The sequence below is a fragment of the Strongylocentrotus purpuratus genome, unplaced genomic scaffold (assembly GCF_000002235.5).
Source record: "Strongylocentrotus purpuratus isolate Spur 01 unplaced genomic scaffold, Spur_5.0 spur5_scaffold_5, whole genome shotgun sequence".
NCBI lineage: Eukaryota > Metazoa > Echinodermata > Echinoidea > Camarodonta > Strongylocentrotidae > Strongylocentrotus > Strongylocentrotus purpuratus.
Genome location: NW_022145611.1, coordinates 31,376,287 through 31,435,616, shown reverse-complemented (window position 1 = coordinate 31,435,616; position 59,330 = coordinate 31,376,287). Strand labels below are relative to the sequence as shown.

General features: G+C 35.0%; 1 long non-coding RNA gene across 1 annotated transcript; it reads left to right on the top strand.

Moving 5' to 3' along the window:
- Window positions 1–11,705: 11,705 nt before the first annotated feature.
- Window positions 11,706–56,583, top strand: LOC115929576. The gene is made up of 3 exons (XR_004066562.1): window positions 11,706–12,824; window positions 23,436–31,821; window positions 55,784–56,583. It is a non-coding gene; the product is annotated as an uncharacterized LOC115929576 (long non-coding RNA).
- The last annotated feature ends 2,747 nt before the right edge of the window (window positions 56,584–59,330 follow it).

Genomic DNA, 59,330 nt, shown 5'->3' with positions numbered 1-59,330 from the left:
ATATATGCGCATTGTCTAGTTATATTTAGATTTCAATGGCGATATGCATATCATATCACGCTGGATTAGACATTTTCTTCACTATTGCTCACATGAAACTATCCTTAAATTCCAATACTACAGAAAAATGCGCAATCATTTGCTGTTGAAAAACCAGCTAACAATGACGGCTCAAGGTCAGCGATTATTATAATCCTCACTTTAAATTTTGAGATGCTTGGTTGGTTGTTTGTGACGTCTGCTGCAGTGATCTTGTTTTGTCCAATTTGCTGAGTGTGAAGGAAAAAGGCTTTTGAAAGAGGTGGTGTGTGTGTGTGTGTGTGTGTGTGTGTGCCTGGTTATGATTTTGGATTGTCCAACGTATGTTTACGCATAATGTTTGGACGATAATTCCAACGTACTCTTTCAGAGTCAGCTGCGCACATCTCGTTTGCCAGTTTACACTGCATTTTGCAATAAATGTCTAAAATGTTTTGTTAAAATGCAGAAAATTGAAAAACTGCTAATTTGCAGAACATTCTCGATCCCAATGAAAATATGCTGGCAGTGAGGTAAACAGGTAAAACTAGCAAATTTAATCTGATTTATTCAAATAATTCAGAGTTAGCATTGTTCCAAGATAACTTTTTTATTTAAAAAAAAAAACGTCACTTAAGTTTGAGATGTGAAAAATTATCATCTTCATGACTTAATTGCATGGCCTTTAAAAAAAAAATTAACAAGAAGAGCGTCCCTTAAAAGTTAAATCTAATTCAATCCTGCATTATTTTGTTAGTGATTTTAATTAGTACAAAATAGTGTAAAATAATGAATTTAATTAATGATAGTTATTTAAAAAATAGTGTCTCTTGTGATATAGTTGTCACTTTACTTTTAATCCAAGATGGATTTGCTCAAACATTTGGCAAAGGTGGTTGGCCCGGTGGGTTAAAACATGTACTAAGTAAACTGTGAGAAAAATTTCTCACTTTTAACTTTTATGGGACTTTATCCCTTCCCCAACAATTTAACCCCTCCTTTATTCTTTCTCAACCTTTATGTTACATTACAATAGAAATAAGGGACCGCTAATTGGTGTAGAATAGAACCACCACGAGATTGTTTTCTTCAGAAGGGTACCGCCAAAAGTGATTGTCTGCTTACATTCAGGGGCGGACTAAAGAACCGTTTAACGGCGGTAAAACAGTTTCTGGATTATAAAGGGAGGTATAAAGGAGCGGATCTTTTAATCCATCATAATCTCTGTTAATCCCCCCAAATAGAAGCGCAATCAAAGCAAGTGAAGAATTCGTGAGTAGCAGAAATGTTTAAAGGTGTTTGGAGGACTTAATCTTGGTATGGGAACAGATCGTCTACGCCTTATAAAGCATGTTTGTTATTTTGCCTAAAAAACTAAGAATCATAGATTATACATATACATTTTTATTACCGATAAAAGTTAACACAATTTAAAAAGAATTAAAGTTTTTGAAGTTGGCCCTCTGTCTTTAACTATCTGTTCTTAAGAGCATCATGAATATGAATAACGTTATGATTAATTAATATTAACACAATCTGGATACGGAGTTGAAACTGTGTCTGCTCATATGAAGCTTTTTACATGAAATGATCTCAATTATACTTACAATAATATAGTATCATATCGTTAAAACTTAAACATTTCATTGATTAATGAAAATGATTAAAATGTATAGGCCTACATTAAATATTTTAGAAAAAGAAGAATACAAAAACTATACAGTGTATCTAAACATCAAATAAGAATTAGTTAGGACTTTAATGGCATTCTTCAAATTATGAATTCGTTTGATCCATGATACATGGGAATGGGGAATAATAAATCTAACAGTTTTGAAGGCTTTCGGTATTATAGAAACAAAGTTTAAAAATTCTATTAATTTTTGTCTCTTTATATCTCTACTACCCTCCCCTATTATTTCCTCCCTCTTTCGTCACCTCCCTTTTACATTGTACCTCTCTATCTTACCCTATTTCTCATCTCTCCCCTGTCTCCCCCTCTCTCTCTCTTTCTCTCATTCCCTTTTTATTCTATGTTTGATTCTTATTATTGTATTTCCTTATTTTACTTCACAATCATGGTGACCTGGTTAAATTCACTGGTTTACTCATTTCTTTTTCGTTAACCCCTTTACATTCAAGTATAATTTTATTACAATAAAGACCAATGGTCATGAAACCTATATTTTGTACACATTTTTTATTACAAATCTGTAAAAGAACGATATATTGCAATATCTTTTAGACAGTTGCAGAAAAAAGGGGAAACGGACGTTCAAGTTTTTGATATGCTGATTGCAAATGCGATTGAAGGAATGAAATTTCGTCACGATTATGTAGATGTATTGAAAACGATCAGCAACAGTTTTCAGTAGAGCACGCGTGGAAAATGAGATTGTTGTGCCACATCGGGTGCTTGGACTGTCATCAAGCCGCTACTTCCCCGTGTGATCGCCGTCGCATGCCCCGCGGAGATGCTCGGCTTATGTGTCTCATCTACGGCTCTCCCACCACTCCAACTCACCCAGGAAATGGGCTCGGATGCGAGCTCTCCACTCCACAACTCTATCACTCCTTTCTCCTCCCTCTCTTGCCCCGGGAAAACATCCTTAAGTCTCTGGCTAAATTGCCATAAATATCCATTTTAAATTTGGTGGCGCGTATTTTGCCCTGAGCGGGCTATTATCATGAGATAGGGGTGGCTGAAATACGAGGCTGGCTACGCCATTCTCGACAGTGGGAAAGCGTAGTACCTATCAGAAGCCAATTTCCAGTTAGTAACAGCTCTATCATGTATGCACTCGAACCACCTCAACATGCCTATAGATCACATGCAGAGGATGTGCTAATAATAATACTTCTCCTGGATTGGTAATGCGAAACCAGAGCTTGTATTTTGGATAATTTACACCAGAATAGTCATGACTGTCATTCATGTAGCTAGCTATCAGAATAATGGAAATTAGGTAGCATAGTAATTCATGTCTACAAAACTGAGAAGCCATGAAAGCTTGCTCAAAACTTCTTTGATTTTTTTATTTCTTTCTTCAATTTGTCATTGAAACATGATTCACATACAAAATGTTATGCATAAAAAATGGAAACGAAACTTATGAAAGTGAACCGATTATATATAACGATGTCCTAAAGTTATGCCATTATGCATCTTGTTCATCGTGAGTGCCTCAAACAAAACGTGTGGGGTTTGAATTTGTAAATAATGAGGTCTGAGTAGTTAACCGATAAAAAAATGGAAACATTCTTTGAATATTCGTCAATCTATTTATTGTGTGACGGCTTTAAGTCGGATACACATATCATTTTATATTTTCAATAACATTCTTATCAAACATGTAACTCAGACAATTTCATCATTTAATAATTTTATCAAAAACCCGAATGTAATAAATCCGTAAAAAACGTACAATCCCCAAAATTGAATAGGCCTATGCGTTCTAAACATAGATAATCAAATTTCACCACTGGTGCGAGTGTCCCCAATACATATATTTGAATATATTTATCTTTAAAATAGACAAACACGCGGGGGAAAACAAGTACGAGAACAAATCAAACCACAGGCATAAATTTGCATCATAAGCCGCTTTAGGAGAAAGAGGAAAGTAAAAAACAACTTTACAGAAACATAATTATCAAAAGGTCAGCAAAATCCGACGAAATGTAAATGTGGGAGTGTGGGGTACGTATATCACACTTAACAAAAACTTGAAATGGAATAAAGACTTTGCGAATTTAGGATATCTTGCTTTGTCTTAAATAAAACGACATACAACCAATCAATCAATTTAGTGCTTCATAGCTCAATAGCTCATTAAACTTTGTATAGGAATGTTAAAAACAGGATCCATGGTTTTTCAAAACACCCATCTTTATGTCATTTGATGTAACCATGGAAAGGTGCAAACTAAAAACTGCTTCATTATCATTTAAATGCTTGTACCTTTGTTCTATTAGTAAATATAACGTTGTACAATAGAAAAGCATGAATATGTTCGGCACTAACACGTTTAATGACGTGTTTTTTTCTATTCCAAAGAAAAAAATTACAAACAAGAACGCATTCCTTTCTGTACAATATATAATTAAATTCTGTAAAGTGATTGCAGATTGCTTTATCCAAGCGTATATTGGTATTTCAAGTTTTAAAATTATATAGTTTATCCGTTTTGGATTATCTGAATTTGTATTATTGAAATATACTTGTGTATACAAAATATATAATATATGTAGGTTGGCCTGAATAGCTTTACATAAATCAGTTTAGAGAGGGCGTCACCCTCAAATCCTTTCAAAATATCTGCACGTTAGGTGTTTTTGTGGTTTATGTTGGGGTTGTATATCTGGTTAGAGTGTGGATTGTGAACAGCCATGTTTTAGGAATCGGAATTATGAATCAATTGCAATCGATATATTATAGGAGGGATTTTAAACAGAAAATATAGAAAAACATAAAATAAAATAGAGAATACAGAACAGAACAACGAGAAAACGAAATGATGGATATGAATGGGAAAACATTCATGTGAGCAGAACCTACCCCTCGCCCGACCTTCCCCCAATTAAAAGGAAAGAGTCAACAAAAGAGTCAAAATCACGAGAAGATAATCGTTGTAGAATATAGATATGACGAAGAGAGTTTGTATACAATTCAGAATTAATCATTTTGATGCTACAAGGAATAGATACCCTATAAGAATCACGAGTTTTTAATTTTGCCGCTTTCTGGTTCATCATTATTAATATTGTTATCTGTTCGGAGGCATATAAAGTGCTTACGTTTATTTGCTTCAAAATGAGCAATAATAACTTATGTTATGTACTTTCTTTAGTCAGTCATGTCTATCTCACAAATCTAAAACCATTTAGATTCTATGATACCCCAATATATTTAACACTAGTCATAATCCAATATAGTTACACACAGTTTTATATTACCTCATCAATAACATCACCATTATACTCCTGCCAATGTGCTGAATTTTGTCCATTTCTCCCATTTTTCGCGTGAGCCTCTAATCCCGGTTAATTTGGGTTAATATCTCTTGATTGAGGGTGTAATGGACGGTTATGAAATCTGACTAGCTTTCTAATTCATTTACAATTAATGCTTTCAGTCCTTCCCGGCCCATCTCGCCTATTGAAGGGTATTAGTGGTATATAGGTTGTGGCGCGTTCTAGGTAACTAATGATTGTAATTGCGGTGGGATGTTGGGAGAATCGGTGCGTTTTATTGCATTTTTCTCTTAACTAATCTATTTTGCTTCTCATCAGAGCTCACATCACCTTTAATCGTATTCGTGCGATAAACACGAGCTGGTTCCATAAAAGCAGGCCGTTAAAAAGAATAAGATAGGAAACTAGACGAGTCACAATGGGGCAATAATCAACCATGAGGTCGAGATAAGGAATCGAAGTTTTAAAGCAGTGATAAGACAGTAGTTAAGATCTACCTCCAAAATATGAACTTTATCCGTTGAGACGGGGCTAATCACTTGCAATAAGTTACCTATTAATGGGACTAAGACATAACTAGCCTTGTGAAATGGGCACAATTCCAGAGATAAGACGCACGAGCATTAGCCTAAATCTTGTCGGAATACCGCCAAGGTGGTTCCATTTTTTGTTTTGGCAATTCCCCATCAGAGAAAGATAATGCTATTCCATTAACAGATTGATTCAAAGGTAGATAAGAAACTTTTTAAGAAAACGTGATTAACCAAAGTGACTCGAGTGGTTAAAAATACAAAAATAATTGAAGATCAGTTTATCAAACCTAAAGTTTAACATATTTTGGACGCGCAGACAAGGTTTCGAGTTTTGTACACGAAAAAAAAGGAATAAAACAGAAGAAAAAGAAACAAAATAGAGGAAATGAACTCAAAGCTAACAAATATGTAGATTAACGAAATCATATTTTCGTCTTTGTTATGTAGGCCTAGAGGTGTATCGTAAAATACAATTTTAATTATTTCTTTTTAAATTTCATTAGATATCAAAGGGTACCAGACAAGTGCAGAAATCCAAATATGTGCATATCAATAGAATCAATTGTCAAATGCGACGTCGCATGCAAACTAGGCATTTTTTTCTCATAACAACACTACATCGAGTAACCTTTGACCCCAAACCCCCGCAAACATAGCACCAACCGTCAAGAAATATGTATTTATTTTGCCGTAAAACAAACCATGCGTTTGCCCGAATGCTATAGCCCGGGGAAAGCCATTGCAAATAAAGGTTGTCACGAGGTCCAATAGCCGCATTCACACTCAAATGCCCTCTGAACTAATATTGTCTCCTCTTCGTCTCCGTGTTTGGTAAATATATTCAGTGAGGACAGGCCAATTTGTTTTGGCCATACAGAAAGAAGGCAAAGATCTCATGCTTTGTGACGTGCAAATTTGACCCACCATTATAAATCACTCTAGCATTTTCCCCCTTCTGTGCATCTTCTCTTTTTATCGAAATGCTTGCGAAGAGATGCTATACGCCCATCTTGCAATGCACGTTGACTTGAAATATTATCCAATAAAGGTATAATCACAGCTTCACGTCATGTAAATCATTATTTATTAAATCTTAATTCTAGACAAATTAAAAACTATTTAAAAACTTTAATTGAAATTAGTTTATCCTTGAGAAGTATTTTACAACATAATATATAGATATATGCTGTGAAATGAGAACTCTAAAAAACACTTGCTACACTTAATACTAGAGGAAGACAAATATTTTTAAGCATTATTTTATTGCGTGATCTTTTTAATGAAAACCACCATTACGACGCATTTTTTCAATGGTTCTTTTAATAACCTAAAGCCACATCAGTCAAAACCTATACTGATTTTATATGGTAATCTTGATTTACAGAGAGAAAGAGAGAGAGAGAGAGAGAGAGAGAGAGAGGGGGAATAGGGGGGGGGGCTGGGGATATTCATCACGTATTCAATGTGCTGATAAATCTGATCGTCGACCTGACATAATTATTTTTTAATAATAATAATAATCTTTTAGTCCACTCCAAATTTTATTAAACCGAAACATTACAGTACGACGAAAGAATGTGACCCTTGAAAGAGTCTAAGAAATAAATAGAGAATAGGACAGAATAATAATATAGCTTAGAGAGAGAGAGAGAGAGAGAGAAAGAAAGAAGGAAAGAGAGAGAGAGAACATTTTTAAAATCAGTTTCATATTATTTATTTTGTTATTTATATTTTGCATAAACTAGATACAACACTTTAATGATTCTTCATGAATACAAATCTCAGGGCGGAGAGATTTACCAGTTGAAACGCTCAATTCTCAGGTTAAGGACCACAACATTGAGGATTTCAGAACAGGCTTATACAAAATACGGGTTGAAATGCTGGCAACGTTTTATATTCATTACGATATATTGTATAGAAAAGTGTTATGAAAGCAATTAATTAGGGTTAAAGGGTTTTAAACGCATTTAAGTTTTATTCCATGTTCGCTATCTTCAAAGTAATGAAGCCCATGATTCACAGGCTGAAGTATAAACACTTATAAGATATGAGTAATAAGTTGATAAACATACTCAGGATAATGATTATCATGATCTTATTAAAATGATCACGTATATCGTCTACAAACAAATGTGTCTTCAATAAAGTTTTTCAAAGATAATGGATATTGCATGGATAAGAGCCAAGCTAAGGTTAGATCTGAAGTAGGACATACTATTCTTTTAAAATATTACGGCCTCGTCTTATAAAGAGTTGCGATTGATTCGAATTAATAGCAACTTGAAATGAAGTGCAACTCCTATCTCATAACTCATAAGTGCACAGTGATTGACTTGAATCAATCGCAACTATTTATCATACAGTGGGAGGGAGGGGGGCACGACCAGAATGTATGCACTGTTGAAAATACCAAGTAAACGACCAAATTGTGAAAATAATCACAGGATGTCGCCTTGTTGTAGATTTTCCATGGTTGCCTTCATGCATGGTAGATTGGCTGTGTTATGTTCATAATGACTTCAATGTATTCAAGGAGTCTAACAGCAGCGAGTGTTTAGGTCAGGTTGCGCCGCCCTTCCTCATCAGGGCAATCCCTCGCCCCGTACGGCGCACGGTGTACGCGCGCGGGGATGGCAATTTTGGATGGCGCTTTGGGCCGCGTTTCCACGTCTCGCGGGACTAGGGGCCCGCCGCCCCTGTTAGCATAAATATTTCATTGCCCCGTAAGACAAGCCTAGCTTGTCGTCGTCGCTCGCTCACTCCCTCCCGACCAACTCCCTTCTCCCCTTTTCTCAACTTCAACTTCTAAGTACGACTCTAAAAACGCAAGCTTTTTCTCCGACCCAAACGATTGTAAGCGAGGCAGTAGTAACATACGTGATGCATATCCCACGCCTCCTGCTCATGCATTTATGAACAAGGGCGCACAAAAATGAAGACAGAATTCAAGATTTCTTTGTCATGGAGGTCTACCCAAAGAGAATGAAACACGAAAGACGTTAAGATAGAAAGCTGAAGATGGAGGTATATAGGTGGAGTGCGAAATGGTGAGGGTAATGGTAGGGTGGATCACTAGGGAGGGGGAGAAAACTGTGAATATTCATATTGGAAAATTATTTATACCTTGAATTCAAACCCAAGATAAATATATGTAATGCAGCCATGGCCGAATTGCCAAGTATGTCATTTCAATTTATGCTACATCCTATCCTACCCGCCTTTTCTTAGTCTGCTAGCCAATCAAAGCCGTACTGATTTTGTTTATTGCTTACATTAATTGGAACATTTATTACTTTGAATGTTTCAATTAATAATTTCCTATTTTGAAACGTGGTCCTAAAATGCAACTTAGAAACGAATGCCCAATTGCCCATAAGTCGAACAATCATCCCTCGGTTTTAATATCAGCCAGGCGTATGAATATCTTCATGTTCATCAACCAATAGAGGGCTTTTCAATATCGTATTAGAGGAAAGTACATTTTTCATAACCATGATTCTTAGTCACTTATCTACTTTTACTGTTCAAATCATGACTTCATAATTCATATAAAGATATCATGATGATCAATCTGCATGATGCAGTTACGTGATTTGTTGCACCTCTCATTCTCTCTCTCTCTCTCTCTCTCTCTCTCTCTCTCTCTCTCTCTCACACACACACACACACACATACAAACACTCCCGATCTCATTCTTTCTCTCTCTTTTTTCTCTCTCTCTCTATCTCACCCCCTCTCATTCTAAGTTCTCCCTCCTTTCTTTCTCTTTCACTCCTTTGCACACCCAGAATAAAAAGTAGGTTATATTGTGAGTAAACTTTAAAACACGATAGAATCCTAAAAGAAATTAAAGAATTTCTTTTTCATCAAATGAGTTTTCCATTACTACATTTACATAAAGTTGGGATAACCTATGTAACATCATTGTGTGGACTTACATTTAAAGGCTGTTTGAGTTAATGATAACATTTTAAGAAAAGTTGCTGAATCGTAACGATACGGAATCATTCGTATCATATCGTATTATAACCAACTATCTGATATTAACATTTTGTATTCAACAATGATCCATCAAGTCAGTATTGGTTTATAATAATCTACAATAAAAGTCAAGACTGTGATTTATCCAGAGCTGAGATTCTTGATCTTGATGGAGTGTCTATTAAAGAAGAAAGTGAAGGAGTAGTGGTGCACAGATAGGTCCTAGTAGGAGTGGAGACATACAAACCCTACCCCGCCAATATAAGATTTAATCATTTTCGTGCCTCCATAACTATTTGGTTTCTTAGCTACGCGTGCCTGCTTGAACATAATAATGACTGCAGAGTGTTCTGACTCTACCGGGCTCAAATTTGACCCCGGGATTCCTCGACTTGAAATCAAATCTTGGTCTGACCCAAAGACGAAGGAGAAAGAACAAGTGGTGGTTAAGGGTCGATGATGCTATCCATTAGATGGGGACTGGAAGAAGATGGATGTTTAGGTGTAAACGTGAATGAATCCCTGATGAGAGAAGATGTACTAGGGAAGAAAAACTTCCTCCCCGATGCCAGAAAAGTTGTTTCCATACCGCAGGGAAGATTCTTGTCTCTTTTGAATGCGAGGTGTAAAGTGGAAACTCTTAAGATGCTGATGACGTGCCGATATTAAGAGCACGAGGTGCGAGAAGGGGGTAGCTTTTGTTCCCCTCTTTCTGTTATGGTAATATGCATGGAGGGCCTAAAGCGGGGTGAGGTGGGGTAAGGAGGCAAGCAAGGGGAAAGCCTGGTGGACAAGAGTCCAAGATAAGCGAGAAGCTCTCGATGAAAACAAAAAATAAGAACACACACGGTGCATAAAGACTCAAAAGGACGTATAACAATAGAACACCAGCTAAACGATGGTGTGACTGAGAGGGGACGAATGAAAGGGGTACAGGGATGAGGGCTGAAAACAATGGGAGGAGAGAAAAGCCTAGACGAAAATATGAACAATAACATTCCATTAGTCATTCAGAAAGCTGAGAAGGGGCAGGCTTTGAGGTAAAATGAATTTTGAAAATGGATTCTCGACCTTCATGGGTGATCCTTACTCTCAAAATAATATGTGTTTACGATGGGTGTGCCATGGCAACGTTGCATCCTTCTCTCCTTATTTTCTTCCTGCATCAGATTAGGTTCATGGTTTCACTTCCCTAGCTATAGTGAGGAACATATTTTATAACATAATTTTGTTTAAATTAATTATACCTTGTCAACAACGCTCAACAACGAAACATTAATTTCTGAAAAATAGACGAAACTTTTGAGAACCTACATAAGTCGCAAACGTATGTTTGAATATTTAAGCATTAAAGTTCAAGTGAGTCAGTTTAGTCACTATAATTATTGTATGGCTAAACAAATATCATTTGCACATGGTCATTTTCCTCATGTAGAAGGGATAGTTATTCTTTATTTAGGGGCACTTGGGGAAAGGTTACAGGCTGTTTAAATCTTACGAGATAATGACACAATGTGTATCTCCATTTATTTAAAATAAACGTGTTTCAGTATTGTTTAAGAATTATGCTTGGAAGGAAAATGATATAACCTTAATATGGATAAATCATTAGACCGTGGTTATGCTTTTTATATTCAGAATTATAGATACACACAATACATGTATCCTATTTCTTAACAGATTTTACACTTTCAGTACGATTCTAGTACCGGTATGCTCTTTGTAGAATGAACTAGTATCTAAACCAGGTTAGAAATGACTGTCCCAGACACAAGCACAATATTTACTTTTTGAACTGCTCTAACTGTTTATCTCTTACAATCCCAATCGCAGGTCTTCTAGTATTTGACAAATAAAAACAATTATTCGTTTGACTCTTGTAAATAATAGGAAAATAATCTGACTGTATTTAATGAACCAACTTCGCTAACTGTTCGGCAAATAGAACAAAACATATTAGCTTTGTTCGAACTTCGGTCTGTTTTTTTTTCTTCTTCTCCCCATTTGCATTCTCTGTAAACCCAAACATTTAGATGTTTTGCAAATAGGTTCGGGCTGGAAGAAAATCATTTTGTGTACCATAGACCGTGGGTAATACCTTCGACCGTGTTTACAAACAGGCTTCGTGTATTAACGTAGCATTCCATGGGAGGGAGGGCGGAGTAAAGGGTATGATGATGATGGAGGGGGGAAAGATTTGAGCTGGAATATTTTGGACGTCGAGGAATTCGTGAATTCTGAGCTGAAATCGGATTTGTTGAAGGGGCTAATCGAGGTTGGTGATGTGATGTGAGCAGACCATCCCCTTACTTGAGGCCTGGTCACGATCGAATCAAACTCATACAGACTGTCTGGCGATGGGACATTAGACTGGGATGGATGGATGAGGGGAAGGAGTAAAACAAGACTGAAATCCTGTTTAAACTAGAGGATGATTTCATAGCAACCCCGTCGGTTGGCCGTCTATCTGCTCTTCATCCTTTCTTCTCCCGTCTCTCTGCCATTCTCTCAGTCACTCTCTTTCCTCCTCCCTCGCAATGATGATGTAGGCAAGCTGAAGACGATATGTCAATACACTTAACCCACCAAAGCTGTATTCTGACCGATGTTAATATGAACTACACTCTCACGCTGCAATATAAATCAGTTGTAGATGATGTGCCCTAAAACTTAGGGCTTCTTTTATTTTCAAATGATCAATAAACAGATCTCAAACATAAATTTACTTAATTGCTTGCAGACACAACACTTCTTCGGGCAGGCAATTGCTTAGTAAAGTCAATATGGGAACCCTGAACTTCAAATAAAAATGTAATATATAACAGAGTGTGTCATTTATTCTGCCGGTGACTATGTTAAATATCAGAGCGGCTCAATGTTTGTAAACCCTTGGCCAGCCAGTCTCAAAGTACATCCCCCATCTCAGGATGATATAGTTTACGCGTTGAACGCCGAATAGAGCGGACTCATTCCCTCCAAACTTTACCATTTTCTATCCGCCATGACTGAAAATATTTCAGAAACCATGGGAATGAGATTATAACGATTCAACGAACATTGCGAGAAGTTTGAGATGAGATACCAGTGAGTAGGGTAGCACTGGCGCACTCAGGGCGTGGCTGGATTGGCGCCACCCTGAGGTGCGATGTGGGTGCAGCTCTGTGTTTTGGAGGGTTAATAATGCGTGGTGGTGATGGCAGCATGGTGTTTATGATGGATCACCGTATGGGGGAGACAGACGACCAAAGGTTATCGCGATACCACGAAAAAAGCGCGCCAAGAATGAAAGAATTGGAAGACACAATGGGGTCAAAGGTAAGATAATTGATTCGTCACACCGACAAGTCATGAAGATAAATTTCATTGTTTGCATGAATTTGCAAAGTTATGTTGTTGGGTGTTCTTTTTAACTTCATCAAATGACAAGGGTTTAATACGCTTTAGATTTTGGTATAGCCATTTGTTAAAAATGAAAAACTGTAGATGATTGTTGACAATAAAAATCATATTTACTAGTAAATGCATATATCTGTATATCATATTGTGAAATAAATTTATGGATTGTCTTTGAACCATCTTTAACATACTTGGAATCATGCATTGGTAAGGAGAAAAACTTTAATTCAAAATCACTTTTTGAAATAAGGTGTTTGAAAGCTGCAGGAATTATGACAGTTAAACTTGGAAACCACTGGAATCTTATCATCACCATCACCACCACCGTCATCTACAGACACCGTCTTTGTTATCACCATTACAAACGTCTTTATCGTTATCATCTTCACAATGATCATTGTCAATATCTTGAAATAAGTTTACTTGTCTTTGTCATTTTCCTTGTTTTGATGTAAAATCACTTTAAAAAACCACCAACAGAAACAACAACACCAACTTATGACATAATGACGTATTCACTTCATATAATTACATTTTATAATATAAGCCCCATTTCTTTCTTCTAGGTTTTAACAACCAAAGTATCATTTTATATGGAGTAAAGTCAAAATAACATTTAAAGAAATAATTTCTCGGTAATGCATTTTTTTTACTCAGCTGGTTAAAAGATGCTTTCACATACTATGTGGATGGCATGCGTGTAATGTGTACAACTATATTTAATTTGTCAAATTGCAAATCAATGAATTGCTGATTCGTTTGATGAGTATAGCAGTGTACTTTTCTTCGAATCAAGCCGGAGAGCCGGAAAAAGCTAGCCGATATATCTGGGATGGGAAAGTGGACCAGGTGTGAACATGTAATTAAATATCTTTGATCGAAATGAACTATTTGAGGTTTTTAAACGACGAAATGCAATTGCTCCGGGTTCCATTCCAGCTCTACAACACACGAACCGTGCATCAACTCCCGTTACCTACATAAGTACTCGAAACACGTGTAAAACGGCAAATAGCTCCGGGCCTATTACAAAACCTGCGCTGTAACCTCACCGCGTTAAAGCCCTAAGAAAGAAAAAAAAGAAAAAGGGGGAATATAATTCTTTACTGCCCCAATAAAACTTGCCTTTATGATTTTGATATCCGCGTGTGATGAAATAGATGCCAAAAGGGCAGAATCGTGTGATGAAATCATGATTACATCTGCGATTGCATTGACTACGTCACTAGATGTATAATATAAACTATTTTTATTATTTGGCAAGAGCATATTTTGTATTTTTTTTCTTTTTTGTTGGTTAAAGGTCATGCAATCATTTCAGTTTCATTTAAAATAGGACCATATATGTCGGATTCGATTGAAAATACCGGATTGTAAACTTACAACTTAAGGCGTAATACATTTGAGTATTTCTTAGGGTCGTCTTAGCGTAAATGACATCATTTTTATTCATCTTTACAAATATAAATGGAAGTTAGCATCGAATATTAAGTGGTTTGTTTTATTAGCATCGAGTATAGTGTAGTTCCTGAAGATGAATAATAATGCAAATGATATTTCAATATATTCAAATATTGCATTTGGCAGACCATTAGCTTATCGTCATAATAATGTTGGCCTGTCCTGTGACACAATCATATCTATTTCTTTTGGTCAATTATTGACAGTTTAATATCTGTAGTTCTTTGGTAAACAAAATGACATATCCAGATAATCATAACAGTGAGTTATAGTCAACTGAATGTCACAAAATAATAATGGATAACTATAATTTAATACTAATTGCCAATACATTATTCACTCAATAGCTAACATAAAGTTAACCGAATTTATACAGGTGTGTATTTGACCTTTTTTCACAAAAACATTGATTTATCAATAGTAATGTTGAATGACGTATAGTGACAGTAACATGGAAACATGGTACACGAATTTACATATCAACTGTAGTCATTCGTCGTTTTTTCCTATTTCAAACATCACCTTTAATTTTAAAACCTCCCTTTTAAGGAAATAAATTGCTATTTTAGTAATAAGTCATCATCAATTTTGTTTATTTATTTATTTTATTTATTTATTTTTTTTTTTTTTTTGGGGGGGTCCATTCCATTGGCCCCCCACAGAAATAAAATATTTAGAAAAATAGCTCAAGGTTCATCGATGATAAACATGAAATAACCTTTTTCTACGTTGCATCTCTTTAAAAACTTCTTAATTATTCCAACAAGTTCAATAAATCAAAGATGGAACTAAACATCAAAGGCACCGAATAAAAGCTAATCGATCCTAATGAAGATTAGTTGAACAATATTGAGATTTTACATGAGCTTATGAATCATTCTCTTAGGTAGATGCACATTCAAAGCCTTGTAAGGCCACCGCCTGTGTATGGGATTCAATGGCGTTTTGTTCACGCCATATCACGCCATTAATACGTTTCACAACCTGTACTTAAGAGTAGGCTTAGAGATGTAACGGGGCTCAACGGTATATCTTGCTCAATACACCCCGCGTAGTATCAAAAACATTAAAATGTGAACAGAGTTCATTCAACTTTATTCAATTAATCCTTGTATATATCAATGAGACATTCTACCCAGGACTGATTCTACCTTGCGTGAAAGACCGATTTCTTTATTTCTTCTCGCTCTATTTTATGTTTTACGATCTTGTGTCATGATAGTAAAACGCCCTATCAAGCCGCGATCCGCGCTGTTTGGCGAGTAGCGGGCGGCAGGCCAAAGACCACGCCGACACAATGGGCGTATAATCTCGCGGTGAGGTGGTATATTTACGACTTGCTTTCTAGTAGCACAACATATGTTGCGTTTATTTTTTATCTCAGAAAACAGAACATTGTCGTGTAGCAGCCAGATAATTTCCTGGAACAGACATTGGGAAAATTTGTTGAAAATTTAAACTCTATTGAAGAAAACCTACACCAAATTCACCATGCGCGAGCTGAGGCAAAGTCATGCCAAAATTCAGGGCGATTCCCCCAAATGCGTATTCGTCAATACTGAAATATATAGTACCTTTATTTCGTGAAATTTTTAGATGGTTTGTGTTTTCTAGTGTTTTAGTTCACTCTTTTTCGTTCAACAATATCACATGAAAAACATGAAAAAATGAAAAGGCCCACTAACTCTATGTAGTTTTTTTTTGTTAATTACCCTTTTACGTATGTTACATAAGAAAAATAAAAAGGTTATATACCTGGACCGGTAGGTAAAGTCCCCACCCCCTCTTTTTAAACGGCTCTATAAAAAAGTACCTGTCCCCATAAAAAAGCGCTAAAATGTATTCATATTGAAATTAATTACTTAACATATCTACTTGCAAGCAGTGAAAATTATCATTATTACGTCTCATAGTATCCAATGATAATAAACGTGTAACCCATGTCTGATTAATGACCTCGGAAGACGTTCATCACAACTACAAAGTCATAATGAGACTAGAATTAATTGTCATTATGAAGTCATCAAATTATTGAAGAATATCATTGAGGGCCTCGAGTAGAGTCATTGGGTAGAAAGCGAAACAAAATCCATCGCCTGACAGCCAATCCTCTCTCATACCAAGCAGGTGCACGTCTACAAAAACAGGTGAGAACAAAAACTGGAGAAGAAGAAAGAAAAAAGGAAAAATACAAAAAGCTTTTAGTTTCGAAGAGGAAAATGTATTTTCTTCGAGCATAGTGATAATATGTCGGATGCAGAACGCCATAAAGGTATACGTTGCGATCCTATGGCATGCGCTTCCTCGCAATGACTAAATTCCTATTGTTATCCGGGAATCGGAGACATAAATTGATGGATGGTTTTCAAACGTGGGTCTATGAAAACCGATTTTGACTTCTATCACCGCAATAACATTTACAACACGGCTTAACCTCTGCTACTACTTAATGACTACAATGAAATATGATAGATAAAAGAGGACTTCTCAACCACTCCTTCCTATGTTTATATTCTTGTTTTGTTGTCAGCTATTCAATATTCTATTTTATTGTGAAAATACGAGTCTGTCAAAACTATCACGTCAGAAATAAAATGGGATATGCAATGCAATAGCTCTTGCTTACGTCAGAGGATATAGAATATAATAGAATGGTGGAAATAGCAATTACTATTAATGGGATGGTGAATATCATTTTCAGCAATCCTTTACTTTCGTCACTATGACGTCTTTTTCATTCAGACTCGGTGCTTTATTTGTCAAGTTAGTAGGACACTGCATCGTAGGTTAACTATGACGATATATACGCAGGCAATTTTTTTTTTACCCAAAGCCATTTGGTAGTAATATATATTGAAACCAAAGCAGACGCCAAATTGTGTAGCGATAGAGATGGGGTATATTCAGCGATAGATGAGTGGGCTGAGTGAAATTAACATCATTTTTTTTCATCTTTACACATTCCTTACATTCGTTCAATTAAATATCGTTGGTAATTTTTACAAGATTCGTTGGAACGTGGCGTATGAAACATAAAAACTAAAGCACTTGTATTTCAAGGCAAAATATTTTCTATTTTACCATGTTTACTTCATTAAAAAATCACTGTTTTTTTGCAAACAATCAATCCTACATAATGTCATTTATGTTTATACACATGATTTATTCATAAGAAACTAGTTTGAATATCAATTTCAAATATTTGATTTTCTGACAATGCCATATTTCATTAAGGTACAAATGTCGCTTGAATTAGGAACATATTCTAAAAAATCAAAACAAGTTTTGGGCAAGTCTGTTTTCCTGATTAAATATGAAAATTTGTCGAGAGATTCACACGAAATAAAATTAATCTAGAAGTAGGATCATAGCGGAGCCTAAAACATAAACGAACAGGAGGGCCGCCTCAATCAACTATTGAAAATTAAAAAATAGAAAGAAAAAGAAAGAAAAGAAAAAAAATGGAAAAAACACGATATGAAACGACGTCTTCTGTTATTCAAAGGCCACGGGTACGTTGAGATTAGTCTGGTCATCTTTATCGATTTCAAGTTGTCCTTTTCTTACAAGTAGGATTTTAATTCTCCTAAATTTTCTAGTAAAACACAACTAACCAACAGACTAGATATAAACATTTCATGATGAAATTAATTGAAGAAAATGAATGATAATATAGAATTAATGATCACTGTTGAAACATTCAAGTTACTTTTCTGATGGCTACAGAGCGATGCTAACAATTCTACTCGTGAGATGGCGTACACACGAACTGTTAAGGTCACATTTTCACCCCAGCAAGATTTGGTAACTGCCACTTCAATAACTGTACCTTTACTTAGACCCACTCTGATACGATTTTCTTCCTTTGTTACTAAATGAAGTAAAGTTACATAGAAATAATAAATAAATTCTAAATGATTAATATATATCATAGATATACTAATATAGGACACTGCTTTGAGAATATATTTGTTCATCATCCATAAGTTACTTTAATTTATGAGATCAAAAAGGCATTATAATTATAGACATTAGGATTTTATTTTCATGAAGTGTAAATAATAATTTTACAAAGGCATGGTCAATATAGAGTGCTGAGCAGAGCTAACAGTAAGATATAGTGAACTAACGAAGACAGTGGATTAAGCATGAAAAGTACAATTTCCATAACAGTTCACAAAAATGTTGTGATATTCAGCGTTGATTTGTTTTTGCCCAAACGACTGGAAACAACATGCGGGAAAGAAAAGGAGACCAATGCGCTGGAGGATCTAAGAAGAAACAATTAAAGAAAGAAGACAGAAAGAAGACAGAAAGAAGAAGACAGAATGCAAGAAAAAAAGAGAGACAGGCAGACAGAAAGAAATGTGAAAGGAGATTAGAAAAAAAAAAGATGAAAGGAGGTGAATAATCTCCCTCTTTTTTGTGACTGAAGCTCTAAATCAGTAAATATTTACAGTGTACTTGATTTACTTTGGTGCTGTTTGAAAACAACGCGGGGAATTGAACCCTTATACAGAGAACTTTGTTTTGTTTATCAAATAGATCAAAGAAAGACTGAGGGTAAACGAATAATGCCAGAGACCTGTTATATAATAAAGGTCTAAAACAAAATACAAACAAAGAGCTACCAACTCAATAATGCGCTGGATATTTAAACGTATTAAATAATACGACTTTTAGTTTTAATTTGAAAATTTAGGGTTCAAAAATATGTCAAATAGATTTTAAAAAGGCTAAGAATAAACGGATAATGTTCGGGACCTACTTTTTCTTTTTTCTGGACTAAAACAAAATACAAACAACATGCTTCAAACATAATACAAGAGTAAGGGTTTTGATACTCTATATATCCTAAAAAAATTCAAGAAATATATGTTTTAGGGTAAGTATACTATGGAACAGTTTTAGAAGAGAACTGTATACTTTACATTTCCACGGTTTTACTCATTTGTTTTGTGGGGGGGGGGGGGGGGTTACAGCCCTTCACCCATCGTTTGTACTCGTTCATTTAACATACATACAATCTTATAATTCATGTTTTACAACAAAGTGCCATGTAGTTATGTTATTTTTATAGAATATTATAAGGGCTGAAAAAAAAAACGTTGAGTTTTTACTGCATCGTATAGTCTGTATACACGCCAAGCTTTGTATCAAACACTTCTATTGAAAATCAGTACCATGTTTGCTCTTTTGGATGGCGTAGGTTAAGATTTCCTCGCACCTAAGTGTTGTTTGTTCGTGTACAAAGGTCCCCTAATTAGTGGAATTAGTGAGCCAAAAATGAGGCGGGGGCAACGAGGAGGCATAAAACACTTTAATACTGTAGTCTTGTCCCAAATATTTTATAACGAGATATAGAATCGGGGCAATCATGTTAATATGTTTGTAAACTCTAAATGTTCTGGAGAATCTTTCCTCGATTTTCAAACATTCATTTGCACTCTTTTTATCTTTGAAACTGAGTTTATATATTAATATGTTTAAAATAATCCGATTCATTAATAACAATGTCTGTGTTTTTTTAGCAGATGTTGCTGCATTTATTGATAAATCAAATATAAAACATTCAAATAACAATAATAGTATACAATATAATTGATTTACATAAGAGTGACAACTGAAATGCAGACATATACAAATGCATATATATATATATATATATATATATATATATATATATATATTTGAAAACTTAAAAGTATGGAGGTAAGTAAAATATTCAAAATAAATGCAGAGGCCAATTATGATAAGCATGAATGCTTGAGTCGAAAGCAGCCGTTTCGCGACAATAAGTTATAGTAAGTAAGAACATAAAAACAAATTAATATTGTTTCATGAATTTCATGCATCAGATCCCCCTTCTGTGTCTTAGAAATTTACCATTGTAGATTTTGACCGGAAACTAAAAAGAAAAACAAGTCATAGTGAAATACATTTTTTTCAAACCATCGTAGTTCAAGGGTCACCACTTTAAAAAAATACATGACCATGATGGTCATCGATTATCATCTGGTCAACTGATCATGGTCAGGTTGTCAAGGATGGACATGGTCATTAGAAGCTGATTATCAAACTCTAACAGAATGTCGAAATTGTTTTGGCCCTTCAATAAAGATGCCGATGTTCAATACGCCAAATGCACGATACAATACTTTTTGTGTTGCTAAACATTCATAATACATTTATCAATATGCCTACTTGAAGCAGTTTGTAAAATTTCGGAAAAGAAATATATTTTTGAATTAATATCATAATGTTCGCTTCTTGTATATGGCGCTTAAATATGTTCGCCACGTCTTGACGTTCATGACGCTATGAATGAACCTTACGGAAAAGCCTATTCTACTCGGCGAAAAAAAACACACAATTCAATCTACACAACTTTTTATGTAATCACAGATTCACGATGAATAAGATCGTATCGACCACTAGACATACTCATCATTGATGACCCATACTCATCATTGGCTCAAGATAATCACATCTTGTGAAAAAACAGTGATTGCAATCATGTTTTTATTTCTTTTTACAGTGACATGAAATGATAAATAACAGGGCAAACCTCTTGTTTATTACCATGTAAAGTAGTTTCAATTATTGTTTGCGGTAGACAACAATCGGGTCACTAATAACTACCTGTTATTGGTTACATAAAACTTCAGATAAATCAAATGTTGGATAATGTTTGTCCTATACTGCATGAATGAACACAAAAGGGGGCATTCACGATTCTAAAGTACACGATTAGTAGTCAAGTACGGGATTACCAAAATGGCGGACTAAAATCGTCTCCTCAAAATTTGCTTTAACGGTAAGATAACGACTGACTTAATTGAAGATAACAAATCTTAAACATATTACCTATATTGTCCGTGCATTAGTTAGCCAGGTTTATTACTTTTGTTCTTACAAAAGGTGAACAAATTCTTGGACGTAATCTCAGAAGGATTAATCCTCTAAACTTGGTCGTAAAATTTAATAATAATTGCGGATTATACACCAACGTTAAGTAGCAACAACCACAACTTTAGCATCCAGAGTGCGGCTAGGATCAGTAGGAAAATTTTGAGAATAACCACCCCCAAAAAACAATAGCAAGTTCTTTTGTGAGTTTAATGGAAACCTCTTAAGTACTCTGTAATTTCGGATCACGCAGAAGTAGAATTGGCAGCTTATGCTGAATCTTTAATATACATAAGCAATGCTACTAATAATATTAAGTTTGTGCAATGCGACAATTTCTGCATCTATGCTTTTCCAAAGTGGATTGGAAATCATTACACTGACCCTTTATTATTGGCAGTCGTTATAATTGCACGGTGCATTTCATACGTTTCAATCATATCGCAAAGCAGGCTATCTCACCTTTTAATTATTGCTTCGAGAATCATTCCAGAGATGGGTGTGGATGTAATGATTCTTATTTCTTTATGTTACCACCAAAAAAAAAATATAAAAAGAAAAACGACCTTCACTTGAGGTACTGAAGATTGCTCCGTGTCCTTTTTTCCCCTTAAATTCGGCGGGACAGGGTCGAACTCATCTCAAATACATATCAGCGAATAATGGAAATATATTTATTAATCTTTCGAAGCAAACATTCTCTTATTCAAAGGAAAGATTTGCTTAGCTGAGGAATAATTTGTTTTGACAAGCTGCAGATATTCATTGCATTATGATAGATGCTGTGATTTCATTCCTCCTTTTCCCTACCTTGTTGTCTTCAATAGAAGGCGTATGCTCAACCGTGTGCGGGACAAAAACCGGTCCGAAAACTTGTTAAGTCGAGAACAGCATTTCAATTTAAAAACGCCATTGACGGCTGTCATGCTTCTACAACATATTAAAGTTTTTTTCTTTTCTTTTCTTGTGTACTGAGGTAGAAGTGTTGGGAAGACACGTTCGAGTGCAAACTATTTTTGGGTGTGTGTGTGGGTCCTCGTGACCAAACAATCGACTTTCACGTCGACCTTCCAAGGTCACCGTTTTCAAGTTTAAGTTGATTCCATCTTGTTTGTGCTTCTAATATCGTCTTGGGAAGACTAAAAAATGATTTTATTCCCTCCTCTCCATTTGAGAATAAGATTTGTATTTCTTCTTGATCGTACAAAAAGGGGATTTTGATTGATGTGAGGGTCTCTTATTCTGACAAGACATGAGAGTTCTTCTGAAGATTCCGGTCAGAGTATTCATTGCAAGCATGTTCCTATAGTTCTCCTCTCAGCACACAAGCCTCAGGGGAATTGCACGAAGGGGGAGGTTCCCTCCACACCAAATCATTCTTATTTTCTCATCAATAAAGATGATCTTATTTTTCTTCTAGCAAATTTATAAGGATAAAGGGCGATTAAGATCTGGTTGACACGCAATCTTCTTGGACATGGCGTTTTCTCACGACCCATCCATGTAATGATGTAATACACGAAGAGACACGTCGATCTACCATACATCTGTCATGACCACTACACGGAAATCATCTACAGGGTATTCAATGGGGTCCATTGAAGGGGTGACGGGTAACAAACTCTTAGTGGTTATCTTACATTTAAGATAACAAACTGCAATATCGAGAAAAATACAAAATTAGAATTACATGAACATTTCTGCATTATGCATGTCATGGATTTATCTCTAGGACAGAGATAAGAGCAAATGAATAATGAGCACTGTCAATGTAAGTCCGTTTAACTTTAAAGATAAAGTTTAGTTCTGGTCATGCGATAGCATTATGAAAGAAACGTTGTGGAATCGATCAAAAAAGGTTCATCATCTAGTATATAAATATTGGTGTGTACTGCAAGGTTCTGGAATCGTCAAGACGTTAAGAAATTTAGCCCAGTCTTGGTAAAGTTACAAGCACTGTACACAGAAAGATGTATATGGGACTACACAAACATGTGGCATAAAAATCCGTTCCGATTGTTATGATGTTACATGCCATATTTAGAATATTAAGGCAATTGAAGAGCCATGCTTTTCAGGGAACATGTTTTATCTGATGTTCTTCCACACTTGCATAATGTAATGATAACGCTCACAAATTATTGTGTTACCTCTTCTCAGGACTCAACCTTATCTTTAAGGAGAGGAATCAGCTTCTTTTTAATTGCAGACGAAACGCGAATGAGTACCACCATGACGTCTCGTTGTGAGCAATACATAATTCGTAGGTGTAGTTTCTGCTATAGATTATCTGGGTTAAGAATAAATCCGTAACAAGATGCAATTATTCAGAACAAAATCAAATTCACCTGCAATTCAATTTTGCTCAAAAGTATGAGAAATTAATGCTTTTCCAAAATGAATTAAATGTATCTCGCAACCTAAAATATCTCCTTACATTATCAGAAAAACATAATCAAAACTACAGTTTTTTAATATATTTCATCTCATATTTTAAATCTTCTGCCTCTTCTGTCAAGCACAGTTATCTAAATATATTGTAATGTAAATTAGAAATCAAATAATAGTTATTCGTAAAGCAAAACAATGCAAACGGATCTGATACCAATTTAGTTTTTTCTTCATAGTTTTTGTTTAATTATAATGGCTATGTATACGTCCCGCCACACAGCAATAGTTCTGTAATTTTGTGAGCATATACATTCCCGCTTCTTTCCCCTTAATTCCTTCCATATCTCCCTTCCTTCATAATTTGCATCGTCACTGCATAGTCTGACAGAGATTAATATGTCCTATAGCATGTTAGTCATTGAGGTCCATACGCTTCTAACCATACCCCGTCTAGTTAAACATTAACTAGACTCCCACAATGGCATGCTATTCGGGTTCGAAGGCCACATAGATATCGCCATCGACCGTTGCTAAGCCGCCATTTTGGATTTCACCTGTTTTTCCTCTACCTCCTTCGTAGTTTCTTCTACGATACTCCAGTAATTATATTCACGGTAATAAATTTACACGATGGAAGAGTTGAAAATGGAATTTGATAGAAGACTGCTGACTGCTGAAATTGAGATTTCATGTTAATACTGATTCTAATAAACAGTTTACCTGAAAGATAAGATTACAACGAGGCTAAGTCGCCAAGTGATAATGAAGTTCTTGGAAGGTTGATGACGAGCTCATTAACCTGACTACAATCTTAAAGCATTGAAATACCGAGATCAATGTAAAAACTGGGTTCTGGCGAATAACAATTCGAATGTTTTTATTTGATTTGATTTGGTAGTACTTATAATAAGGCAACACATTGTTAACTGTTGCCTCACATAGAAATACGATGAATTGTACTCTGTCATTTGTGATATAGGCCTACTGCATGTCGGCATCTGTGAATTTAGTTCAAAGAACTACACTACAAAAATAATGAAGATTTTATAAAAACGTGATAGTATCACAGTAAGGCATACTCCGATACGTATGTACATTTATTGACATGGCTGGTGTGCTTATTCTAATCCACTAGTTTGCCAGTTTGCACAATTATTATCACGATTATCCAAACATTAAGACTGAGTTTTACCATCATGGCCTTTTTGTCTGTGATTGCTGTTTTCACCATACAAGGATATCTGTTTCAATTGTCACAGCATATAATCTTCAGAAATCCCCTCTTGTAAAGTTTACCTACAAACAACAGCAATGATGGTTATTAAAAGACCTAAACACAGAGCCATCATGATCATCCCACATTGAGTGTAAACACTTTTTGCTTCCTACATGGGAACGTTTTCTCAGAAAGCATCATAATATCATTAAACATGACGGAAGATCCTTAAACAAAAGGGTCCTATAAGTGAATGGCCTGTGAACTCCAAAATAACTACCTTCGATCAACGAGATGTCGATGACCTTCTGATGTTGTGACGTCACTTTGTTTTTGGCGCGATTAATATGTTTACATTTTTGGGTCGTCTGCGTTCTTCGGCCACATGAGCGTTTGCGCAGCAACCAACCACCTTCCATGTATGATCAAGTCATTGTCTCATATAAACACGAAGAGAAGAGAAGAGTCAACTTCATCCAGTTCAGCCTTTGTTTGTCAAAAGAACCCAAACCACTTCCTTGGGTCAAGAACCCTAAACCTTGACAGCAAATCTTGGCATTATTCGTCATCACCAGGCTTCAGGCTTCGACGCATGGTCAATAGCGACACAATTATAAACTGTCTGCAGTATTCAATGCGTTTATTTTTATATGTTTGTGTTTATACTCGTCTTCTTTTCCAGAAAACTGTCTCTCACCTTAGAAGGTTCCTTTCAATGTTTTGGTCTAAGTGGAAAGCTTAATGGTTGGTCAAGTTGCCTGTAGACATCATGTACAACAGTGATTATCTGTATTTTGTTGATATGGTAAGCAGTGAACAGATCCAAAGTATTACGTTGTGAAATAATAAGAGAAAGGGAATGTTATTGAAAAGAAGGGCAACACAATTATGTATATAAAAACAACTAAGTCAATTCAATTTAATTTGATGGACTTTAAGAATGAGAGAATGAAACAATCAGGTACATAAACTATTCTAAATAGAACGTACCACTTAAATGGAGGGAATGTCGAATTTTAGAAAAACCGTAGCTTTAAATTACACTGGTTTAAACATATTTAGAGGCATAACGAGGTCTTGTATATTGAAATGAATGCATATAAACCATTTTACTCTAAACATATTTCATGAATAAAGACAACTATTATTAAACTACAAATAAACCATTAACTTGAATAAATTTACATTATCACTGTATCTATTTATATTTGATAAAGCACTCAGTATCATTGCTTACTCAGATTTTGACTTGGTAAACACAAGCAGTAAATATAGAAATATATATTCTCATATTCTCAACAGAAGGGAATTTAGTAGAAAATTACATGTTTGCACCCATTTTATCGGAAAAAAGGATAATTCGCCATCAAGGAAACTCTCTAAAATATAAGTTATGATCTGCAAAGAGTGCACCCGACGTGTACCTGTATTTTGCATAAAGCATGACCGTGTAATTTTGGTCAGTTTACCTTATTGCTGCATTATAATCCTGTACGTATACCTCCTGTGCAAGGGTTGGTAGGATGAAGAGTTGAATAATTATGCTAATTATAAGCAAGGATGATCCTGGATCCCTGTGAGATCCTAGGAGGGTTAAACCGGAAGCTGGGATGGTAACTTTGGCGAGGTCAACCAGGTTGGTAGGGCCATTCTCTCGTCTCGCGGGGCACGAGAAGCCGGAAACGAGAAGTGTTTGGGGAAGTCTCGGATGTGTTGTTGGGAGGAGCGAGGCGGGGAGGCAGAGGATTGGGAGCTGGACGTGATGGGAGGGATGGGATAGGAGATTGGTGGATAGATAACGAACAAAATATGAAAGGACACGAGTAAATGGTATAAGTTCAGAAAGAAGGAGAAGAGGACAGAGAGACAGAGAGTCAGGGAGGGAAAGAAACGGATCAAGAAATACACAGGAATAGACAGAGAGATAGAGGGAGAGAGAAATAGAAAGAAAACGGGAACTAAATACGAAAATACACACGTAGCCAGGTAATTTCTAAATGATATAAAAAGATGGAGAAAGAGAGAGAGATGAGGGGTGTCGAGGTGGCAGATGTATGATGAGTAAGATAGAGAAACAGAGGGACAAATATTAGGAGAAAGATATTCATAATTATTCAAGCATTTACATTTGGTAGCAGACTACATTACGAGTTTTATCTGGCAGCCCTGTGTTTTGTAGACAATGTAAATTGTAAATTGACCCCTCCCCATTTGGCCTTCAAACATAGGGTGTACATAAGCTTCTATCTATTGACGGATCAACATATGGTCAGAAATGTGGATAACACGACAACAATGAAGACAGAAGGTGCATAGCCTTTTTAAACAAAATACATGTAGGTTCCATGTAAGGAGTATGATATTCATCATACATGGGACGAACGTATAGTCTAAAATGGCTGACTATAGGTGGTATATTCGGGCCAACGTTTTACCCATCCCAGAATGTTTACCCATCGAATAAAATAGAAGATGCCCAGCTCATCTTCCACCAACGGAGGCCGTTGTCATGGTAACCGCTTCACGGCTCCAGCCTAAAGATAATCGAAGGTTGTGATGAAACGATAAAGAACCACTGACTTTCTTTGATGAGACTGAATACTTCTAGACGTCTTACTACTTCCAAGACAAAAGCGGTAGGCCCAATGGAGAGCATATAGCAAGTCATATACGACGAAGGTATTGTACAATCTAAGCGTCTTTAAAGGCCATGTAACAGTGAATAATGAGAAGAAGAATATATTCTCAAACATAAGCAACATTCCAAGCTGACTGACCATGACGGATTTATGAAAAATGAAAGAAAAAAAAAACGAATGAAATAAACTAAATTATACAATTTAAAAAAGAATACGTTATCTACCATCATCTCATTTTTCTTTCGGCGTTAGGCAGATAACTGGAACCTGAAACGAATCTGTTTCCACGCGATTCAAAACACTATCTTATCAAAGGTTACATTGATTGAGGATATTAAGATCTAATCAAATTGTGGATGTGGTGAAATAAGTATTCAAATCATTTGATAGTTATCATGTAATGCATATATTGCAAGTTGTTCGTTCGATCACGTGGTTGCCAGCTCATCTCAAGATCAATCATACAGCTTGTTGAAAGACGAATCTTCCATGTTATCACTGTTATCTAGTTTGTTCTAAGCCTTCACTTGGACCTTGTGGACATGGTAGATGTTGCAAGTACTGCACTTGGAATAAATGGTCGATGGTTTGCAATTAAAGCAACTGTTAGGTTTAAAGAACATCATGTTATCTATCATGTCTACCCTGGGTCCTATGAAATATGATAATCAAAATTGGGCATTGAGGCTAGCCATTATTCACTGAGCATTATGCAATAATATTTATAATTAATTCGTGTGCTGTGTTTACTGCTTGAATGACTGTAGGATTCCCATACCATAGGCTCACGTTTTAAAGTATCACCATGACATGTGACCTTCATATCTAGCTAAAGGAGCCCCCCTCCCTCCCCTTGTCACTCGAACCATTTTTCATTTTTATCACCGCTGAACTTGAGAATGAGGGATTCTCTTCTTTGGAGGGAGGTGCACTGATGAATAGGTGAGTTGAACTTTCCTGTCAGGTGGGAGTTTGATGAGAGGGAAAGGAAAGGGGGAAGCAAAAAAAAAGAAGGGTGGATCTGAAGGCCCTTTGTAAGACCAGACCTTGTCTCATTTCCTTGTGAAATGTTTCTGAGTGGCACTTTAACGTGGTAGCTGCTATCAGGCCTGGTAGAACTGAGCAAATTTACATTACGGACCGGGCAGCTTGGGCGATGCATATCAAGCAGGGTCGGGGATGAAAAGAACCCTGCTTTTTATTCTTTTGAAAGAATGGGAGACAGAGGCAGAGGGAGCGAGATAGACAGAGAGGGGAGAGAAAGAGAATGGAGCGACTGAGCTTGAATGACAAATAACATTCATTTCGAGGTTGGGTGTGAATAATCAAAAAAAAGTTGAAGCATTGTGCACTAAGGGGAGCAAAAAAGTGAGCGAAAGGTCTGAAGGAGAAAGAAGGAGAAGGTACAAGGAATAACTCTAGGCCAAAGGAAAATGTAATGAATGAAAAGAAAAGTGGTTATCAACAGAAGAAACTATTCATAAGAAATGCCATTAATTTATTCTAATTTAGAATGAGGGTAATGGGGGTAGTATGGTACAAAAGAGGAGGTGGATGATAAGACGAACGATGGATAAAGAGAGATGGAGATAGAGACACACACAGAAGAATATGAAAGGGAATTGTATAGATGAAATTGATTATAATAAAAGAGCAAGTTATGTATCAAGATTATTCAGGTCGCGCCCCTTTGACATATTGTTTATGTTAGACCATATATAGCCGTTGCCTGATGATACAGCTGGCAATCAGAGAGGGAACACTAAAAGAGATAGCAAAACATAGAAAATAATGATAACATAATCATAAGCAGTTAATATGAAAAGCCAATTCACCTCAGAAACGTATCAGCAAACAAAATAGAACCGCTATGACTTCCTGCTTTTGTAATTGTAACTTCTACGATATCTGTAATGTTAGAACTTGATGCACCCATCTTCAGTAAAGGCACCAGAAAGACATTTCTTCTAACAACGCCTACTCACCAATACATCAAGAGAAGTAAGCACGGCTTTAAGGTATTGACAACCAGTCATAATATTATCGTATAATAGATTACAAAAAAATATGTAAATGTACTGAATAAAACAAAATATAAATGATGTCGTGGTAGTTTGTTATGTATATGTCTCCATTGAAACAAGCTGCCTGGTGAACGCAGCTAAAATCTTAATGGTCTTAAAATACAAAATTTGAACTATGCACGTAAAGTAAGAAAGTAGTCAAAATTAATATTGAAAAACTAAATTAACGTCATACCATGCATTTTAGAGATTGCAACGAACAAATGGAATATTATTTTCTTAAGTACTATTTTCATATTAAAAACTAGATTAAATATTCATTTTAACTCATTTCATAATACGTGTATATACCCCAAGTAATGGTATTCATCATAATTCCATTGCTCTTCTATGGAGTTGTATAGGTTGACTTTCAGGATAATTAAATAAAAAATACAACATTTTTGTTTGGATATTTTTATTTTTTATTAAAGTTAATACAAGAACAGCACTTGTTTGCTGCATTCTAACATATTGCGTGCCAGCAGTTAAACGATATTATACAGTCCTGAAGAATACTTCATCAAATAAAACCCCACATCGAGTGCGACCAATCATTTCAGCAATTACTGCACGCTTTTAAATGTTACAGGTATGACCAATTAACTGCGACGATGTGAGTTGCGTCTCTACGATTTTAAGAGACGTCAAGTTTCATTACTTTGAGTAATTATTACCTGCAATATCGAGGAAAAGGCGTAATTATTTAGAGAGAAAACGAGTACATGCAGAACGAAAACTTTTCTATGTGTAATTTAGTTGTAAAGAAAGCATAGTGATGTGTGTTACAAGATCCAAATAAAAGTTACCCGTAGTGTATGCAGATTTCCAGTCAAAATTACTTTGAAAAATCAGAGAACAAATATCTGAGAACAAGTATGAGAACAAAGATAAACGCTTGGATATAATAATATCAATCGTGACGCATTTCATGACGACAAAATATGACTTTTAAGATTGATAAATGAATTAATGATTTACCCCATTTTTGTTATTTCAGTTTTGTAAAGGAATAGGGGAAACGACCCTGGAAATACATCCCTCCCCCTCCCCCGCTGACAATTTTTGTCAACCTAGTCAGTATTTATGAAGCAACACGCACAAACAAATCTTATCATAATGACTTTAGTATTGATATGAAATTATTATTATTAGATGTGTACTGGTAATGACGGAGAATGAACCACAACAGGATCAAAATCACGTAGGTGTGGGCATCATTGCTGGTTTTGGGTAATTCCTGATAAAACTTTTTTTTGTTTTTCTTCCTAAAGCGTGTTAGTCAATTTTTATTAAATGTCAGGTACCTTTGGTTTAAATTTGATTTTGCTAATAAAATAAATCAATTTATATTCTAGATTTCTGTACTTATGAATAATTTTGGGAAATTAGAAACACTTGACATAATTATGTTAAAATGAGTGAGATGGCTCAACATTTATATTTGGACATTTTTCCTGAATATTTGCCATCCGTTTCTAACGAGAAAGGCAGACTATTACCGTTGTAAAAACTGGAGTAGAGTAATTGAATGGTTTTGAATGTTTGTTCCAGATAAACTGGGAAAAATTAAGCAAACGAATATTGGGGGGTAGAGAGAAAGAGAAAGGGGGAGAGATAGAGAAAGGGGTTTGGGCTGTAAAGCTAACAGGAGCAAACCTTGTATGATGGTTTGCCGTGCTTGTTGAAAGGAATCGTAATGGCGCAACGGTTTGCTGGCAAATAGAACCAGAGAAATGGCCGGTTTGGGTTTCAGCCTAAGATATGACGGCCAAAACTTTCATGACATTCTCGCATTTTTCGTCATTTATAAAGGCACGAAAAATTTGGCGAAAGCGATGTTTTATCCTCGTAGTTTAAGACATATACATGGACATGGGATGTTCCTTACATATCTCTGTCCTGTCTCCTTTCACTTGCAATATTTTGAAGGGAATAATGTGAGGATGAAAATGGATGGAGGGAGAACAAACTTGTCTGGTAGACTTGTCGTAGGTAAGAGCAAACAGTGCAACGTAGTTGACTGTATGCATAGCGACTCTGTACACAATCCTTGCTTCTCTCTACCTCTCCTTTTGGAGGCTGTCAGACGAATTTATAACCGAAGTGGAGTGAGAAAATAGAACCAGCAAAGAAAAGAGAAAAAGGAAGGTGCAAAATCGCCATTACACAGTTGTTCTGTCATCAGTTCCACATGCTCCAATAGCTACCCATTTAGATGACCATTTCATAAACCGGTAAGTTTTGGGCTCATTTCTTATAAAGCGTTTCTTCGCCATTACATTTTCCGTGAAATAAGACTTGCGCGAAATTCTTATCACTATAGTCAGATTTGAATTCTTAACACATGCAGCATGTCCGTGTATAGTACCTTCTTTTGATCTTATAAGAAGCTTTTTTAGGGACGCAAGAGAAGTTGAGGGAAATTGCGCAGGGGATGAGAGGGGAGCTAGAAAGAAAAAAAAAAGCGGGGAGACGGAACATGCCAGCATGGCCGGCATCGAAGAGAATCCCCAATAGTGAAAGCATCGAGTGTGATAGGGTTTGGGATCGGAACAGAGAGAGACTTGAGCGAGACGGACCTACATCCGACATACGTGACCATCAGACGACACAGCAGACGACCAGCTAGAATGACAATCAGCGCAATGGCGGGAAAAAGAAGGCGAAAATTGAGATGAGGAGGAAAAAGGGCGCGCCATAAATCCTGAAAGTAATTTGGTGAAAATGCTTGTGTTACGGACAAGGTAGCTGTTGTATTTTCTCTTATGATTTCGTCAGAAACATGCCCTTTGACATGGGATCGTAAACGGGGTAATTAAAAAAGATATCAGCTCATACCGAAATGCAACCTTGCTTGATTGGCGATGGGAAATCGAACTAGAAAAACGAGGGTTCTTAAAAATAAAACAAAACGAAATTGCATGCTATATAATTTGAAAATAGTATCCCATACATAATTTAACCAAAATGCACTGTTTCGCATATCAGAAATAAATAATCCACTCAAACTGGGGCCTTTTAGTATTCTTTTCTTTTTTCATTTTTACAGTGGATCTGATGGGTAGCCTATTAATTTTGTGCTCACCCATCGCTAAATTCTCTACTAGAACTGCTATGAAAGTCGGTCATAGTAGGATTGAAGTCAGTTTGCAGACCCACGGATTGTCTATAAAGTCAACATCTCGGTTATGCAGTGTTTTGTTCACAGTTAAATGGGACCAATTGAGATGAAATTGTCCATGAAATTCTTTTTTACACGATGCACTGGAGCATGCTAAAATTAAGCAGGCTTCAATCTTTTGGCTTCTGCAGCACCAATTTCAAAACTTCTTCTTCACCCGTCGGTTGCTCGCTAGCGGTCTGTCGCGCATTTCCCCCATCGTCTGGTTGCATTATCCTAAGAAGAAAAGAGAACTAATCCACCCCCTCTCCAGAGAGGTGATGAACATGGTACACCGTAAAGAGAGGAAGAATTATCAGGTGATCTTTGTGATAAGAGAAAATAAGGGGGAAATGAAAATAAGTTTGCCGGGCCGCAAACAGTTCTTTTCGCACACCAAAAAGTAGGTCATCTCTAAATCTTATGTTATGATCAAAATATGTTTTTTGATTTATAACTAATATCCTGGGGATTCAGAGACTCTCTCTGTTGAAATGGGAGATAGAGCGGGAGGGAGGGAGAGGGAGAGAGAAGGGGATGGAAATAGGCATATTGGAGAAAGGAGATGCTTATAGGCGCCTGTGAGAGAAAGTGAAGATGATCATGTTATCGATGAAATGAAATGGTAGCACATTTCACCAAGGTCGCTTAGTATTGATTGACATAGAATGAAACCGGCAAAGTTTCGTGGTTATTCCGTCTGTCCAGCACGATCTTCAAAATGGCGCCCACTCCAAAAATTGGAGAACCTGCTTCATGTCCGTGTTTTTGGCGTGCTAGTGAATTCCTTCTCTTGAACATCTTACCTCGCCAGACTCAGGCCTGGGGGCTGGAATCGACTTGCTGATCGCAGAAATCGATCGCTTTTGGTCTAGTTGGGATAGAAACAAGAAAGAAAAAAAGCCGGAAAGTAGAGATATTAGATTCTTTCTCGCAGTGTTATATTCTGTCAGTCGTGTATCTGACTTGTATAACATCGGCAAAACGGAAAGATGGCGAGACGCGACTTGAAAATAAAATGTGTTCGATGTGTCCGAATATTACACAACAAAGAAACCCGTTCAAATTAAAAAAAGAATAATAATAACCTTTGATTTCATAACTTGAATTCTATTCTCAACACATATAAAAGAAAATGGAACCCTGAAAATCTGAATATTGAAATAGAAATGTAATTCAGAGAAATGCCGGACTATTGAGCGTCGTACACCCCACTATCCTCTTATTTATTTTCTTTTATCCGTACAATAAACACTGGTATGCTATTCAATCAACATGATAATGTTGGTTGAATATCATTTTCCATCATCTTCCATAGGCTATTCATATTTTTCCACATTTATCTTTTACGAAAAGGATTATTATCATGAAATAATATAAATCTATTTAAAGGGTTCCTTCGTTGTTATTTATAATTATTATTATCATAATTCTTGATAAAATCATGTAATAACATCGAATTTTCGTTGATATCAAAGCAAAGAACACATCTTAGATAAAAGAAAAAAATACGTTGTAAACTGTAAACAGATCACATTGCTACATCATTTGAAATGTATAAGACGGTTGTCTCTTCTTGTAAATAGTCATATTCCAATCAGTTTCCCAAACATTGAAAATATTATTTATTGTTGACAGGATCCCCCTTTTTAAGCAAAACTAAAATTAGTACTAGTTAGGTCTCATGCCCTTAAAATTTTTAATCATAGAATTAGAGATTTGAAGAAACAAAATATTCAATGACAAATATAGTTAGCCATACATAATACGATAGAAATAATTAAGGAAACATGAGTACTTTTTCTACCGCCAGTTAATAAACTTGTTATATTTTCCTATTAAACAATCCTTTTATTTTATATTTTTATGAACATTTTCATAGAATCCTGAGAGATTATGAGACTGAAACATGTGTCGTTTATGTTGCATCCGCATTCATTGCGGTCATTATCAACGAATAATGGGAGCGATCTGTATAAATGATATCAATTCATTTGTTATAACATTCTATTCCAAGAAAATGCAGACTAAATGCAAGGTCATTATGAAAAACCACACAAAACCCCCTTCTAGTATAATGACATCGCATGTCGCTATCATCAGCGGATTGCTAACGAGTCACCACCCAAGAGGGCTGGCTGGAAGCGAGCCCAAAGTACTGTATACTCTGACCTTTGGACGGGCTGCATGTTTGTAGATTTGCACTAATTTTAAAGACATGTTTACTTATTAAGAAGATCGCTCGTTATAACCATCTTGTGGAGTGCATTAATTCACATACTTGAGGAAGTAGAAACAATGGAATATTTTAGTGAAAATAACATTAAGAGTGGAGGAATTTCAAACAGATGCCTTTATACTTTACTTTAGTCAAAATTACCGGATAAATATTGAAATAAAATATCTAGGACTGTTTGAGAAAAATAACATGACCCATTTTTCTTAATTTTCAAACTAATTGTATTTATATTTATATTTCTGTTACCATTGATACACATGGGGTAATTTAGGCGCCATTACAGCGGCCTTGAAATCATAAGGTTGCAGTAGAAGTGATACGGCGAAGCGACTGAGCGAGCGGGCACGGTAAATATAGCGGTCACTCGCACTGTCCCTACGGGCACCGTTCGGCTGGGACAACCAAGGTTACGTTCTGCGCAAAAACAACGACATTTTTCGTCTCTGATGTGAAGCTTTTGTGTTATTTTATATACATTGAGTATTTCTAGGAATTAAATGAAGAATACATCCTTTATGAAGTATATGGTATGTCATAAAAACTCATTTCAAACAGAAAATTTCGAAGGACTCGTGAAAGAGTTCGGAAAAAAGACTTTGATGATCTATAATATCGTTCACGAATCCTCATGCGATTATCATGATATATGTATAATTGTAATGTACAATTTCTTGCTATTGTTTATTATCAATTATCATTATCAAAACACATCGTTTTGGGGGGTAAATGTAGCAATTAACATTGTCCAAATTACATTATATATATAGAGAATTTGGGATTTCCCATTATTATAATCTTAAAATAAGCAGATACTAGTTTATGAATCAAAGCGTATACTGCTGAATTCAATCGTGATGAATCCTTTAAAATGAAATTGAATATTACAATATTAGATCTCTAATAAGAAAATACAGCCAATTTTACCAGGCAATAGTCATTATGTCAATTAATAATAAAACATGAACTTTGTATATGCTACATCGACTTATGTGTATGTGAGGGGAAAATAAAATAACAAATCATATATTGTTCTTGGAAGTTGCACTTAAATTAACACATCAAATGTTTATGTCTTGGAAATTTTAGCTTTAAAGCAGCTGCTTATTTCACTCGACAAATGCGATGAATATGGAAAATGTTAATATTTTAGAATGAGGTGATGACGTGTATAATATGGTCAAATTATATAGCCCTATCGAAAAGGTATAGTAGTAAAATAGGTAGACATGTAAACAAAAAAGAGAGATTTAAAGAAAATCGATGAGAAAAGTTGATGTATTTTTTTTTGGACAATAATGACTGAGTTGTATTAGGAGGAATAAAACAAAATTTATATTAAATTTATTTTCTTCTTATGTTACATTTTCTGTATAGATCTTTATGGATTCTTTCTCAATCCATCTTTTAGCATCAGTCCGAGTTTTCAGTCCAATTAAAATTCAATTTCGGTTGTATTATTTTAAAAAAACACATGGCAAACATCCGTAATGTTGTCATATTTATAGTAAAATACAAGTAAACATGAAATGTTTATAAACTGAACATTTATACATGTAGTAGGCCCTATTTCAAAAACAGCTAAAAAGAAGAACTTAACTTCATCCACGAAAATAATAATGTTAAACAGCAATTATTATAATTCAATTGCATAGATTAATTGTACAGTGGATATGCCAGTAGCAAAAAAGAAAGTAAAAAAAAAGAAAATAAGATGTCTTATGGCAATAACCCAAGTCCATTTATAACAGTTTAAAAAATGGTCATTCAGAAGACACATACAAAAAATAACGGCGCTACGACTAAATTTGAAGGAATACTGTAAATGAGATCAATTCTCGATTTATTTCGATACTAATTTAAAAACATCCATTCACTGCTTTGCCTTATTATAATTATCAAATATAATAAAAACAGTACAATTCCATTTCTGTTTATATTTATACTTATGTTATTTTGATTGTAAATGCGCATTTCAAGACGAACAATATATTGCCTTGCATGAATTGCTATAACTTGCCGCTTACATCAACATGCTTTTAACCATTCCGTATTCGTTCATATCATTTTCCTTCACTTTGCTCCAGGCACGGATTTTCTTTAATATTATCTGTAAATGTATCGAAGGTATTAAAGTCGCGAATTCTATGTCGGAAGAATTCAAAACGAAACACATATCTTGTAAATGATACCGTTATCCGCTATTGGTGTAAATATGCTTGTGTAATTACCACTACTTGACTTTTTACTTTCATGGCCGATCTAGAGTTAAAAGCCAATTTTATTTGCAAAATATATCAAGCGAGAAATTGGTGTTTTCAGAATTTATTGATACAACCTAAGGTTAGATGTTCTAATCGGGTGATAATTTTCTGGTTTGTGATTTCCCTAATTTTTGTGTACCTTACATATTATCTTTTGAACGATTCAAGTACCGTTGAACTCAATTCTGTACAATATAGGAGAAAAACGACCATCTAATCATAGCTTTAGTCCTACTTTGATTCATTAAATCAGCTTTTTAAGATGTAATATCTATTTGTATAAAATTGTTGTTACGCCTAACTGACTTTCGCCTGTAAGGTAGAGTAATACAATATTTCATCTCATTCTTACCCATATTCTTACCCGTATTTTTTAATCTCTGAATATGTTAAGTATTTATTAAAACCGTTTGGGGGTCTTAAGATCAACACAGCTAATTCAGTTTTTATATATTCCAATTAATTTGCTTATCGAAATAATTCAACTTGAAAATGACCTTGAGCATTTAGAAGTTATAGTTGTGTCATCCCATTGATCCGTTCTCTGACGCAAATCGCTAGGTTTTCGTGAACTGCATAATGACATATTTTGATGATAGTATTCACTTCCATAACGAATATGACTTGCAGCTTTATTGTTATTCTCATTTTCTTTATTCTAGATGTATCCAAAGATCTTTGTGACAGACTGAAAGGAATATATTTATGTCACAATCGCTTCTGCAAACTGGTATTTCTATAAAATACGTGTCTTGCAAATGCTCTTTGAAAAAAGGAAAAAGGGCGATTTTTCAACGATTAAATAAAAAATATATTGTATGCAAAAAAGAAATAGCCATCACGTGATCTAGAAAAGAGATTTTATATATAGGCGTATTCCTCGTTCATTGTGGCTTCTCTCTCTCTCCCTCTCTCTCTCTCTCTCTCTCTCTCTATCTCGTTTTCTGTCTTTCTCTCACTCCACTCTCGTGATATATCTCCAGCTATTCTTCACCCCTTGTATTGTTTGTCCACATCGCTTGATCATCATCAATCAATGTCCACATGTGAAATAAAACCCGAAAAAAAATAATGCCTACAGTACGATCACTATAAAAGATCAAGAACGGTATGAGGTAAAATCGGCAACAAGCGCACGTAATTCAGAAGAGGGGTAGGTTGGGAGCCAGATGAGTTTATTCTCTTCTTTCAAATTCTAGTATTGATTAGAAAAATATAATCTGAACGGATTGCTATCTATTGAGATCTATATTCTTCGTTCGTTTGCCAATTCACACTCTCAAGGATGAAAATAGATAATTCACAAATATAGATAACCCCGTGTGGATCTGGAGAATGTAAATATTACATGCCATGAATTGATCAAGCTGTAATGTTTGAAGACCGTTTGTGAAGACAAATTCAAGCAAATTCAAACGACAAAACGCAAATCAGGAATGAAAATAACTTGCGCTATTTTAAGCAAGACATTTTACTAGAAGTAACTTTGTAGTTTTTGATGAGACTGAATTAAAAAAAATATTATACAATTTAAGTATGAGGGCTAAAACCTTGGCATTTGACAATTGAAAAATGCAGATATAAAAGGCCAGGAAAAATTACAAAAGACGAAAACTAAATTCAACAAAGTTTAAATAAGAAAAAAAAAAACAGGACTTCGCACAATCTGTTTAGATAATGACGAAAATCATTCAATAGTATTAAAAGAATAAACATATAACGAAATGGCCGCGATAGTTCGCATGCCTTTTAACAACATCCTTTTAAAACTAAACAGAAGAAAAACAAATTCTTGATAATGTGAACCAGACGTGACAAATGATAGTTCTTATTTGATTATTATGATTACTATTCTCATTGTATAGAATGCTGCATTAATCTTTAATAGAGACATATTTTTCGCTTAAATGACAAAGATGTCTATATGACCATTAAACGTATTTTATTCAAAGTAGCCATTTGGCATTTTGAATAAAATACGTTATTACCAGTAGAAAGATATAAACATTTTAACCGAGAGAATGTATTATTATGAACATTATCATCCTGATTATGGGCATTTCTAGTCAAAGGACTATATTCTAAATTTTGTTGAAAATATACAATTAAAAGTTAGCGTCATCAGACCATTTTTACGTATATAGCAAAGAGTTTTATATATTTTCCAGTTTTTTTAATCTAGTTAATTATAAAAATTACAAAATAAACTTCTTTTTGTTATTATGGATGAGAATACTATGTAATTTAATCGATGTAAGAAAAACTACTTTTGATAGTGACATCTATGGAAAATCCAACTATTATCTCACATGTGCTTAAATTAAAAGGTAATATTTCACTAGGGAGATTGTAAGGGCACAACTCATCGGGGAGGGGGCGGGAGACGCTTTTTCCCAAATACCTTCTTTTTCCTTCTTTTTTTTTGACGGCGAGGATAAATGAATCTTTATTGTAAAAATGGTGTAATTTTGTCATTAAAATAATATACAGAATAAGACGTGAAAATCACAAACAGACGTTACTGTGCTGGCCAAATATAAGGTGACGTCTGTATGAATATGGATAATTTCAAAATTCTTGGGGCGGTAGCCAACCGCCTCGTTCGCCTTTGGGTGGAGATCGCTATCATGGTACACTGTAAAAAAATAATAGTCGAAATAACTCAATAAAATTGAGGAAAAGAATTGCCTTATTTTTATTAAGTAAATATTACCTACGGCATCTTAAATAGAGTTTACTTATTTTGCTGAATAAATTTTTACTCAGTTAAATCGAGTTACATTAACGTAAATAATTTAAGTATTGTAATCATTTTAGATAATTAAAAAAAAGCTATGATAGGATTACATATTGCACGAATTGGTACCCATCTAATCTAACAAGTAACATCCACTAATCATTCACTACTTCTATTTAAGATTAATCACTAATCACTAACACACGCTTCAATTCGACACATATTGAAAGGCTCCAAATTTTATATATACTTGATCGTAGCATCTTAAAAGGAAAATTGGTTGACAATTTCCTGAAATATCAAGTTTTGATTTGTTTTGAACTGGGTAACAATTAAAAATTGTCTTGTCTTTGCTTAGCCATGTAAAATGAATTAGTAAATGTTTTAAAGTCCTTAAATTTTCATTCAACCACAAAAAAGAATTGTTTTATTTAAAAAAGAGTTTAATTTGGTCTTAATGAATATTCATAAATTATGTAAATATTTCTATTACGCACTGCATCGGTCCTTACTTTAAAAAGATAAGAATAATCAACATAAATTGTTTGAGTAATACGTATAATTTCTGATTTTGAGTTAAAATTACTAAATTAATACAAGCTGAAATTACTTAAAGTTCTTATGTATTTGATTTTACTTAAATATTCCACGTATGTTCTACTAAATTGAAAGTTATTAGCAAGACTTAAATTTAGTGCGTAAGTGGCAAAACTAATGTTTTCAAGTAAATTCTACATGGAAAAAATACGTAAAAATTACCAATGAACAAATTCTTTTTTACAGTGTAGTAACACATAGCTATTTCAGAATTGCCAAAAGCCCAAAACAGATAAATGGCAGTAGAATTAATCAGTTAATGACGATAGATCTTCAGAACTATTTTCGAATAGCTATTCAGTTTCAGTATCAACTGAAGGCTCACGGTCGAATTATTTGGGTTGTACGATAACCCTACTGATTTGAATGTCCAGGCAAAAATTCGTAATCCGAATTACAAACAAAGTGGGCAAAATTCTGTACTTTGACGTCTTAATTCTAAAGTCTACTATAAGGTGCATAAGTTTCATATTTTCATTGTCCATGCAAAGCAGTGGAAGTTTTTACGTCGTATATTTACAAACTGAAACTGATAAACATAAAAAAGACGAAAAAACAAACATAAAAGGCTTCATAATACAAACAGATTCTGAAGACAAGTCGCCCCATTCCCTTTATTTTGCATTGATTTTGGGGAAATTATCCCAAATTATTATCTTTTTTTTGGGGGGGGGGGGGCGGTGAAGTCCTGATTTTCATTTGGATGTGGTGAGAATACGAGTAGTTCCTAGTTTCTTCCTCGTTATACTTTCTTTCGATTTCGTCGCCGATTCGTCTCTAAATTCTCCTTTCATCACCCATCCACCCCAGCATGTCACTTTATTTCGCTCTAGACCGTCGTCGACTCGGACATTTCTTAGATTGAGATGAGGAAATGAGATTTCAGTCCCATCTTGTAATTCCATTTCAGTCAAAAGACGACAAATAAAGTGTGCAAATACTGCAAGATGGCGAGATACAAAGCACAGGACTAGAATGGTGCTACGCGGAATGGAGCAAGGAAAAAATGCGAGGCGTTGGCAAATGGCGGCGTATAAGACCCTGTCCCTCTCAACTAACTTACATGAGGTAGAGCGGTGTAATTGACTATCGCTGGAATTGTGTTCCTGAGATGACCTTTCCGTTTGAAAAGGCACAGCACTGAGTCCCTGTCACGTAGCGTTCAACACTTTAGAGCTCTACTTTTGACACGGCAATTAGAGGCACAATTATCTGTCTATCACCTCCAAAAAAAGAAATCCAAATGAAATTCGGAGATCTCCCATAATTAAGGAACACCGATCATTTACTTTCACTTTATCATTCCCTATTCTCTTCGTTTTTTTTCTCCTTTCTTTCTATCTAACGGTACAGTGGCGACCATGAGCAGTCCAATATGACTGACCGCGTCGGTAAAGACAGTGTCGCATTACTTTTCTTCGTGCCTCTTTGAGGCCACCATACATCTGTCAGTCAAGTCCAGACCCTGACTTGAAAAGGCGCCATTTCTTTGATTCCAGACGAAGATATTGCAATGAGTGACCAAGTGGTATTGGATGTCCATAGTTCACTTTGTGTTTAATTCAAATCATGAAAATAACCTTTCTTCCTCTTGTGCCAAACGAAAATCAAATAACGTGTCTGGTCATAATTGCTTCACCGGTCAAATTATTGGTTACATTGCTAAGCTTTTTTTAAATAAGATTACATATATATATATATATGTTATAAAAATTCCCTAATAATGGAGACAAAAAGACGTAACGTTAAATAAAATATTTAAAAAACGCTCCTAACCATTTAATTTAGACATAGTTTGGCCAATAGCTAAATAGATGCAACGAAAAGTGGAAGTTACAAACTGATTCAGCCGAGGACGCAGGTTCGAAACTGAGTCACGTCTTTCGGATCGTGACAAATTTCACCACTGATGATTTAATAAAAATAAAAATCGACTTTGAAAATGAGTTGATGCACTCACATTGATACTAATGTAATTCACACATATCGTCAGCATTTATATAACAATCTCTCTGGTTGTGAAAGAAATCAATGGGAAGATAGGGGAAGAGAAACGATGGATGAGAACAAGAATGAAACGCAGGATGGATTCATACTAATGGTGTTTTAAATCATTCATGCTATCAAATATCAATAATCACAAAGCTAGATGAGACTACAAATACATTAGTTAATAAGAAAGTTATCAATCACAAGTACCATGAGGATATATAAATTCATAAACAGAGAGATGCAACAACAAAAATATGAAATAGCATTCTAGAACTATTTATCTTCATAAAAAAATATCTGGTCTCTAGATTATACATTATCACCTTTATAGGCATGATTGGGATTTCTGTAGCATGGTGAAAATTATCGAAAAAGAACATATTAAACACTCAATGTAAAGATAATTGATCACAACCGCAATTCATGCAAAGAAATTAGACCAAATAATACTATACTGTGGCATTGGTCTAAAATACGACGTAGAAGACGCTACTGACCAGAGCACAATCAAGTGTTATAGATACATATTATCCGATTCGTCCAGGCATATATATTTTGTTCTATATACGTTTTTCGCATAATATAATCCCTCACAATCAAAAGCTCATTAACATGTTGACTGTGACTACTTCACGGCGCAAAGTGTCCTCATATCATGGACCTAAACTGAAAACCTAATATTTTCATTTGATTATTTATGTACTACCTACTCTTCCAACTGGCTAAGCATTTGAAGGCCTGGTTAACTGTACACTTTGTCAATAGACTGACTGCAAATATACCGTGTCCGTTACGCGTTGGACTTGCAAACACATTCAGACGCTGTTAGTCAATTTGAAGACAGATAATTATGCTTGTCACTTGTTTTGGAAGTAAATAGCACGACCAAGATTTTTGCAAACATCATAATGATTTTGGACAACAGCTCGAGTCGGTATAAGATACTTTGCTAACTGATCTAGCATTCTTCAGTAGTAGTGCGTCCTGAAGCAGACGACACGACTCACACGATCATTAACTGTCTGCAATCTCAGGGCTTAAAAAAAACTTGTGTGCGATCTCCGAATCCCGCCAAAATACTTGCCTTTATCTCTTGTGATTTTTCGTGGAACTCATAATAAATGAGAAATGCCTTTCATGAATTTTGATTTATACCCTGCAAGCAAAAGAAATGTATGCCATCATTCGTTATAACCGCAGCATATATTTTTTTTGCCTGGAGCATTTATTTATCGGAATTTGCCATTTCAGGCCAATTGAAAACATACCCGGTTCTCATGTTCTTTCATATTCATTGATGTGGTCAATAATTTTTCAAGTTATATTATTCAAAATGGTACAATGTGTTGGAAATATGGCGGTTTACAGCTCAGGAAGGAAATAGGTTTGAACAAAAATCAGATGTCGCCAAATAAAAATCTCTCAAGGTCATCTTATGAAACACAGCGCGTGTATGTCGTGGATATTATAATTACAACGACCTGACATTGAGTAACAAAAGATAGATAAAGGAATTCATCTTCTTTTAAATAAATGCCCCTATCAATTCAAAAGAATTAAAACTTTTACGAAATAAGAAAATTATGCACATTTTTATAACGTTATAATTATTATCAAAGCATGTAGTACAATCCTGCATGCTATCTAAGGATTCTTTAAAACAATATCGTGAATAAGGCGTACGCGATTCGTTTGACCTGTCGATTTCCCTTCAGCCAAGGAAAAAACAGTTTCCTTTCCAATTAAATATTAAACAATAACATCTCTGCTGTTCACTAGTAACTTTACTTCATGTTAAAAATATACGACAAAATACATTTATTTTATAAGACCCGTTATTTTTTACAATTCTAAGCAATTGTTTCTTGTCGTCGAATGTTTTCCCACAACGATGTCCTTATATCATAGACTTTGATTAGTACATTTATATATTTTGTTCCAAAATGCATGTTGAGTTTCAAATTCAGCCATGTCATGACGTGACAATCGAATGATATTAATGACGTCATTCAGAGATGACTGACAGAGGTACATTCCTTGTGTCCCTATATAACAATAATCTACAGTATATTCAAAATTCTTTATTCTATTGAACTCATTCACCTTCCTTAAAGGTATTACAAAGTTTTGGGAAATTTTGAAAAATGGGTGGATAGTGATTCTTTACAATTTTGATATATTTGGATGCCCCTGTGGTTGTATTAAAAACACCAGAAATGTTAGCCCCTAAATCACTTCTGCTTTTGAGAAAAATTGAATATAAAGATTTACCGGTGCTCCCGGTAAATTTCGATAAATTTCAAATAGCTCCTACGGCCGTAAATGGTAGCTGAGACCATGAAAATCTCAGAGTATGTAGTTGTGGTATATAATTTCCGAACGACAACAGCTAATAGGTCGATTTGAGTCAATAACCATTGTTTTATAGCTTGATTAATATATTGACCTTGAGAGGGAGCTATTTAACATAAAAGGTTTATTATTTACAATTTCATAACTTTAGAGTCGATTTCGACCGCGACAACGATCACTGAATATAGTAGGATCGTATATGCTTCCAATATATTCATTTGAACCAAATTCATGACCCCATACCAAAACTTTGTATTACCTTTAAGCAGTACATGTATTCCCAAAGTCATATTGAACTCATTCACCTTCCTTAAGCAGTACATGTATTCCCAAAATCAGACCAGTTTTTACACATAGATTTAAACTTTAATAAGCACAAAACATTTTTGGAACACAACTGACAGTTCCCTGAATTCAGGATCTAGGTGCATAAGCTGAAGAAATTTTCCTCACCTTCAAAAAGCGTCAATATACCTTTCCAATTCGAGTCAAATTTATCTTATTAATGATCTGTTTGAACGTTTTTCTCTTGGTAAAGCAAAGAATTTGTCATGCTTATGTGTCACTTTCTTCCTAATTTTTCTAAAGATATTTTACGGTGATAATAGGATATGGTTGAACAAATGTATATATTTTATACATTTTAAATATAAATTTATCACAATTCTGCTTATCGATTTTCTCTCTTTCTTAGCATAAATTTGAAGAAAACAAAAAGAAATTAGTAGTTCCATTGACGACAAACCTTCTGCTCAGACCAGAAGCGCATTAACTCGTATCATTTAACACAGACCGTCCGTCTGGCTTTTGACAAACGAAATAAAATAGTGAATGTCAAATTGATGATATGGAACATTATTATCATCATCAACAAGATTATATTTATGATAATATACTTTGGCAGTATGTAAGATGAAGACATTACATTCCACCCTTTTACAGAGTCATTTCTAGAACGGATAGAACGCATCGAAAATAATCGTTCATGATACTATTCAAAACATTTTAATGCTTATAGTCTTTCGGTGTCAGATGTAAATACATGTATACTGTTTATTTAGGTATTAAAGCACACAAATTAATATGTTTGTTTAAAAAAAAGCCCTCCCCGATATTTTAAGGGGTAAATATTTGTGCCAAATTTCGATAAGAAAATTCGAAATCATAATACTGTGAAAAATTATTCTCACAAGTATCTTATGTGCGAAGAAAAGGAAAATCAATATAAATCAATGTTGCCTTTCTAATAATACTGGATCCATCCTTGCTCTAGCTATATATATTTACAGAAGCGAAATAGATCGTTGATTGTTTTTTAATAGGTTGGACAATTTCATAGAAATTGATTCATCGGACTGATTATTGCAATTTTTAGCTGTAAGTAGATTTTAAAAAGAATTGTTGTTGGTCAACTTTTAGATATAACTTGCGAGATATATCAATGTTTTATCTCGTAAATTTATACTTATGTCATCAACAATGATTCGCGTTTACTACTTTCTATCAGAATGTCTTCCTTCTAACTTATCATACTATAAACAAAAATCATAACGGATAAACGCCACAGTGTTACCATCTCTTTACTTCCGGTTCTACGATAACCTCTGCGGAAGCACGACCTTTATGAATATTCATAACAATGACGTGAATTCATACACAGAGAGCTGTCAATCTTATGATTGACACGTGCGAGGAAGAAGGCTGTGTGGATATAGCTAAAGATGGGATGAAGAGGGAAAGATGGAGAGAGGTGGAAAGAGAGTGGGAGATGGGGGAGGGAAACGCGATGGCAAGCGAGAAAATAAAGCGCCAAACTCTAGGAGAAGAAAACCTGGAAATGGTTTTGAAATGTGATCGTGTGACGAAAGGAATTGATTGCGTGTTTCTATTGAGTGGGTTTCTGTTGGGAGAAGGTGTTGTGTACCCATGATGCCTTGTGCTTGTAAGCCCTGAGCCCCTAGTGTCGATCATGTAGGCCCGACCTTGGGGTTTCTTACCCTACGTCGGCCATGTTTGTTCAAGCTCTCATTCGACGTCCCCTTGGCCCCAATCGAACGACCTTGGAGTTTGATTGCCAAGGTGAACAACTACCCCCCCCCCTCTTCCACTTCCACTCTCTCACTTTATTCCCTTGCTCACTTCTCTCCTTGCTGTTTTCGTGTTCTCCATCTCAATCTTTCAACAACAACAAAATCTATTCAATCTCTCTGTTCCCCTTTTCTTTCCTTCTCCCTTCTCCATCTGTCTCTTTCTCACTTTCCTTCGTCCCCTCTCTCCATCTCCCCTCTCTCTTTTCCCTTCCCTATCATTTTCTCTCCCCTTCTCTCCCCTTCTCTTTTCCTTCTCGCTCCTTCTCGCTTTTCGTAAACTGATTTACCTTCTTTCACTCATCTTATTTCCAACATCTTTCTGTTCCTCTTCCCTTTCTTTCTATTTCTCTTCCACCTTACCTTTTTTGATATAAAAAATGTGTTTCATTCCTATGTACTTTTCATGTTTTGTCAATCATTCTCTCATGCAACACTTCCTGTTAGCATTTCTCTTTCCCCCTTTTCTTCCCCCAAGGATCTTTATGTCTTAACTCTCTCTCTCTCTCTCTCTCTCTGTCTTTTTCTCTCTTCCTCCATCTCTCTTTCTCTCTTTATCATTCCTTCGTATCACTATCTATCACCTCTTTCTCTTCTGTCTTAGTTCTTCCTCGTCATCCTCCTCCTTTTCCTTATTTTGTTGTCGAGAGCTAAGTCTGACAAGAGGGGTTGAGTGGCGTCGAAACCCGCGGCAACCACCTCGGGATTTCGCCGAACACGGAGTCAAGCCTCGGAATAAAAGGCCGAGCGTGCTCTATGCGCAGACGATCAGCGGTTCCACACCATCACTCAAATCCCAAGCCGACTGGCCAGGGCGCGAAACTTCCAACCAGACGGATTAAAAAAAGGAAGAAAGAAAAAGAAAATCCCTCCCCATCCTGGCGGACAAGAAAAGTTTTGGGCTTGAATATCACTTGGAGTATTTTTCTCCTTTATACACTCTACAATTTGAGTCGCAGTCAATAATGAAGGATTTAGAGGAGGTAAGAAAATCCGAGCAAACGACGTTTATTTCGTTCACCTTGACTGAGTAGTTTTAATCAACCCCTCTTCTCATGTTTCCATCTTCCAAGGTTAGCAAAATGAGAGAAGGATCGACTGAACGAACAAAGGAAAAAGAAAGAGAGAGAGAGAGAGAAAGAGATATACAAGATCAGATGAAAGAGAAAAACGTAAGAGAGAGAGTGAGAGAGAGAGAAATGAACAGAAAGGAAACCCAGCGAAATGAACATGAAATTATACGAAAAAATGTGTTTCAAGGATCGTGAAAATAATTTAGGTAAATATAATCTATTTCACAAAATAAGACCATCCAAAAGGAAAAGAAAAGGGGTGTTGGGGACATTTTTTCAAATCTTCTTTCAGAACAATTTTTTCCATAACTTATTTTTCTTCTTCAGTATCTCATATTTGAAATTAACGTCACATTTCTTTCCATGAATTTAGCCTGAGCTCCAAAAATATATAAATCGAATTTCTATCGTTTGTTTAGAGAATTAGTATTTGTTATCGTTCCTCACATTTGGTTAAATCTTGAATTTGTCTCGTTAAGTTTTGAAATAAATACTTTATCTGATATCTTTTGATATAATTATTGTCTCTTTTATTGTTGTATCTTTAAAGATCTATATAGAAACAGGATAATATACCTATGTTAAAATTATATTTCATAATTACGTGCAGAGAACCTCTCAAAATAGTATTTAAAATTTGGATTACCATGATGAAGAATAAAAACCTGCTGATAAAAAAGTACCTTGTTCTAGCTGACGAACCGGCAAAATGGATCGGTTACGGAGAGCAGAAAAGGCGGGAGTGTTATGGCATGGATCTACTACGTAGATGGTAGATCCATGGTAATGGCGGACAGAGCATCCAATTTGCGCATGGCGTCTGTTTCATGCGTGCAATTTAAATGTTTTTATACCCGCCCTGTGCAGACTGGAACACGCTAAAAATAACAAAATCTATACAACAGAATTGTGACTAAGCATCCATTAGTAAACTTAGCTCAGATAAGAGGCATTGTCTGCCGAGATGAGAATCTGTTGTCATTTTTGTAGGACTGTCGAGGATTTTGTTGTGGTGGTACCATTCAGTGTTTGAAACGTCTTTTTTGTTAACCAGAAATAGTATAAATTGTACGACTGAGAGCTGACAAAATGCTGTTGATAGATTGATTTTATTCGCCAAGCTTCCAACATACAAAATGTACAAGAATAACAGATCAAAATTAAGCTTGAACAGGATAACCCATGAAAGCTCGAGAGCTTATTTCCAGTGGGGTCCCCTACAGACATGTACACAATTAATAAGTTAAAATATTAATATTTACAGACAAGTAAGAAGAAAAAATTATTAAAATTTATAATAATAACAACATTATACTGACGATAGAGAAGGAGGGGGAGGAGGAAAAAGAAGAAAATAATGATGAATTTGTATAACGTACAAAAACATAAGTAGGCCTATATGCAAAATGAAAAAGTATGAACCTGCAGATGAATACAAATTCAATCATATAACATGTCATTCGCTTCTCTTCTCTGACTCTCAAGTACTATTAGGTATTCCTTTAATTTCCTCTTAAAATGAGCATATTTTTCTATTTTTTTAACACCATTGGGAAGAGAATTCCAATGTTTTATGGTATTGTAATAAAACGAATTTCCAATACTACCTACACTTTCTGGTAAGTTAATTTTTTTTTTACTATTTCTTGTGTCATAATCATGTAAATCAGTAAAAAGATCGAAGTTGGATCGAATATAATGATTCGACCTAGTATGATATATCTTGTGCACGTGATAGGAGTTGTTTTGATCTTCGGTTGACTTCAAGAAAATCAGCTTTAGAAAGTTCGCTAGATAAGAATTTGTCGTTTCTGTTATGGCATAAATTTACATGTTAAAATTACTCTCGCTCTTCCCCCCTCTCTCTCTCTCTCTCTCTCTCTTTCTTTCTTACCATCTATCCCCTGTCACTCGCTGTAACTTAATGCTTCCGATCAGACCTGTAAAGAGTCTTTTTTCCCGCTCATGTTGGATAATACAGCAGATAGGTTGATTCAATCTCTCCTTTCTTTGTATTCGTTAACATAAGTTATCGTTTTGAAATTATACGTACATTCGAAGAAAACAAAGTTTACGTGAGCCGTTAAATCATTATCGATATTATTGTAACGTCAGATTATAAACCTCCATTTGTTTATTTTCTATTTTTTGTAACATGTTTTCTCACTCTGTGTCTTTATTTATTTGTTTATTCTTATTTTTGTTACCAAAATTTGATAACTAAAATGACAAATGGTACAGTGATACAAGTCGCCTTCGTTACCAAAATGTCACAGCATTTATCTAGAGCAATGGTTATCTCATCTACAATGTGCGAGTATTCTGTACCGTGGACCTTGAAGCCTTGATCATATAACAATCTTTATGATTGTAAACTGGATTTTTCCGGCAATCATTTGAAAACCTTTGCATGGGGGTGGCAGTATTTGACCACTCTTGATTTTGACGAGTCCAAGTGCCCCTCTTCATGATGCCAAAGGGGGCCGACAGTGGCCACTATAGATCGGTAGGACCTTTAATATACCAGGTAACTCAATCCACCGGGACTAGTAACATACATACTAATCTTATAGACCAAAGTACTCCAATATTGGACTCAGTTCACGAAATTCTAATAAATACAGAGCACCCTGTCAAGTCCAATGAAATTGGGCGGAGGGTTGAAGAATTCACATCATTCTACTTCAATTAGAAATCGGAGCAAACGGACATCAAATTAAAGAAATTAAGTTTACGATCACTTCTGTAACCTACAAAATTTGAAGAGCTCTCCATTCTCATATTGTGATAGATATTTCACCAGGAATAGATGACTCTCTGTTGTATATTTTTGGTGGTGGTGGTTATACCGTCAAGTCATGATTGTGGGTTGAACTCACTCACCTCCTACCTGTTTACAATGGAAATTAACGGGCAGAGCGTTTGGTCAACATCGATAGGTATTGCTCATTCTTCCCCATCTCCACTTTTAAATTACTCCGTTTCAGACCAGGGGCACGGATAGCCATGAAATGAGTAAATAAAAACGATTTCGATGGCAGGGTCTCGAGAAGACCGATATTACTATTTCATAGAACGATTTTTATATGTTAAAACGATATTTCAGTCTATTCGTCAGCGCTAAATGATCAGCTTCAACTGCTATAACGGCAGAGAAAGATAGATGAATGGTATACCTGTATTTAACCACAAAAGCCCTCCCTGATTTTGCAGAAAATAAAGAAATATAGTCATGGGCGTATTATATTGATGACAGCCAACACCGATGTAGCAAACACACGCACACACACGCACACACAAACAAAATAACATTGACCACAATGGTTTGGTAGAGAAAAATACAAATAATTTGATCTGTATTTGAATATAATCGTTCATAAATGAAATCAAAGTTATTCAACGGAAGAGTGTTAACGAGCCGAACACACATGTAAATACGGGCAAAATTCGTAAGGAATATGACTAGACGACAATTCCAAAGTTAATGCTAAAAAAAAATTATGATTTAAATGTTTGGCTTAACGATTGGTATCAAAATTGTCCTTGATTTATTGTTATCTCAAAAGGATGCTAATATTCCACCACCGAAACCACCGAAAGAAATACATAATTTCACTCCACAAACGTCATTTCCAATCCCGCAAACGGTTCGTGAATTTACAGTAATAGGTTTCGTTATTTCCATGAGCGTTTTATTCGATGTTGAAACACGTACTTGTTATGCTCATTATCACTCACTAAGTGTCATAAAACCATACCGGAGCTTCTCAGCTCCGATTTATTCGCTTTCCGAACATAAGGGCTTAATTTGAGAAAAGTGGCAATTTTTGGATGACTACGTAAACGTTGAGAATGTTTGAACAGGATATGAGTATTCTTGTCGTGTCTTTTCGGTCCAAGGTCTCATCTTCAAGCTGCAGATACCGCCCCCATCCCCATCCCCATCCACCCAGCGCTAAGTTGCAGGAGATAAAGGTCCATTTAGAGATGCTTAAGATTTTTATATTACTTCTGTACTACTGGGAAAAAAGTGCATTGATAGATCTTGATAAGTTTGAGAGACACGTGTATGAGAGGGAGGGAGAGAGAGAGAGAGAGAGAGAGAGAGAGAAGGGAGAAAGAAAATAAGAGAGTGTGGGCGAGGGTGAGTGTGTAAGGCAGCGCAAGCGCAACACAGCTGAATTCCTGATGAAATTTGTTTTAAAGGAATTTTTAATGTAGTTTTCCTGCAATAAGCCTTTTATTTGAGAGGAGAAAATATTAATCCTAAGGATAATTATAATATATATTTCCATGTGAGAAATCGAAGTGCAATATTTAAAAAATGATAACGATTTAAGCTTTAATCGAATACATGATTAAGGATTCTATCTATTTATTGTTACCACCATTTCGTGCATACCATATTGATGGAACACTCAAAATATATTGTATCTATTTATTTCACATATTTCGGAAAAAAAGTAGCAATAATCAACATGTCCTGGTTTTCATCGAGGTCCTATATAAAAAGGGCAACACATCACATATATCTTGTATATTTATAAATAAAGATATGCCTTAATGTGAACGTGAAGCAATGCAAATGATAAGACCTAAAAGGTGAAATGAATGAAAAGGTGCTCTTGTACCGTCCTACGGTGTCTTCTGTTTGCACGCTACATACCATGGTGGCTTCCTCCCACAATTTAGTCATAATTATGATATACGTATATATATTTAGATTCGCAACATATATCATTCATTGCAATGCAAACTATTATAGGTTTATTGCAAATGCTGCATCAGGTTTTGGTGAAACGTATGCACCCGAAACTTTTCCCGCTAAATGGCGCCTCGGGACGCATATGCATTCTAGAACCAGACCGGAGTTTCCGGTCACTTTGTATACTGGACAGCGCCATCACATCACGAACGGCGACAGACGCTGTAAACTGTATACATCTCCACTTTCTATTTTTTGCCGGCCAAAACATATATATATATGCAATACAATTTTGAAAACACACAGCAGATCTTAGAAGAGGGAAATGAAACAATAATTATGCAATGAAGATTTTTCGACAAAAAGTATCTGACTTTACATTATGTAGATCCCTATATTTTCCTCCTTTCTTTATTTAAGGCGATACTGCTTTCAAGAAGAGTAAAAACAGAGGTAAACACTTAGATTTACTAAAACGTTTTATTTTGTGCAATCTTTACATTTTAGTATGTCTTCATACACCTTTCTCTCATTTTAGATTCATGTCATTCTTTCCTCTTTTACCATTATCTTATTTTCTTCTTTTTGCTTACTTCGTTTTGTATTTTTAGATTTAATCGTTGAACTGCCTATTCTAATCTGTTTCTAGTATGATATACCAATGAAAGTTCTATTTTGCTTTTTCTTTCAAATATGATAGAGCCAGATTATATATTTGCCCCTAATATAACGATTAGACTCCAACCTCTCTTTCACTACGATACAGCATTTTGCTTTTCCAATTTGATATGATTGAATTATATTTTATAAGTATAAGTACAGTTGAGTTCTGTTCTCTTTTCCATGATAAAGCTTGATTCCAATGATCGTCTTTTCCTAATATAACACATGGAGTTTAATCTATTTTTCTACAAAATGAAAACTCGAAATTTAAGTGGCAAATATGTTAATGTCCCTATAAGAGTTATTAAATTTTCATTTCCAGTACAATGAAATAGTCAGAAGAAGCGATAACTACATAACTCTAACTTCGTCTGATTGATAAGTTACTTTATTATGTTCATAATCACCATTTTAGAGTGATGCCTAATGCGGAATTATAAAAAGAAAATCTTTAAAAAAAAGTTATTACAGAGTATCCATAATTACATTTTCACAGGAATACATATACACATAAAAAACTACAAAAACAAGGTATATACCAAAGAAAAAATGTATCTATAATCGCCTTTTTGGGAGCAAACCTGACCTCTTAAGAAAAGTAGAATAACTAATTGGAAACAACAAGAGTGTGTATTTTTTTAATAAGAGACTTAAATGGAATACGGGTGATAATATTGAATTTAAACACAATGAATACCATCGATTTAAAAATGAACGGCTAAGTTGAAGATGCAAATACATGTTCCTCTTAATAATAATACAAATCAACAGCTAAAACACGGGTAAGTAAATTTCTTTGTCAAGTTGAAAACAGTCATCTTGCCCAAGGTAAAGTATATTTCCTCCCGAAACCAAAGAATTTCAAATCGAATTAGTAATCTAGGTGTGGTATTTTCTCCAAAATTAATCCTTTTTGTTATGTCACGTAATATTCACTGGAGCTGAAACGAGGAAATAAAAACCTCTGTTTTTTTTCTTTCTCTCTCCTATTTTTTTTCCAGCCGCAATAGTTTCGCAGCCTCCGTTGAATTATTCTGCTTTTTGTCCTCAAATAAATTGCTATGGGAATTTAGAAAAATACTGTTAATTGTGAAATAATTTCACGCCATGTGAGTTTCGGAAAAATAGCAGAAAGGACTACTATTTTTGTGAGCGCTCGCACTATTGCCGAGGCTAGTGCGAGGCCGTATACATTACACGGAGAACTACGCACAGAACCCCGCAGACACCCTAAACGCGTAGAGGAACAAAAGACCGGCAATAGGGCGTTAACGAATTTTTGGTAATTGGGGTAAAAAGAAATCGACATAGGTGAGAGACGCGGAGAGTGCAGTGTTTGATCTAAGGCATAAACGAATTTTTGATGGATTAGATGAAATCGGAGAAGTCCGCTCGAAGGTCAGGCTCAATTTGAACGGTTTAATCATCTGACCACTTTCCCGATTTTTTAATGGTGAACTTGAATACATAAAAATCAGATATTCCTATTTGTTAATGGCTGAGTGACTATGCAAAAAGTGCGCCAGATGTGTTAAAATTCATTTGATGGGAACGATGGGGTTCCAAACCTGATATGAAAAATGCACCCTCTTTTGTGTAGTTTTCTGTGTTTTACCTGATATCAATATAAATTTAGAGACCCTTTTAATGAGTTTTAGATTATCATAAAATGATTCATGAAATCTGTTGTCATCAATTATGAAAGTTAGATTGATTGTATAATGATATATTTGAATGGCTTGGAATTTCAATCACTAAATTTTAAACGCGTTCTGAATTTTGATTAAATGCTTACTCCAATCATCAAATACTTACTTCAATCATATACGGTTTAAAAGTATAAGATCACAAATTCAAATACCACATTTCGTATAGAGTCAGTGATTTTTAGCTTTGAAAAAGGGCTTTTTAAAAAATGCGTTTTTTAAAATAGTCGTGAATTTAAAACATTCTATTTCTACTCTATAATCCATTCCATAAAGGTTTCACACTTCCAAGAAAAGATCCGCTCACCCCAATAGCATAAAACTACTTTTATTTAGGACTATACTAAAACATTTCAAACACTCGTTGAGGACCACAATAAAAAGATGTCGGAAATTAATAATCATATATTTATCAAATCAGTACTGTCTGTCTATTTTTTTTTATTCTGAACGAACAATATTCAATTTTAAACTTTGAAATGAGCTAAATAAGATATTTGAAATTACAATTTTAAATTTTTTATTTAAGCATAAGGGTGATTATATGAATTATCTGACTTTTTACAAATATTTTGATTTTATCCATTCTTTATTCATATTTTCATCCTTTCATTTCCCCCACAGATCATCCCTGATACAATACATGAGGCGTGGCGACCATTCCCGCTAGCAGGGAGCTCGAAGCGAACAGCGACCATCGACCCAGCGGGTAGCTTCTGGCACAGAAGTCACAGAATTGATCGATGGGGTGGTCAGCGGCTTGAACGCTATTCATAATCGCTCTTCTTCGAACAAGTACCAATCGTAAATTCCATCGAGTGATTTCCAAATGAAATAGATTTATTGGTCAGTATTACCACAAGATGTTCATGCATTCAGTAGTACCTTAACTAAATATTGAATTTTCAAAAGTTTTCGAAATGAGATAATTGAAATGAAATCGGAGGTCGTGAAGAAGACTTACAAGGAGACATACGAAGAATCAGACGTATTAAAATGAAGACGATGCAGAAGAAGAAGGAAAAAAAGAGGAAGAAGAGAAAAAAGAAGATAAAGAAAGGGAAGAAGGAGAATACAAAAATTGTAAAGAGAATAAAAAGGAAAGGAGAAATGAACGAGAGAGCCGGGATATGACTTTCAAACCAAAAAAGAAGAGAGGGAAATGCGAAGAAAAAAAGAAAGAAAATAAGCGGTTTTACAAAGGTAAGTTAAGAATTTTTATTATCAAGAATCCGTTAGATGAATGTGGATGTATCAATGAACGATGAAAGAATTGGTAAATATAAGTATATTGCCATACGTTTTAAAATGTGACTATTAAAAGCATAGTAACTTCTAAAATAAAACGAACTTTTCTATGTTAGAGATTATTGTGAAATGGATCCAGCATTTGTTTGCAAAATAGCACCAAATGCCCTATTTTTTCGTTAAAAATGACACTAAAAAGGGAATTTCAATGCAAGAAATAAAGAATGAAATGTCTCATAATTTTCATTATACACGCGTACCAATTTATCTCAAAACTTTTACAATTGCATAGCTTCACTCAATTTAAGATTACTTAAAATATAAACGTTTAAATGATTTTTATTAGTATTAATATAATTGATGATAATGTAATTTCATCATACATTATTCATATTTATTTTTGATTTTGAAGATTAGTTCAAATATAAACATTCATATGATTTTTATTAGTAATAATAAGATTACTTAAAATATAAACGTTTAAATTATTTTTTATTAGTATTAATATAATTGATGATAATGTAATTTCATCATACATTATTCATATTTATTTTTGATTTTGAAGATTAGTTCAAATATAAACGTTCATATGATGTAATCTCATCATATATTATTTATATTTATTTTTGATTTTGCGAACTAATAAATTATTGATACGAAAAATAAGAATTTCTGCTCGCTTGTTATTTATATTTCATTAAACAGTTATGTGTCAATTTAAATCAAACCTCATAAGCACCACACCAATATCATAAATATATTGATACACTAAAACATCAATAACAAATGTTTGCAGTACTTCCGATAATAAAAAATAAGTGATTTTTTCAAAGAAAGTATTCCAGATATCACAAAATCAGGGTATGAATAATCAAACTATAATGACACTGGTGGTAAAACCATAATATAGGCGATCGTATTTATTTCGTAAAAAGACTCTAATAAGGACCATCCAAAGTAAGTGGGATTGCCAATTCCGTCAAAAATTAAAAAAATAACGACATTTCTTGCTGTATAGATGAGGTCAATAATCAAAGGTGTTTTAGTATGTAAGTTGTTGTTTGATGTTGACGTTTTGCGAGAAGGATTTCTGTGGATAAATTCGTTAATGATTTAAAACTATTAGCAGTATTCGTAATAACAATTATATCAGATAACTATAGCTCCAGAAAATTACTCTTTCTCACAGCGCTTTATGTAAAAGACAGACCTGTTCATGACATTATTAATTAACATAAAATATGCGACAAATTCTAGGTTTAGTGTTTACTAACTCAACATGCTCCTCTCACCGAATGTATAAATTTACCCAGTCCACTAGGCAAACTTGGGCACACAGTCAGACGACAGCCTACTATTTTCTTTAGGCTTTCCATCCGCGCGAAATATATATATGTTTTTGGCGCTCAGGTATATATATATATATATATAAAAAAGGAGGAAGGCAATTGTCGTGTATGTCAACGAAGCTGAGATACAGAAAAGAGAGAGAGAGAGAGATAGAGAGAGAGAGAGAGAGAGAGAGGGAGAGAGATATGGAGAGAGTAGAGTGTATGTATTTGCATCAGTAGCAGATAAGATGGAGAGAGAGAGAAGTGGAGTAAGAGAGAGCTAGTAAATGCTAACGTTGGTGTATGCTGTATATACTTGTCTATAGATCTACAGGTCTGGGACTACTCTTAAAGTATATATGCTTTTCTCATTCGTCAGCAGCAACAAGAAATTTAGAATAATAGTAAAAGGACAAGGTCAAGCCGTATGATGTACCATTTTAAGGGGTAAGGCATGATAATTATTAAAACAATTTATGGTCTGATGGCTGTCTTGTTTTACGGTTAGAAAAAACAAAAAAGTAACAAATCAATTATTGCACGTATAATATTTATTTCAAAAAATTGGAATGAAAACATAAAAATCTGCTTCTCTTTAAGTATTGATATTTTGCGATTTGCAAATAGCATTGATCATTAACATCAGCAATACCACAAATAATTATATTGGCAACAATATCGCAAATAACTATATTGACAAAATAATACACATACAGAGCGAGAGAGAGAGAGAGAGAGAGAGAGAGAGGTGGATTTTGAGAAACTGCGATTAGGAAAGAGAAAGAGAGAGAGAGAGAGAGAGAGAGAGAGAGAAATAATCGAGAGAAGAAACGGGAATGGGTGAGAGAAGCGCGTGGAAAAATAAAAATAAAAGGAAAAACATAAAAATCACGCACGTGTAACCGAAGACAAAAAGATGAGTGAACGTTCACGTTCATATAAAACAATGATATGATATTGAATCCATTAAAAATTTCTCTCTTCACGATGCAGGACAAGGTCTGAAAAAAGGGGGAAAAGGCAAGTATTCAACCGAGATTTCCAAACGGTAATCAAGACCCGTATTCATCCCGGGGTGCATCTAATGGACATCCAAGTCTTAATGAAATTACGGATGCATTTAGCTATGCCTGATTAGACGTCTGATGGCTTTGAATCCTCTATTGCCGGTGAGATAATGGACGGAGAAGTCAATAATAGAATTATTCGAGCTTCACTTTACGAAAGCTATGGTTTTTGTTTCGGACTGATATTTTCTTTTCCTTTTTTCCCTTTTCGAGAGGAGGCTCGCTTAATGATGATTCCATTGATTTTAGTCGGATTTTCCGATTTTGGGGGTGTAATATAGAGTAAGTATGGAAGCAGAAGAAAATTAGAAATGACATCAACTGTTGCACTGTTAGTCTGTCCTTCAACAAGTAAGGCCTTATATATACAAATGAAATATATATAAAAAAGATAAATATACTAACACGATTATAGAACAGTGTTAAAACATTATTATTTAGAACAAAAAGATAATGTACACCCAAGATAAATAAAATAATGATGCAATTTTCGTTTCTCCACTATCGGATTATAGTCGACTTCTA